At 42.9% G+C, this 71326-nt stretch overlaps 4 protein-coding genes and 2 non-coding genes across 9 annotated transcripts; 3 read left to right on the top strand and 3 right to left on the bottom strand.

The window, feature by feature from the left end:
• Positions 1-24972: 24972 nt before the first annotated feature.
• On the bottom strand, positions 24973-32584 carry LOC112216582 (neurexophilin-4-like). Its single transcript, XM_024376567.1, has 2 exons — positions 32348-32584; positions 24973-26178 (listed from the first exon to the last, which is right to left on the bottom strand). The coding sequence occupies exons 1-2, from the start codon at positions 32399-32401 to the stop codon at positions 25381-25383; spliced, it is 852 nt and encodes a 283-aa protein (XP_024232335.1). The 5' UTR covers positions 32402-32584; the 3' UTR covers positions 24973-25380.
• An 8215-nt stretch (positions 32585-40799) lies between these two features.
• Positions 40800-41560, bottom strand: LOC121839614 (piggyBac transposable element-derived protein 4-like). The gene is made up of 2 exons (XM_042299260.1): positions 41369-41560; positions 40800-41220 (listed from the first exon to the last, which is right to left on the bottom strand). Exons 1-2 carry the CDS (start codon positions 41508-41510, stop codon positions 40901-40903), a joined length of 462 nt encoding a protein of 153 aa, XP_042155194.1. The 5' UTR covers positions 41511-41560; the 3' UTR covers positions 40800-40900.
• A 7296-nt stretch (positions 41561-48856) lies between these two features.
• On the top strand, positions 48857-48972 carry LOC112216657. The gene has a single exon (XR_002948380.1). It is a non-coding gene; the product is annotated as a U5 spliceosomal RNA (small nuclear RNA).
• A 3339-nt stretch (positions 48973-52311) lies between these two features.
• LOC112216658 lies at positions 52312-52427 on the top strand. Its single transcript, XR_002948381.1, has one exon. It is a non-coding gene; the product is annotated as a U5 spliceosomal RNA (small nuclear RNA).
• A 3579-nt stretch (positions 52428-56006) lies between these two features.
• LOC112215813 (SH3 and cysteine-rich domain-containing protein 3) lies at positions 56007-62105 on the bottom strand. The gene is made up of 13 exons (XM_024375227.2): positions 61865-62105; positions 61321-61382; positions 60972-61050; positions 60385-60538; positions 60182-60279; positions 59990-60050; positions 59799-59896; positions 59607-59670; positions 58726-58778; positions 58505-58599; positions 58331-58382; positions 58063-58200; positions 56007-57756 (listed from the first exon to the last, which is right to left on the bottom strand). Exons 2-13 carry the CDS (start codon positions 61335-61337, stop codon positions 57658-57660), a joined length of 1008 nt encoding a protein of 335 aa, XP_024230995.1. The 5' UTR covers positions 61338-61382; positions 61865-62105; the 3' UTR covers positions 56007-57657.
• A 1666-nt stretch (positions 62106-63771) lies between these two features.
• On the top strand, positions 63772-70859 carry LOC112215812 (methyl-CpG-binding domain protein 5). Of its 4 annotated transcripts, none has more exons than XM_024375223.2 (9): positions 63772-63863; positions 64832-65032; positions 65618-65757; positions 65986-66088; positions 66199-66367; positions 66948-69104; positions 69269-70208; positions 70323-70440; positions 70836-70859. In XM_024375223.2, the coding sequence occupies exons 3-7, from the start codon at positions 65642-65644 to the stop codon at positions 70135-70137; spliced, it is 3414 nt and encodes a 1137-aa protein (XP_024230991.2). In that variant the 5' UTR covers positions 63772-63863; positions 64832-65032; positions 65618-65641; the 3' UTR covers positions 70138-70208; positions 70323-70440; positions 70836-70859. The 4 variants fall into 4 exon arrangements, with proteins under 4 accessions (XP_024230991.2, XP_024230990.2, XP_024230993.2 ...); XM_024375222.2 differs by having other exon boundaries at positions 63777-63963; XM_024375225.2 differs by having other exon boundaries at positions 63777-63990.
• Positions 70860-71326: the final 467 nt, after the last annotated feature.

The following is a 71326-nucleotide window of genomic DNA, read 5'->3' as shown; positions in this document are numbered from 1 at the left end:
ATACAACCTCTCTCATCATCACCCAGTGCCTGGGCTTACCTCCGCTGCACCCGCACCCCACCATAACCCTGTCTGCGCATTATGCCCTGAATATATTCTACCATGCCCAGAAATCTGCTCCTTTTATTCTCTGTCCACAACGCTCTAGGCGACCAGTTTTGATAGCCTTTAGCCGCACCCTCATTCTACTCCTCCTCTCCTCTGTTCCGCGGGTGATGTGGAGGTAAACCCAGGCCTTGCATGTCCCCAGGCACCCTCATCTGTTGACTTCTGTGATCGAAAAAGCCTTGGTTTCATGCATGTCAACATCAGAAGCCTCCTCCCTAAGTTTGTTTTACTCACTGCTTTAGCACACTCTGCTAACCCTGATGTCCTTGCCGTGTCTGAATCCTGGCTCAGGAAGGCCACCAAAAATTCTGAGATTTCCATACCCAACTATAACATTTTCCGTCAAGATAGAACTGCCAAAGGGGGAGGAGTTAGCCTGCAAAGTAATGTCATACTTTCCAGGTCCATACCCAAACAGTTCGAACTAATTTTGAAAATGACTCTCTCCAGAAATGTCTCTCACTGTTGCCGCCTTCTACCGACCCCCCCTCAGCTCCCAGCTGTGCCCTGGACACCATTTGTGAATTGATCGCCCCCCATCTAGCTTCAGAGTTTGTTCTGTTAGGTGACCTAAACTGGGATATGCTTAACACCCCGGCAGTCCTACAATCTAAGCTAGATGCCCTCAATCTCACACAAATCATCAAGGAACCCACCAGGTACAACCCTAAATCTGTAAACAAGGGCACCCTCATAGATGTCATCCTGACCAACTGGCCCTCCAAATACACCTCCGCTGTCTTCAACCAGGATCTCAGCGATCACTGCCTCATTGCCTTTATCCGCTACGGAGCCGCAGTCAAACGACCACCCCTCATCACTGTGAAACGCTCCCTAAAACACTTCTGTGAGCAGGCCTTTCTAATCGACCTGGCCCGGGTATCCTGGAAGGACATTGACCTCATCCCGTCAGTTGAGGATGCCTGGTCATTCTTTAAAAGCAACTTCCTCACCATTTTAGATAAGCATGCTCCGTTCAAAAAATGCAGAACTAAGAACAGATATAGCCCTTGGTTCACTCCAGACCTGACTGCCCTCGACCAGCACAAAAATATCCTGTGGCGGACTGCAATAGCATCGAATAGTCCCCGCCATATGCAACTGTTCAGGGAAGTCAGGAACCAATACACGCAGTCAGTCAGGAAAGCTAAGGCCAGCTTCTTCAGGCAGAAGTTTGCATCCTGTAGCTCCAACTCCAAAAAGTTCTGGGACACTGTGAAGTCCATGGAGAACAAGAGCACCTCCTCCCAGCTGCCCACTGCACTGAGGCTAGGTAACAAGGTCACCACCGATAAATCCATGATTATGGAAAACTTCAACAAGCATTTCTCAACAGCTGGCCATGCCTTCCGCCTGGCTACTCCAACCTCGGCCAACAGCTCCGCCCCCCCCGCAGCTACTCGCCCAAGCCTCTCCAGGTTCTCCTTTACCCAAATCCAGATAGCAGATGTTCTGAAAGAGCTGCAAAGCCTGGACCCGTACAAATCAGCTGGGCTTGACAATCTGGACCCTCTATTTGTGAAACTATCCGCCGCCATTGTCGCAACCCCTATTACCAGCCTGTTCATCCTCTCTTTCATATCGTCTGAGATCCCCAAGGATTGGAAAGCTGCTGCAGTCATCCCCCTCTTCAAAGGGGGAGACACCCTGGACCCAAACTGTTACAGACCTATATCCATCCTGCCCTGCCTATCTAAGGTCTTCGAAAGCCAAGTCAACAAACAGGTCACTGACCATCTCGAATCCCACCGTACCTTCTCCGCTGTGCAATCTGGTTTCCGAGCCGGTCACGGGTGCACCTCAGCCACGCTCAAGGTACTAAACGATATCATAACCGCCATCGATAAAAGACAGTACTGTGCAGCCGTCTTCATCGACCTTGCCAAGGCTTTCGACACTGTCAATCACCATATTCTTATCGGCAGACTCAGTAGCCTCAGTTTTTCGGATGACTGCCTTGCCTGGTTCACCAATTACTTTACAGACAGAGTTCAGTGTGTCAAATCGGAGGGCATGCTGTCCGGTCCTCTGGCAGTCTCTATGGGGGTGCCACAGGGTTCAATCCTCAGGCCGACTCTTTTCTCTGTATATATCAATGATGTTGCTCTTGCTGCGGGCGATTCCCTGATCCACCTCTACGCAGACGACACCATTCTATATACTTCCGGCCCGTCCTTGGACACTGTGCTATCTAACCTCCAAACGAGCTTCAATGCCATACAACACTCCTTCCGTGGCCTCCAACTGCTCTTAAACGCTAGTAAAGCCAAATGCATGCTTTTCAACCGTTCGCTGCCTGCACCCGCACGCCTGACCAGCATCACCACCCTGGATGGTTCCGACCTTGAATATGTGGACATCTATAAGTACCTAGGTGTCTGGCTAGACTGTAAACTCTCCTTCCAGACTCATATCAAACATCTCCAATCGAAAATCAAATCAAGAGTCGGCTTTCTATTCCGCAACAAAGCCTCCTTCACTCACGCCGCCAAACTTACCCTAGTAAAACTGACTATCCTACCGATCCTCGACTTCGGCGATGTCATCTACAAAATTGCTTTCAACACTCTACTCAGCAAACTGGATGCAGTTTATCACAGTGCCATCCGTTTTGTCACTAAAGCACCTTATACCACCCACCACTGCGACTTGTATGCTCTAGTCGGCTGGCCCTCGCTACATATTCGTCGCCAGACCCACTGGCTCCAGGTCATCTACAAGTCCATGCTAGGTAAAGCTCCGCCTTATCTCAGTTCACTGGTCACGATGGCAACACCCATCCGTAGCACGCGCTCCAGCAGGTGTATCTCACTGATCATCCCTAAAGCCAACACCTCATTTGGCCGCCTTTCGTTCCAGTTCTCTGCTGCCTGTGACTGGAACGAATTGCAAAAATCGCTGAAGTTGGAGACTTTTATCTCCCTCACCAACTTCAAACATCTGCTATCTGAGCAGCTAACCGATCGCTGCAGCTGTTACATAGTCTATCGGTAAATAGCCCACCCATTTTTACCTACCTCATCCCCATACTGTTTTTATTTATTTACTTTTCTGCTCTTTTGCGCACCGATATCTCTACCTGTACATGACCATCTGATCATTTATCACTCCAGTGTTAATCTGCAAAATTGTAATCATTCGCCTACCTCATGCCTTTTGCACACAATGTATATAGACTCTTTTTTTTTCTACTGTGTTATTGACTTGTTAATTGTTTACTCCATGTGTAACTCTGTGTTGTCTGTTCACACTGCTATGCTTTATCTTGGCCAGGTCGCAGTTGCAAATGAGAACTTGTTCTCAACTAGCCTATTTGGTTAAATAAAGGTGAAATATATATATATTTTTTTTAATTACTTGTAACTTTGCATTTATTTATTTTATTTGTCTGCTGGGAAATACATACCCTGTCTGCGACATACAGACATGGTACAGCCCACTTGGAATCTTCTTTGAGAAGGAGCAAAATGGCCGCAGTGACCTTGAGACCTTCAATTGGAGGGTGTGTAATAAAAAGGCTGGATTAGAATCAATAGAATTAGAATGGCTGCATAGCGTGAAGGGTACATGCGAAATGTAATGACGGATTATTTGGACATGGGTTAGCGGAGCAGACTTAGTCAATTACATTCCTAGCGATTGTCTCATTATGCTGCTGGAAATGTGATGGAATAAACAATTTGAGAAGAAATGATCCAAGCCAGCACATTATGGTCTAGGTCGGCACATTGTGGTGTACAATGGTTATTAATGTGAGTAGGAAAATTGAAGAATTCTTACATATCCCTTCCAAGTGTGGTCTCTCAACAAGGAGTACTTCTGAATGAGCGCTGTGCAGACATCCATGTATATTTGGGTAGTGGAGTACCTAAAGCAAAAATAGAAACGTACAAGACTACCTTTAGACTAACAATTAGGTTTGGAGTACAACTTACGTTGATTGTTGGCGTTGATTATTATCAAGTAAAAGTTGAGTATGTGCTATGCTATTAGCTGCAGTGATTATGACAAGACATTATGGAGAGGGAGAGTATGGAGGACAGAGACCGGCATAACAAAACAATAATTACACTGTAAATACATTCATTCGACATTCGGTTAGTATTGGAAAATATAAAGAAATAACAAAGAACACGCTATAATCACACTTCAAATACATCAGAAGACTTTACAGAGGCTAACCTGCTTGTCGATCCAAAGTGAGCTTTAAATATTATCTTGCACCAACCAACCTGAAAGACATAAATTAGAAAAACACAACTTAAACATGAGTATTCAAAATCAAATGTAGTTACACTGCAAAAAGTCAGCTCTCAAAAACAAGAAAAAAAAGCAATAAAATGAGGGAAATATTCCTTAAAATAAGCAAAAGTATCTGCCAACAGTACAGGAAATTTTTACTTGCCAAGATATTCTAAACAAGTAAAAAATATGTAGTCTCAAAGAACGCACAGATATCTTAAACCTTGAGCGTTCAGACTAAAAACAAGTAATTTATCTGGATACAAAGAAAATATTTAAGAATAATTTTCTCAATGTTGGAAAATGTGCTTAAATGTAGCAAATGCTAGTGCCATCATCTTGAAATAAGGCTGTATATTTAGTAAATATATCTTAAAACCAGTACAGCTACACTAAAAACAAGTGCATTTGTCTGGATACAAAGAAAAGATTTAAGAATCATTTTCTCAGTATGTAGGAAAATGTGCTGAAATTTAGAATCCAATGCTATTGCAATTGTCTTGAAATTAGGCAATATGCCCAGGACTTTACAGAAAAATAGCATATTGTGCTTAAAATAAGTAATCATGACTAAGATAAGTGTACTACTACCAGAAATGAGATTGGGTTGCTTAAAGAAAGAATGAATCTAATTTATTTTCACGTCTTTATTGAGGACTCAGTATATCCAGAGGCTGATACTGGCAGAACGAAGGATGCAAAAACAACAACAAAGGCCATTGGTGGTCAAGGTGAAAATGTAAGACCAATGGGAAGATGACAAACATAACAGTGCTTCAAACCTTCTTACAATAAACAACAAACGCCCTGCCTACTTATTAAAGGTTATCGGTTCGGTTCTCGGATGGGCCAATACACAAGGTTCTGTTATCGGGACCGGAAATTTAAAAATTGTACTGTGCAACCCTAGTCAGTAATGAACTTTTTCCACTCGGCCATAGCCTTTTTCTATGAAGAAGTCATGTCCCGGTTGTGAATGGCGCCCGAGAGGACTTTTGTCTGCAGCACAGAGAGGAGTGTCGCAATGCACTTAAAATTACGGATTTAAAAAATATATATGTGTGTGACGTGAAAGGCGTAATAACACACCATGAGATACGTCATGCTGGCATAGATGTTCTCTTTTGGGAAGGTCACCATAGGCTTGGTTCCAATGGCCAGTACGCAGTTGGTTTCGCAGACAATCACGACAGGGCTGAAGAGTGGTCTCGCCTGAAGAAAGGTGTTGGGGTCTTCTGCAGACTGACACAAAAACAAATATGACCACAAAGACAATTCACACTCTTCGTATGTTATGGTTAAGTAATGAAAATTCTAATACATGCACACATTTCTTACCTCGAGGATGTGAAGCATAGCCTCACTTGCGTGTCCTAACTTCTTCGGTAAAGTCTGGTAAAACCTTCATCATGGCGATTGAGTGCTTCACTGTTAAAAAACGAAAATAGTCTCATTTGATTTACTGCAGCCAGTTATTTAAACAAAAATCCATCCGTTCATGGGGTTCTCCATTGTCAACAGAGCCAGTAATTACCTTTGTCCAGCAGCGGTGGATTCAACACCTTTTTGAGCACTCGATAAATCTGTGCTTTGTTGGAAAAAGGTCCTCCAGCAGGTCTTTAGTTCAGGTATGAAGCGGGAGTTCCCTCGATCGAGGATCCGCCGGAGTTCATCCGTAACCAGACAGACAGACAGACAGTGTAAGACTCTCTGTCTATCTAGCTGGAGGCGTAGGAAGCATTAGCCTTGTTACTACCAGACCAAATTCTCGCGAGCTCACTGTTTTATATTTGCCCGAAGTAGTTTACCCCCGTCCCTGCTATGGCTTCTCACGCTGCTCAGTTCCCACACCATATCTCATTTGAGATTCGGTCTGGTGTTAACCAGGCTAAAGAAGCATAGGACTACTTACAATGAATACATTTGCTTACATTATCCAGTTCTCTGAAGCAGGGATACGCTTGAAGTATCTTGGTAGGCCTGTCCTGCTCCTTAGTAGCATCAGAGTCCCAGGAGCTGGGAAACATCCTTCTGGTTGGGTCTGGCCTTGGTTTTATACATCCCCTGTAGAGTTTTATAATGTCTCGCCTGGTTCTGTAGGCTCTCGGTAGCTTCTGATGCCAGAAAACATAACAAACCCGACCAATTAACATTTAAAAATGTAGACTGGAATGAAGACCAGTGATTCCACTGGTACCCCCCCCCCCCAAACATATAATTCCACTGAAAACACTGAAGACCAAACAGTCACTTTGTTTCTAGTCCCTCATTTAGAGTAGTAGTAGAAGTTGCATTTATACAGAAACACTACCACTATTTCAATTTGTGTACTTACCACCCAACTGTTCAACCTCTGGGTTGCTGCATCTAGATTGTGGGGATCTCTCCAAGATCAGGGTTGAGGAGGTGGATTCGTCAGTCTCATCAGTGGACATCTCCTGGCTGCTCTGACATCTAAGGCTTCGTGGGCTCTTTCTTGAAGGGGTCGATCCCTGCTTCTTTTTGGGGGTTGTCACATTCTGAATCCTTTTCAAAAGCTGCTTCTTCACAGATTCCTAACAACAAATAGTTTGCGTTATAAATCACATTAAACAAAATCGAATCCAGAAATGAAACGATACAAGCAGACGCATGTTGCCCTGATTGATCTGGATGAAGCACATCCCTCCTATTTTGAGTGTCAGATGTTTGCACTTTGGCTGCCATGTTCCAACAGCGCTGCGTTTGGAAACGTGTTGAATACCTGAGTAGTGACTTACCCACTCAGCTCCACTGGTTGTAGATCTGTCCCGCAGCATTGGGTAGTGCTCTGAGACGCTTCGCCATTACAGTGAGTTCACGGCTGCATGGATACTGGAAGTCATCCCCATGTTCTCTTAATGGAAATCATGCCTTTTACTGTATTCCTGATTTAATCGACAGCGAAGATCTTTGGAAAGGATATAGTCTCCTTGTCCTGCATGCTGTATTTCAAAAAAGGTGCTTCTTGATTGCTCTAACTCTGTGTCTGTGTATAAGACATACTGTGGGCTGACAAGCTGTACTGTTCTGGTGGCACCATGTTGGTCTTTTGGGTTTGGAGAGGGATGGAGGGGACATTGAGAGTGGAAGGGGGTGGGAGTGGGGCTGAAATCACAGGTCCCTGAGGAGGTGCCTGGTCTCCACAGCTCTGATTCTTCACTCTGTGTAAGACATACATTTATTCAATGGTCATTATAAAGAAAAAAGAACACCCCACTGTAACAACAACCTAACAGCAAACACCAAAACAACTACATCTTCAGATACATGTATGACCCCAGATGTGCAGGGAAAGTTTTTTTCATGACATTGTTGATGGTGCTCATCTAAAATCCCATCCCTTATTTTAAAGAGAAACCAAAGGCATTACAGATTGTTCTGTACACGGATGAAATAGAAATCTGTAATCCACTAGGATCCTTTGCATCAAAAAACAAGTTGTTAATGGTGTAATACACCCTAGGAAATATAAATCCAAAATACAGGTCTAAACTGGCTGCTATCAGGCTACTTGCCATGGCTAGATCAGCAGACCTCCGTCAATCTGGTGTAGATGTAATATTGAATAGAATCAAGGACGACATGGATGCATTGTACAGCGGGGTTAAAATGCTATCTATTAACGGAGAGAAAACTATATATGGTGCCATGGTCTCTCTCTGTGGAGACACCCTGGCACAACATGAACTAGCAGGGTTCAAAGAGGGTGTGGGCTTTGCCTACAGTAAGCGCAGACACTGTGAGTGTTCTTTTGAGGACATGCAGTCACACTTCAATGGGGATGCATATACTAAAAGGACATTGGAGAAGCATGTCAGACAGTGTGATGAAATAGAAAAGGCAAAGACGGACTTGCTTCACAACAGCCTGAGAACAACATATGGGATCAATAGAAGGAGCAAGTTAGTTGAATTCCCAGTCTCTGATATCATACAACAAACTCGGCAAGACATTATGCATGTGATTCTGGGGGACGTAGCCCCATTGGAAATCAAATATGTTCGATTCATCTTTTTGTGTCAGGACAGATTGATCTGGACTCAGTGAATTCTGCTGTTCTTGGTTTCTCTTATTCCCCTCTTGATGTTTGAGATCGGCCATCCCCAATTTCTGTTAGTACATTAAAGTCAAGTGATGGTAAACTAAAGTCATCTTGGCATATGCTTGTCCTGCTAAGGATATTGCCATTTGTTTTGGAGAGTTTGGATGTCAATGCATATATACAACTGATAATTGAGCTAATAGAGATTGCACAGATAGTATTTGCACCTGTTCTTACCATTGGGACTGTGTCTAGGTTGAAGTTACTCATTGAAAATCATTTGAAGCATTAGAAGGAGCTTTTTCCAGACCGCAATGTTACACCTAAACAGCATTATATGATACATTTGCCATCGCAGATAAAGTCATTGGGGCCAATGGTTAGACATATGTCTATGCGGTTGTTTCTTTAAACAATGGGCTTCCAAGCTCAATTAAAAAAATATTTGCACGTCTTTGATCAATCAGAACCACATATATGAAAGCTGCCAAAATGTTGACCGTTCAATGCACCCACTTTTTTTTCAAATGAAAGGGAGATGGGACCTCTATCAGAAGTTAAAGATCTACAATATTTACGTGGAAAATTGAGGGACTTCCTAGGTTTCAATAAGGTAAACCATGCTGTTTCAGTCAAATGGCTTGTAAGAAATTCTAATAAATACATAACTCAGAAGTCCATGATCTTTGCCAAAGTACTGAATGGTAATATGCCAGAATTTGAACTGGTCAAAAACACATTTCTTGTTGATTCTAGGCTTTATTGTATGGAATATCAACCATTTCAAACTATAACTTTTTGATAGAAACGTCATGGCTTAGCAAGTTGAGGTCCCACACCTTGCACAGGCCACTGAGTTAGTGGATGCTGAAAAGCTGGTTGATTTGACCTCTTATTACACAATTAGCAACAAGAGTCAAACTTATGTACAAGTCAAATACCATTTTGGGGATGTAATAGAATTGTACAACAGTTCAAATGACTCATAGTACACTTTTCATATCTGGGGAACACACTGTCTTTGTTCTGTACTGTATTTCGTCTACATGATTGCTGTGCTGTGTGTAAGATTGACAATAAAACAATGAATTCAATTTGGTCATTATCTGATCTTAATATGTGGTGATGAAAAGGATAAGATGCTTGAAGTAAGAAATTCTGACAGTTTTGTACGTGTCATTGTTGATTAAACAGCTTTATAATTCTGGTAATTCTAGTATCGAGCATAAAGTTACTCAGAACCAGTAATACAATCTCAGTAACAAGTTATATTATCTTATTAAGATAATTAAGGACAAAAAAGCTTGAAACAAGTGAAATTCTCCAACATAAAAACGGGCTGAGAAGAAGAAATATCTTGTCAGACAAAAAACAAGCATATATTGCCTTGATTTAAGATATTTAATCTTACTTAGATTTGATTTTTTTATTTATTATTATTTTTTTTAAACTAATCTGATCTGTTTAATTTATTATTATTTTTGTCAAGTTGAACATAACCTACATTGGGTCATCTCTGTGTGTGTGTGTGTGTGTGTGTGTCTATTTTGTCTGTGTGGAGGTTGACACATTGCTCTATACATTTCCAAGCATTATTGGTTATTGTGTGTAGATGTATTTAATACATTTTAAAATGAACTCTCCACCACTTAACTGGACAGGGGCAGGATGGAAAGAGAAAGTGTATCATGGATTTAAATCTTTTTGTCAAGTTTACAATCCTGGGTTGCAAGTTTAACAACCTAGATTGGGTCATATGGGAAAACAGGTCATTGTTTTTTCCCCATTCAAAAACAGGTTATTTCCAAGTAGAAATCTCTACCCATGTCCATGATTTCTCTGCATCTGTCTGTGTATCTCTGGATGTTTTCGTATTCGAACCTCAGCGGCAACGAGCTCCAGTCCTCTCCACTACCGGTCCTTCTCTTGCTACAGTAGGGTCCACATCTCTGGGTCATCTCTGGCTAGGCTGTCCTGGCCTGTCCATAGCTTCACACCGGCTTGAAGCATTCTTGGACACCTGCAGGAGAGTCTTCCCCTCTCACCCCACAGACCCAGGGCCTCGAGAGGCTGGGGAGTGGTGGTTATCTTACTGTATTTAGCCTGTTTTTTTTTTGTTTTTGTTTTTTACTGGTAAGTAAGAAAGAGATCATTGGAATAACAAAATAAATTACTGTGCAGGGGGGAGAGATACAAAGTTATCAAGGTTTGTTTGTTTACTGAAGGCCAAAACCATTGCTGCATGCTAATACGTAACATCTGTTACTTTGGCCTGATAGTAGGAGTACTTCAATGAGCATTTTGCCAAATAAGAGTTGATTAAAACTGATAGAATAAGCCTGTCTAATTAGCTAGGTCTCAGTAGTCTGAGTGTAATAAGGGTGATTTTCACAATAAAGAGCATTTCTATACAAGTAGAAGTCGAACAACCAAACCTCAGATGAATCACTCAGGGTTATTCAAGGTAACAAATCATTAAAGGCCATAACCATGCATCTCCCAAATAAATGAAATGACAAACTTATAGTTGCACTATGCCTATTCAAAACAGTGAAAGACAGCGACATGATGATTAGAGTGCAATTCGATGATCATAACAGTGATGTTTTAGCCTTATATTCATCTCTATAAACTGCGTTGTCAGTCGGTTAAATGCTTCACCAGATTGTAATAGCAGGTGAGTAAACACATTCACTCACACAATTTTTTCGCAGGGATAGAGAGAGCATGTCAAGATAGTAAAAAGTTTCTTAAGGTGCAGGTGAAAGTGAAATATTGATGGGACTGTAACGCGTTCACATTGAGCATCAATTCCCACTAAGACAATTCTGGATCAATGCTTCAGTCCAGGACAGCTGCTTTATTTCTGTCCATTACAGTTTGTTTTCATTATTAATGTTGTTGTCCCTAACTCATTAGGAAACCTAGTGTGTGATGTATGAGCTTAATAACACTTAAAAAATGAGGCCTAATTTCTTTGAGGGCTAGTTACACCCTAACACAGTGGTCTGAAACCCCTGGTTTACAAGCCACACCAAGCAAGCAAATCCCATTACGCTTGCAAAGTGACATGATCCTATTGGAATACAGCCAGGGTGAGGTTATCCAACAATTTTAACTTTTAATAACCCGCAACCTGCATTGAAAAAAACTGCTTGGATAGTGAAGATGGATTATTGAGACTACCTAAATCATATAAACGGGAACAGCAATCTCAGTAATCTCCCGTGGACAAATAAACATAACTGGCACTATAGAATCTGTATGCATGGTATAAATCCATGACTGTTGCATTTAACATGTGACCTGCATAGACCTACACATAATAAAACAGGCCAATACAGTACATTCAGGAAAGTATTCAGACCCCTTGACTTTTTCCACATTAAAATGGATTAAATATTTTTTTCCCCCTCATCAATCTGTACACAATATCCCATAATGACATAGCAAAAACTGTTTTTAAACATCTTAGCAAATTTATAAAAAATGTAAAACAAATACCTTATTTACATAAGTATTCAGACCCTTTGCTATGAGACTCAAAATTAAGCTCAGGTGCATCCTGTTTCCATTGATCATCCTTGAGATGTTTCTACAACCTGACTGGAGTCCACCTGTGGTAAATTCAATTGATTGGAAATGATTTGGGCAGGTATACACCTGTCTCTATAAGATCCCACAGTGCATGTCAGAGCAAAAACTAAGCCATGAGGTCAAAGGAATTGTCCGTAGAGCTGCGAGACAGGATTGTGTTGAGGCACAGATCTGGGGAAGGGTACCAAAACATTTCTGCTGCATTGAAGGTCCCCAAGAACACAGTGGGCTCCATCATTCTTAAATGGAAGGAGTATGGAAACACCAAGACTCTTCCTAGAGCTGGCCACCCGGCCAAACTGAGCAATTGGGGGAGAAGGGCCTTGGTCAGGGAGGGGACCAAGAACCCTATGGTCACTCTGACAGAGCTCCAGAGTACCTCTGTGGAGATGGGAGAACCTTCCAGAAGGACAACCATCTCTGCAGCACTCCACCGATCAGGCCTTTATGTTAGAGTGGCCAGATGGAAGCCACTCCACAGTGGACTGATAATCATGACTCTGCGTTCACGTTCAAGTGGAGAAGCATGTTTCATGATTTCTGAAAGTGTTGAATAAAAACATTGTTGTGGTGCTGATCATTGTCTCTTAATGTACTTGTTAGGCTAATTACGTTCTCAGGGTTCATGAATTGAACTTCAATGAAAATACTCAGTCTGTACCCAGAGTTTGTAAGATTCTTGGGAGAAATGAAACAGACGGAGAGCAGTCAAAAATAGTCAGTGACGTTTATTCTCGAGAGCTCTTACCCATCATTTCATGTACATTGGTTTATATACCTCTCATTTTGTCATACATGTCCCTCCTCTCAGACAATGACAAAGCTGCTTTTCAATTCCATTCCAACACATACATATTGCTTATCATATGCTACCACATGTTACACAATCTACTGCAAGCCCAAGGGTTTCTCCCCTCCCTGGTTGGGGACCAGACATCTTTCCTGTTGTTAGTTTCACTCTGGTCACAAGTTGTCTGTTAACACTTCCTCTTTGCCTATGTACAAACATTCTTCATCAAACAGCATAGAATTCTGTTAGTTATAATCCTGCGTTAAATGTATACATCATTTAGTCTTTATTCATAAAATCCCATAACAGTACTGAAACTGTCTTTAAGGCCCTTGATTAGGTCAATATAATCAGTGATTGATACATAGGGGGACTGGAGGCCCTTCATGGTGAAATCACTGATATCAAATAACTTGGAATATTGTCCAACATCATTTTCAATACACAGTGTCTTGGAAAATTGTTACAGTGAGCTTTGTTTGGCCATTTTACTTGTTTTTGCCAAGTTGGCTAGTGAGTATTAGCTAGCTAGCGCAACAGTGACTAGCCTACACAGTGCAGCCTAGCCTACACAGCGATAGCTGCTGTTTACTGCACATGGTATCAGTACACATTATTTTGAAATTGATAAGCTGATTGTTTTTTTACAATATGTTTTTATAGTTTTTTCCCTGTAAATAATCAAGCATAATTCAAATTCATTACACATGCCTACATGAAATGAATTTTACGTACAGCACTAGATTTTATGAAAATGTTGAGTGTCCTGAAAGGCATCTGCAAAGTAAAATGTATTATTATTACTATTTATTATTAATATGTCAATATATATCCCATTTGTTTTTCCAACCTCCTCCGTACTGTTTACTATGAATTCTATCTGATGGCCAGTGGTTGACATGGAATGAAATAGGTGCTGGTACTCATTTTGGGTGCAGGTACCATTTATAATTAGATGCAGGATCTCCTCAATAGTTTTGCGCTAATATTCTGTAAGAGGTGGCTGGAAGGCTAGGGGTTAAGAGCGTTCCTCCTGTAAGTCGCTATGGATAAGAGCGTACACTAAATGTAAATGTAAAATGAGATGCAGGAGCTAAAGCGGAAGAAAATTTGAGGTGCCAGTATTTAGTTCCGGTGAGCTCCTGACCAAGTCAAGTACTGTGCTTAGATAAAAAGACAAATAATGTCCCATCTGGAACACTGACAAAGAGAGCATCATTTATATACAGTTGAAGTCGGAAGTTGACATACACTAGGTTGGAGTCATTAAAATTTGTTTTTCAACCACTCCACAAATTTCTTGTTAACAAACTATAGTTTTGGCAAGTCGGTTAGGACATCTACTTTATGCATGACACAAGTCATTTTTCCAACGATTGTTTACAGAAAGACTATTAAACTTATAATGCACTGTATCAGTGAAGATGCTGGAGGAAACAGGTACAAAAGTATCTATATCCACAGTAAAACGAGTCCTATATCGACAGAACCTAAATGGCTCCTCAGCATCATCATTCTTTCTACTATTATTCTGACATTTCCTATTCTTAAAATAAAGTGGTGATCCTAACTGACTTAAGACAGGGAATTGTTACTAGTATTACATTTCAGACATTGTGAAAAACTGAGTTTAAATGTAATTTGCCTAAGGTGTATGTAAACTTCCAGATGTGTGTGTGTGTGTGTGTGTATATATATATATATATATATATATATATATATATATATATAAGCTCAGCAAAAAAATAAATGTCCTCTCACTGTCAACTGCGTTTATTTTCAGCAAACTTAACATATATTTGCCGTATATATTTATCAACATGTAAATATTTGTATGAACATAACAAGATTCAACAACTGAGACATAAACTGAACAAGTTCCACAGACATGTGACTAACAGAACTTGAATAATGTGTCCCTGAACAAAGGGGGGTCAAAATCAAAAGTAACAGTCAGTATCTGGTGTGGCCAGCAGCTGCATTAACTACTGCAGTGCGTCTCCTCCTCATGGACTGCACCAGATTTGCCAGTCCTTGCCTTGAGATGTTACCCCACTCTTCCACCAAGGCACCTGCAAATTCCCAGACATTTCTGGGGAGAATTGCCCTAGCCCTCACCCTCCGATCCAACAGGTCCCAGACGCGCTCAATGGGATTGAGATCCGGGCTCTTCGCTGGCCAGGGCAGAACACTGACATTCCTGTCTTGCAGGAGATCACGCACAGAATGTGCAGTATGACTGGTGGCATTGTCATGCTGGAGGGTAATGTCAGGATGAGGCTGCAGGAAGGGTACCACATGAGGGAGGAGGATGTCTTCCCTGTAACGCACAGCGTTGAGATTGCCTGCAATGACAACAAGCTCAGTGTATGCTCCAGAGTACAGGCCTCGGTTAACGCTCATTCCTTCGACGATAAACGAGAATCCGACCACCCCTGGTTAGACAAAACCGCGACTCGTCAGTGAAGAGCACTTTTTAACAGTCCTGTCCGGTCCAGCGACGGTGGGTTTGTGCCCATAGGCGACGTTGTTGCCGGTGATGTGGGGGTGAGGACCTGCCTTACAACAACCCTACAAGCCCTCAGTCTAGCCTCTCAGCCTATTGCGGACAGTCTGAGCACTGAAGGAGGGATTGTGCGTTCCTGGTGTAACTCGGGCAGTTGTTGTTGCCATCCTGTACCTGTCCCGCCGGTGTGATTTTCGTATGTACCGATCCTGTGCAGGTGTTGTTACACGTGGTCCTGAAAAAGGGACGTTTCTTTTTTTTGCTGAGTTTGTATACAGTACCAGTCAAAAGTTTGGACACAACTACTCATTCAAGGGTTTTTCTTTATTTTTAATATTTTCTACATTGTAGAAGATGACATCACAACTATGGAATAACACATATGGAATCATGAGGTAACAAAAAACATGTTAAACAAATCAACATATATTTTATCTTCTTCAAAGTAGCCACCCTTTGCCTTGAAGACAGATTTACACACTCTTGGCATTCTCTCAACCAACATAATGAGGAATACTTTTCCAACAGTCTTGAATGAGTTTCCTCATATGCTGAGCACTTGTTGGGTGCTTTCCTTCACTCTGCGGTCCAACTCATCCAAAAACCATCTAAATTGGGTTGAGGACAGGTGATGGTGGAGGCCAGGTCATATGATGCAGCACTCCATCACTCTCCTCCTTAGTCAAATAGCCCTTACACAGCCTGGAGGTGTGTTTTAGGTCAATGTCCTGTTGAAAAGAAAATGACAGTCCCACTAAGCGCAAACCAGGTGGGATGGCGTGTCGCTGCAGAATGCTGTGGTAGCCATGCAGAAATCTATTGATCAGTTTCCACATGATCCTAAAAATAAAATTAAGAGCAACCAAGAGCAACACACGCGCACGCACACACACACACACACACACACACTTGTGATTTAGAAAAATGACATTGAAGGAGTTCTTGGCGATTTCGTGATCAGTGATCAAGATTAGGAAACAGATAAACTCATGGCCGTGGCATAATATGTCTCTTTTCTTCAAATTGGAACTGGCAACATTCCACCTCAATTATTTTCAGGCTTAAATAGAAAAAGAATGATGTTCCTCAATTATCTTTGGATGAATCATTATAATGACGCTTACTGAGCTAGAAAGGCTACCACCTATTGACGTGTTCCATAAAAATACATAAATACTAATAAGCACATCAGTCATGAGGATTTTCTATCAATCCAATATTTCTGAGATTAAGTACAACGGTGAGTTGTAATGTCTGCTACAGTGTACTATATGCCAAGCCCACGGGACCAATATTATACAGCATAGCATGATCCCAATCCCATTCATTGATGGCTAATATGATATATCCTTACTATATACCCAGCACATCTCACTGTATATTAGCCTACACATCATCAACGTATAGTATAGCTTTGACTACATTGTGTTTTGGGTCATTGTCCTGTTGAAAAGCAAATGATAGTCCCACAAAGCGCAAACCAGGTGGGGTGGCGTATCGCTGCAGAATGGTGTGGTAGCCATGCTGGTTAAGTGTGCCCTGAATTCTAAATAAATCACACAGTGTCACAAGCAAAGCCCCCCCCCCACCATCACACTTCTTCCTCCATGCTTCACAGTGGAAATCACAAATGCGAAGATCATCTGTTCACCTACTCTGCGTCTAACAAAGACACGGCGGTTCAAACCAAAAATCTCAAATTTGGACTCATCAGACCAAAGGACAGATTTCCACCGGTCTAATGTCCATTGCTTGTGTTTCTTGGCCTAAGCAAGTCTCTTCTTCTTATTGGGGCCTTTAGTAGTGGTTTCTTTGCAGCAATTCAACCATGAAGGCCTGATTCACGCATTCTCCTCTAAACAGTTGATGTTGAGATGTGTCTGTTACTTGAACTCTGTGAAGCATTCATTTGGGCTGCAATCTGAGGTGCAATTAAGAGTACATGAGTGTTAATGAGGAATTGACAAAGACATTATTAAAATGATGGGATGATGCCACAAGCTCATTGAAATGTATGAAAAGATAGTTAATCTCATCGATCCATTATCCACTCCAAAAGACATTGGATACAGTCTCTTTGTTCTTGCCCCAAGCCGTTGTTGCCCAGGAGTGTTTCATTGGTAGGTTGATTGTAACATATAGTTGGAGAGTATAGACTGTGCTGCGCTAAGTGCTCATGTAAATGTGACTGTCAGACACAGCTGAGTGTGAAGTCAGCTTGGCTCCATGTCCTCTGCTGCAGCCATCTGTTTTCTGTTTCATAGTTGTCAGCTACATAAATATTACAGCAGCCAAGAGCAACACACGCACGCACGCACACACACACACATACACACACACACACACTTGTGATTTAGAAAAACGACATTGAAGGAGTAATTTGCGATTTTGTGATCAGTGATCAAGATGAGGAAACAGATAAACTCATGGCCGTGGCATAATATGTTTCTTCTCTTCTTTCAATGTTCTTGAAATGTTTCGGATTTACTGACCTTCATGTCTTAAAGTAATGATGGACTGTCGTTTCTCTTTGCTTATTTCCGCTGTTCTTGCCATAATTTGGACTTGGTCTTTTGCCAAATAGGGCTATCTGATTGGCTCAAACGCATTAAGATGGAAAGACATTCCACAAATGAACTTTTACCAAGGTACACCTGTTAATTGAAATGCATTCCAGGTGACTACCTCATGAAGCTGGTTGAGAGAATGCTGAGAGTGTGCAAAGCTGTCAGCAAGGCAAAGGGTGGTTACTTTGAATAATCTGAAATATAAAGTATATCTTGAAAGGTTTAACACTTTTTGGTTACTTTATGATTCCATTTGTTTTACTTCATTGTTTTGATGTCTTCACTATTATTCTACAATGTAGAAAATAGTAAAAATAAAGAAAAACTCTTGAATGAGTAGGTGTGTCCAAACTGTCGACTGATATTGTCCATATACTGTAAATCAAATGTTATTAGTCACATGCGCCGAATACAACTGGTGTAGACCTTACAGTGAAATGCTTACTTACAAGCACATAACCAGCAATACAGTTTAAAAAATACAGATAAGAATAGGAAATTTGAACCTTTATTTAACTAGGCAAGTCAGTTAAGAACAAATTCTTATTTTCAATCACAGCCTAGGAACAGTGTTGTTCAGGGGCAGAACGACAGATTTTTACCTTGTAAGCTCGGGGATTCGATCTTGCAACCTTTTGGTTCCTAGTCCAACGCTCTAACCACTAGTAACAACGTAACATTTAATTAAAGAGAAGCAGTAAAATAACAATAGCGAGACTATATACAGGAGATTGCATCATCTGTGGATCTGTTGGGGCGGTATGCAAATAGGAGTGGGTCTAGGGTTTCTGGGATAAAGAATTTCATGGCTACAGAAGTGAGTGCTACGGGTCGGTAGTCATTTAGGCAGGTTACCTTATAGTGTTCTTGGGCACAGGCACTATGGTGATCTGCTTAAAACATGTTGGTATTACAGACTCGGACAGGGAGAGGTTGAAAATGTCAGTGAAGACACTTGCCAGTTGGTTAGCACATGCTTGCAGTACACGACCTGGTAATCCGTCTGTTTAAAGGTCTTACTCACATCTGCTGCGGAGAGCGTGATCACACAGTCTTCTGGAACAGCTGGTGCTCTCATGCATGTTTCAGTGTTTTTTGCCTCGAAGCGAGCATAGAGCTAGTTTAGCTCGTCTGGTAGGCCCGTGTCACTGGGCAGCTCTTGGTTGTGCTTCTCTTTGTAGTCTGTAATGGTTTGCAAGTCCTGCCACATGTGATGAGCGTCAGAGCTAGTGTAGTATGATTCGATCTTAGTCCTTTATTGATGCTTTGCCTGTTTGATGGTTCGTCGGAGGGCATAGAGAGATTTCTTATATGCTTCTGGGTTAGAGTCCCGCTCCTTGATAGCCGCAGCTCTAGCCTTTAGCTCAGTGCGAATGTTGCCTGTAATCCATGGCGTACGGTCACTGTGGGGACGACTACATTGATGCACTTATTGATGAAGCCAACGACTGATGTGGTGTACTCCTCAATGCCATTTGAGGAATCCCGGAACATATTCCGGTCTGTGCTTGCAAAACGGTCCTGTAGCTTAGCATCTGCTTCATCTAACCACTTTTTTATTGATCTAGTCACTGGTGCTTCCTGCATTCATTTTTGCTTGTAAGCAGGAATCAGGAGGATAGAATTATGGTCAGATTGCCAAATGAAGGGCGAGGGAGAGCTTTGTATGTGTCTTTGTGTGGAGTTAAGGTGGTCCAGAGTTTTTTTCCTCTGGTTACACATTTAACATGCTGATAGAAATTTGGTAAAAATGGATTTAAGATTTCCTGCATTAAAGTTCCTGGCTACTAGGAACACCGCCTCTGGGTGAGCATTTTCTTGTTTGGTTATGGCGGAATACAGCTCATTCAATGCTATCTTAGTGCCAGCCTCAGTCTGTGGTGGTATGCAATCAGCTATGAAAAATACACATGAAAACTCTCTAGGTAGATAGTGTGGTCTACAGCTTATCATGAGATACTCTACCTCAGGTGAGCAATAGTTTGAGACTTCCTTAGATATCGTGCACCAGTTGTTATTTACAAAAATACATAGGTAGAGAAAGGAACATTTAATTACCCGGCAACAGCTCTGGTGGACTTGCCTGCAGTCAACATGCCACTTGTACACTAACACAAAACTGGAGGCCTTTTATTGTCCCCAGCACGAGGTTCACCTGTGTACTGATCATGCTGTTTAATCAGCTTCTTGATATGCCACACCTGTCAGGTGGATGGAGTATCTTGGCAAAAGAAAAATGATTAATAACAAGGATGAAAACAAATGTGTGCGCAACATTTGAGAGAAATAATGTTTTTGTTCATATGGAACATTCCTGGGATATTTGATTTCAGCTCGTGAAACATGGGACCAACACTTTACATGTTGTGTTCATATTTTTAGGTTGGGCAAAACTAAACATGGCGGTGTTCGCCTTAGCAATCTTACTAGGATAAAGACCACCTCCATTCCTGTCATTATTGAAAGAGATCATGATACCTCACATCTCAAAATAGGGCTACTTAATGTTAGATCCCTTACTTCAAAGGCAATTATAGTCAATGAACTAATCACTGACCATAATCTTGATGTGATTGGCCTGACTGAAACATGGCTTTTAAGCCTGATGAATTTACTGTGTTAAATGAGGCCTCACCTCCTGGCTACACTAGTGAACATATCCCCCGTGCATCCCGCAAAGGCGGAGGTGTTGCTAACATTTACGATAGCAAATTTCAATTTACAAAAATAAAAAGACGTTTTCGTCTTTTGAGCTTCTAGTCATGAAATCTATGCAGCCTACTCAATCACTTTTTATAGCTACTGTTTACAGGCCTCCTGGGCCATATACAGCGTTCCTCACTGAGTTCCCTGAATTCCTATCGGACCTTGTAGTCATAGCAGATAATATTCTAATCTTTGGTGACTTTAATATTCACATGGAAAAGTCCACAGACCCACTCCAAAAGGCTTTCGGCGCCATCATCGACTCAGTGGGTTTTGTCCAAAATGTCTCTGGACCCACTCACTGTCACAGTCATACGCTGGACCTAGTTTTGTCCCATGGAATAAATGTTGTGGATCTTAATGTTTTTCCTCATAATCCTGGACTATCCGACCACTATTTTATTACGTTTGCAATTGCAACAAATAATCTGCTCAGACCCCAACCAAGGAACATCAAAAGTCGTGCTATAAATTCACAGACAACACAAAGATTCCTTGATGTCCTTCCAGATTCCCTCTGTCTACCCAAGGACGCCAGAGGACAAAAATCAGTTAACCTCCTAACTGAGGAACTCAATTTAACCTTGCGCAATACCCTAGATGCAGTTGCACCCCTAAAAACTAAAAACATTTCTCATAAGAAACTAGCTCCCTGGTACACAGAAAATACCCGAGCTCTGAAGCAAGCTTCCAGAAAATTGGAACGGAAATGGCGCCACACCAAACTGGAAGTCTTCCGACTAGCTTGGAAAGACAGTACCGTGCAGTACCGTAGAGCCCTTACTGCTGCTCGATCATCCTATTTTTCTAACTTAATTGAGGAAAATAAGAACAATCCGAAATTCCTTTTTGATACTGTCGCAAAGCTAACTAAAAAGCAGCATTCCCCAAGAGAGGATGACTTTCACTTTAGCAGTGATAAATTCATGAACTTCTTTGAGGAAAAGATTATGATTATTAGAAAGCAAATTACGGACTCCTCTTTAAATCTGCGTATTCCTTCAAAGCTCAGTTGTCCTGAGTCTGCACAACTCTCCCAGGACCTAGGATCAAGAGAGACGCTCAAGTGTTTTAGTACTATATCTCTTGACACAATGATGAAAATAATCATGGCCTCTAAACCTTCAAGCTGCATACTGGACCCTATTCCAACTAAACTACTGAAAGAGCTGCTTCCTGTGCTTGGCCCTCCTATGTTGAACATAATAAACGGCTCTCTATCCACCGGATGTGTACCAAACTCACTAAAAGTGGCAGTAATAAAGCCTCTCTTGAAAAAGCCAAACCTTGACCCAGAAAATATAAAAAACTATCGGCCTATATCGAATCTTCCATTCCTCTCAAAAATTTTAGAAAAGGCTGTTGCGCAGCAACTTACTGCCTTCCTGAAGACAAACATTGTATACGAAATGCTTCAGTCTGGTTTTAGACCCCATCATAGCACTGAGACGACACTTGTGAAGGTGGTAAATGACATTTTAATGGCATCGGACCGAGGCTCTGCATCTGTCCTCGTGCTCCTAGACCTTAGTGCTGCTTTTGATACCATCGATCACCACATTCTTTTGGAGAGATTGGAAACCCAAATTGGTCTACACGGACAAGTTCTGGCCTGGTTTAGATCTTATCTGTCGGAAAGATATCAGTTTGTCTCTGTGAATGGTTTGTCCTCTGACAAATCAACTGTAAATTTCGGTGTTCCTCAAGGTTCCGTTTTGGGACCACTATTGTTTTCACTATATATTTTACCTCTTGGGGATGTTATTCGAAAACATAATGTTAACTTTCACTGCTATGCGGATGACACACAGCTATACATTTCAATGAAACATGGTGAAGCCCCAAAATTGCCCTTGCTAGAAGCATGTGTTTCAGACATAAGGAAGTGGATGGCTGCAAACTTTCTAATTTTAAACTCGGACAAAACAGAGATGCTTGTTCTAGGTCCCAAGAAACAAAGAGATCTCCTTTTGAATCTGACAATTAATCTTAATGGTTGTACAGTCGTTCCAAATAAAACTGTGAAGGACCTCGGCATTACTCTGGACCCTGATCTCTCTTTTGAAGAACATATCAAGACCATTTCAAGGACAGCTTTTTTCCATCTACGTAACATTGCAAAAATCAGAAACTTTCTGTCCAAAAATGATGCAGAAAAATGTATCCATGCTTTTGTCACTTCTAGGTTAGACTACTGCAATGCTCTACTTTCCGGCTACCCGGATAAAGCACTATATAAACTTCAGTTGGTGCTAAATACGGCTGCTAGAATCCTGACTAGAACCAAAAAATTTGATCATATTATTCCAGTGCTAGCCTCTCTACACTGGCTTCCTGTCAAAGCAAGGGCTGATTTCAAGGTTTTACTGCTAACCTACAAAGCATTACATGGGCTTGCTCCTACCTATCTCTCTGATTTGGTCCTGCCGTACATACCTACACGTACGCTACGGTCACAAGACGCAGGCCTCCTAATTGTCCCTAGAATTTCTAAGCAAACAGCTGGAGGCAGGGCTTTCTCCTATAGAGCTCCATTTTTATGGAACGGTCTGCCTACCCATGTCAGAGACGCAAACTCGGTCTCAACCTTTAAGTCCTTACTGAAGACTTATCTCTTCAGTGGGTCATATGATTGAGTGTAGTCTGGCCCAGGAGTGGGAAGGTGAACAGAAAGGCTCTGGAGCAACGAACCACCCTTGCTGTCTCTGCCTGGCCGGTTCCCCTCTTCCCACTGGGATTCTCTGCCTCTAACCCTATTACAGGGGCTGAGTCACTGGCTTACTGGGGCTCTCTCATGCCGTCCCTGGAAGGGGTGCGTCACCTGAGTGGGTTGATTCACTGATGTGGTCATCCTGTCTGGGTTGGCGCCCCCCCTTGGGTTGTGCCATGGCGGAGATCTTTGTGGGCTATACTCAGCCTTGTCTCAGGATGGTAAGTTGGTGGTTGAAGATATCCCTCTAGTGGTGTGGGGGCTGTGCTTTGGCAAAGTGGGTGGGGTTATATCCTTCCTGTTTGGCCCTGTCTGGGGGTGTCCTCGGATGGGGCCACAGTGTCTCCTGACCCCTCCTGTCTCAGCCTCCAGTATTTATGCTGCAGTAGTTAATGTGTTGGGGGGCTAGGATCAGTTTGTTATATCTGGAGTACCTCTCCTGTCCTATTCGGTGTCCTGTGTGAATCTAAGTGTGCGTTCTCTAATTCTCTCTTTCTCTCTCTCTCAGAGGACCTGAGCCCTAGGACCATGACCCAGGACTACCTGACATGATGACTCCTTGCTGTCCCCAGTCCACCTGGCCGTGCCGCTGCTCCAGTTTCAACTGTTCTGCCTTATTATTATTCGACCATGCTGGTCATTTATGAACATTTGAACATCTTGGCCGTGTTCTGTTATAATCTCCACCCGGCACAGCCAGAAGAGGACTGGCCACCCCACATATGCTCTCTCTAATTCTCTCTTTCTTTCTCTCTCTCGGAGGACCTGAGCCCTAGGACCATGCCCCAGGACTACCTGACATGATGACTCCTTGCTGTCCCCAGTCCACCTGACCGTGCTGCTGCTCCAGTTTCAACTGTTCTGCCTTATTATTATACGACCATGCTGGTCATTTATGAACATTTGAACATCTTGGCCATGTTCTGTTATAATCTCCACCCGGCACAGCCAGAAGAGGACTGGCCACCCCACATAGCCTGGTTCCTCTCTAGGTTTCTTCCTAGGTTTTGGCCTTTCTAGGGAGTTTTTCCTAGCCACCGTGCTTCTACACCTGCATTGCTTGCTGTTTGGGGTTTTAGGCTGGGATTCTGTACAGCACTTTGAGATATCAGCTGATGTATGAAGGGCTATATAAATAAATTTGATTTGATTTGATATTTCTGTTCAGTGTGTATATATATTTATACATATCTTTGGTAGTGGCTCAATCTGATTGGGTGGGCCTGGCTCTCCAATGGGTGGCTACGCCCTGGTTCTGGGTTAACTATTACGGGTGTAATAAACCCAACTACTAACAAGTTTAATTAGATTGGGAAAAAGTATGTTATGTATGTTTGTGTAGTATATGATTAATCAACCAGTCAATGTACAAACAACACAGGTATTGAAGCAAACAATTCTGAAAATCAACCTGCAATAGAGCACCCTGGGAAATGTGGTAACGATGAGTGTGATTTTCAGTGGTTTTGAGCAAACATACATTTGTAATTTACTCAACAAGCTTGTTGAAATTCAGCTAAAACAAACCTCAATATTAGCTCAAATTATTTTCCTTTTGAAGTCCACTCAACTCACAGACATTAACCAATTGGTTAGGTTGGCATTTTCTTTGTGTAGATGCGGTGCCTTGGTTGCAATATGTCCCCAAATGAATAGTGAAAAGGTTTAATGTAAGGGCCATCACAGATGGGCAATATGTGACAAAAAAGCAGACAACTTACACAAACATAATTACAGTAGTAAAAAAAATAGGAATTATTGTTGTGCTAATACCAGCTGCTTTGCCATGCACATGGAGCATCACTCCAACCAATTCAATATTTGACCCCAAATATAACAACCACTACCACTACTATAACAACCACTACTCGATATTCTGTAATTCTTCTACCCTTCAGTGGTGTATTATCAAAATATTATCCCGGTACTGACGACTTCCATTCTACCAAGCAAATCTCTGCATCTCTCCATCTGAATGTCTGTGTTGGGCCACCCAAGAGGTTCATCATGACCTGTTCAAAACAAACCCCTTTCTTCAATGATATAGGAGATGAAGGAAAACATGCTTTAATAACCCGCCTAGTTCATCCACTATCCTCGTCTTCCAAAGTGCTGGAGATCAGCCTGGAAGTTGTAGTCTGGACAGACCTTCTGTGCCAGTTTGTAGTCGGCGCTGAGAAAAAAGATGAATACACAGATGACCTTGAAGGGCTTGGCACAGATCCAAGCGGCGTGAGACTGGGTGTGTTCTGAGTAGCAGGTCTGGGAGGGATCGTAGAGGCATGGCTTTGTTTTCTTGGCTCTGTTGGTCCTTTGGTACTCCACCACGCAGTTTAGGGCCTTCATCTCCTGCCGGTGCTCATTGGGGGTGGACTGCGGCTGACTCTGGAAGTGGAGTTTCGGGCGTCCCACATCCTCCCATTCCACGGCTTTGGAGGGAGGAACGATGCTCACTGAGATATTCCCCAGACGGGACGAGTTGTGGCGGAAGTACACACTGAAGGTGCCGTTGATGTGGTCCACTATCTTACCTGTCACCAGCAGGCTGAACTTGATGGTTTTGATGTTGAGGTAGAAGTTGCCCCACCCAAAGGTCTTCTTGACCTTGATAGGTGTTTTTATGGGGGGCTTGGATTTGGAGCGAAACTGTGACTGATCCAAGGGGAGGGAGAGGTTCTGTGACCAGCCATATGGGCCCACAGAGCTATAGCTGGAGGCCTTAGGCTTGGTGGATACATCTTTGGAAAGGTGTTTGACTTTCATTGCAGCTCCAAGGTTTCCTTCTTTCCCCCTCCTTCCTATTTCGTAGGTAAGGGGCTGTGAGGTGTTGTCAACATTTGGATCGAGGTTCAGATAGTCCAAGGTCTTCCCAGCATCCTCCTCCTGCACCTACGGACAGATGAATGAAGGATAAGTTTTGTATTTTTTTCAGTCCGTCTCTCTCTTTGTCTCTAATGAATTGCTGTCAATCTTCACATGCCTGTGGGCTTGATATGGATGTAACCTTGATAAAGTAAAGGTAGAAATCTATTGATCAGTTCCCACATGATCCTAAAACTACAATTAAGAGTACATGAGTGTTAATGAGGAATTGACAAAGATATTATTAAAATGATGGGATGATGCCACGAGCTCATGAAAATGTATAAAAAGATAGTTAATCTCATCGATCCATTATCCACTCCAAAAGACATTGGATACAGTTTCTTTGTTCTTGCCCCGAGCCGTTGTTGCCCAGGAGTGTTTCATTGGTAGGTTGATTGTAACATATAGTTGGAGAGTATAGACTGTGCTGCGCTAAGTGCTCATGTAAATGTGACTGTCAGACACAGCTGAGTGTGAAGTCAGCTTGGCTCCATGTCCTCTGCTGCAGCCATCTGTTATCTGTTTCATAGTTGTCAGCTACAGAAAAACACACAAGCACACACAAGCACACACACACACACACACATACACACACACACATACATTTGAGTTCTTGGCGATTTCGTGATCAGTGATCAAGATTAGGAAACAGATAAACTCATGGCCGTGGCATAATATGTCTCTTTTCTTCAAATTGGAACTGGCAACATTCCACCTCAATTATTTTCAGGCTTAAATAGAAAGGGAATGATGTTCCTCAATTATCTTTGGATGAATCATTATAATGACGCTTACTGAGCTAGAAAGGCTACCACCTATTGACGTGTTCCATAAAAATACATAAATACTAATAAGCACATCAGTCATGAGGATTTTCTATCAATCCAATATTTCTGAGATTAAGTACAACGGTGGGTTGTAATGTCTGCTACAGTGTACTATATGCCAAGCCCACGGGACCAATATTATACAGCATAGCATGCTCCCAATCCCATTCATTGATTGGTAATATGATATATCCTTACTATATACTCAGCACATCTGTATATAGAATGTTAGCCTACACATCATCAACGTATAGTATAGCTTTAACTACGTTTCTTTTCTCTGCATGCCCTCTCATAACTACCCTCCTGTCTGTAATCCACTGTTAAACCAATGATCCATTACAGAACCCTCATCAGGCTAATGAACTCTGAGCCACTGCATTCATCTCCTCCACTAGCAGGGTGGTAAGCCAGCCATGCTCCAGCTCTAATTGGGCACCACACTCTGACAGTCATGTCCGTGGCTCTGTGTCCGCTTGTCTGTATGTCTGGCCGTGGCTGGGTTAGAATACAATCTGACATGGGAAACCTCAGCTCATGGTAATGGGGATGGCAGTGAAAGATGGTGCACGTGTTACACACGGCTCCATGGGCAATAATCCTTAGTGTACTCACATGATCGTCATGTGTGAGAATGGTGCTGGGGGAAAGAAAATAGAGGCTGCTTTTGGTAAATGGATAGATCATCAAAATGTTGTTACGGCTCACTGTGGTTCATGCTGAGCCCCCCGAGGGAAACACTCAACCTGAGTTGCGCCATAACCGAGTTAGACCAACTCTCTAATGTGAACAATGAATGCACTGTATGTTTCTCCAGATTGTGTTTACTGAGCAAATGATCAGTTTAACCCGGCACAGCTGTCAACCCTCAGGATGATGTGTACTGTAATGACACATGGAGTTAATTTGCGACCGAAGAGGCCAATTAAATGATAACATTTCTAGTTATTATTGGTGCATGAATTTTAAAAAAGTGATTAATATAGCATTAATATGGAGACTGTAGATTGCGTAAATTCCGCCTGTCTAATGATCCCAGTTCAATAAGAGTATGTGTTCTTCAATTTTTTTAAGTATTATTTTAAATTAATACCTTATTCATCCAGTGCATTGATAACAAATCATGAATTTGCTAAATGTGGGTAACAGTGTCTTTATTGCTATCATCAAGAGGATTAATTAATGCCGTTACGTAAGTGAACATCTTCAGACCTTACAACTGCATAGACACAAATAGCATTTGGAATTATTTATCAGTTTGAGGGAACCAGAGTCTTCTGGGGTATGTTGAATATAAGATCATAATTTAGATAAAGAGAAATAATCTTTGAGGAAGTTCTACACTGTAATGGAAAACTGTAAATTACACTGTAATTTTTTTGTTGTATTTTCAACAGTAAAATACTCAAAGGTTTTACTGCGGCATACTGAACATTATGGTGCATTGTGGGAAAATGTCGTCGGTAGGGAAAGATTGCTGTATTTCGAATGGTGCTGTAATTCCACCCCACAGTTTACAGTACCTTACCATATTTTTGGAAGAACAAAAACCTTTTGACCACTAGTAGGTGCATGGTTGTTGTTGTTTTTGGCTCAATAGCATATTTTGAGGCGTGCCTTGTAAAAGGCTATCTTTGTTGCACCCATGAGTGAGAGTGCTGTACCAATTTAACTCGTATCTGGTTATATTTAGTGATGGGCATTCTGGCTCTTTTCAGTAAGCCTGTTTGTTTGGCTCAGCTCACCAAAAAGAGCTGGCTCTTTTGGCTTCCAAACGGCTCTTAAAAAAAGCATGTTTTGTATTTTTTCATCTCAAACAGTTTGCGATAGTTTGACTATGATTGGTGTTAAAATAATTCTAATTAAGTTATTAAATGAAATCATACTCTACCTTAACCACAATGTATTTAAAAATGCATTGGTTTGTTATGAAAAATAATTATATTAAACATTTGCATTTAAAGTTAAGTAACCTTTTATGTATATAAACCAAGTGCATATAAATCTAACCATTCAAAATGAATACAATCTGAACAGCATAATAGAATATTGCACCATATCAAAGAAAAATAAATAGCAATTTGCAAAACTGCAGCATCCCACTTAAAACATTAAACTGCTCCCTCTTTTCTCTCTCTTCCTTATTGCCATGTTATAACCAGCAGCACACAGCAATGCTGACCATATTTTGCTTTTATGAGAGATTTGCATTCAGAAATGCAAGCTGCCTCACTTTCGAGGGACTGCTGCGGTTTCTTCTCTCAGTAATTATTTGTCCCGTTTTCGAGAAAACCCTCTAAGGGAACAGATGTGGCCACTATGCAAAGTCTCCCTGTCATGACTTTAGTAAGAGGCCAGGTTCTTCCACATGCTCAGAGGATCTGCAGATCTTTGGCGGAAGGGCTCCTCCAAATAGGATCGGACCTCCATTATGGCATCTGCTGAGGGATTCCTTCGTGCTGCATCCCCAGTTGCTCTCTCGTAAAACAGCATCCACAGTGACCTGCTCAAAGGGTTCCAGGACTCTGCACACCTCCTCCACCACCTCCCATTCCTCTTGGGCCAGAGCATCAACAGGTGCATTGACAATGGCCAGGGTAGAGATGATGGCATCCTTTGACTCAAGAAACCACTTCAACATATAAAATGTTGAATTGCACCTTGTAGTGCAGTCTTGTTTAGGCCTCAGCTCAGGCATCCCCATCTGGCGTTGTGTAGACTTTCGTTTTTCGTCACCTACTGTGCTCCTGTGGAAGTATTCCACAGCTGCTTTCACTTTGTCCACAGTGGGCTTCATCACCTTCAGAGCATCTCCTACAATCAGGTTGATTGTGTGGGCAAGACATAGATGAGTGGTCCATTTAAACATTTTCATGGCAAGATTTTTGGGGTTGTGTTAGCTACATTGTCGCTAACACAACAGACCATTTTTCCGTCTGCTTGCCATTCTCTGCCACTCTCAACAGTTCCTCTGCCAAGTTCTCTGAGGTGTTTCTGTCGCTGAACTCAAAGCAGTCCAGAAGACAGCCAGACATTGAAAAATCTTCAATGAAGTGACATGTAACCGACATGTAAGAAGTGGTTACCATTGATGTCCAGCAGTCAGTGGTAAGGCAAACTGCAGTAGCTTTGTGAACTTTTCCCACACTGAAGCCTGTGTGCTCTCGTACAGTTGTGGAATACGTGATTTTGAAAACGTTTTCCTGCTTGGAATTGTGTACATTGGATTTAGACTATTGCTATAATTTCTAAAACCTCTGTCATCCACGATCGAAAATGACTGGAAATCGGTGGCAATAATTTTAGCCAATGCAATATCAATTTGGCCTTGTTTTGCTACAGACATAGACTTTGGCATAAACTGTTCCATAGAAGACGGTGTTGCTGTTGGTTGCGGAGTAGGCCTACTTGACTGAGTGGATACATCTCCCGTGTGGAGGTGCTGGCTCCACCACTATCACTAGCAGGCCCGCTAGTTTCTGGAAGCTCCGCTACAGCTAGCTTCACAGTTGGGTGCACAGTTCGCATATGCTGGTGTAAAGTTGTGTGTAGAACCAGCTTTATATGAGATTTTGTTTTGGCAAATTCTACACTGTGCTCTAATATTGTCTACATTATTAAAATGCATCCAAATGCTACTGTGCTTCTGACTCATTTTCCAGCTGTTGTTTTCACAGCTGTCCTTCCTCTCTCTCCTCGGCTGCTAAGAGAGTTGGCTCGGCCCTCCCTCACGCATCTTTGGTTCATTGGTTGACACTACGTGTCTGATTGACAGGAACAACAAGTGAGGCTGTTAGTCTGAGCAGACAGTCAGAATGAATGTGTGCGCACTTGAGCATTTAGACCTATATTATTTTATTTTATTTTTCATTCTTTGAATTAGTTAATTCTATTAATTTAAATCTTTTGATTATTCATATCTTCATTTTTTATATTTTTATAAATAGATTCAGCTCTTCTGATATACAAGCCGGCTCCCAAAGTTCACCTACAAGAGCTGGCTCTTAGGTCATTCGCAAACGAGGCGGCTCTATCACTAGTTATATTCCCCATCAATTTAACATGTATACAGTCGGGGACAGATTTGAGTGGCAGCATGTTTTAAACCTGTTTTTCCCAGTCCCCAGCACCAATCCTCCAGCCTCGGTCCCAGCATGACTTCCAGTCCTGGCCCCAACACCAGTACCAACCCAGGTTTTCCCAGTCCCAGCCACATCCAGCAACAACCCTGTACATCGCACCCACCTAGCACAACTGCCACCTGCTTTCAGCAACTGGCAGCCCAGACCCCCCCACAGACACATTGAGGACTGACTGACAGACAGATTTTTTTTCTGATTCCTTTTTGATTGATTGCTTTAGTTTTTCTGTTTTCGTTTGATTGGATGACCGTTTGGTTTGCCTAATTTTAATTGGTTGCTTATTGTTGGAATTGTTTATTATTTGGCATTTGAAATTAATGATGGATTGAATTTGAACTTGAACATTTTAAACTGTATGAATAAAAAAAATGTTGTTCTGTTATGCCCTGTAGACGCTGCCAGTTTGGAAGCCAGTGTTAAGGCCTTTAGAAATTCAAGTGATATAAAACACTAAATATTCGTTAATATTCTGTAATATTTGTAAACTTAACACTTTACTAAGCAGCCAACCGGCTTGCACCAATCCCTTGTCAAATAAAATTCTGTGAAATACAAACTAAAATTGACAGTCTAACAGTCCATTTTACAGTTGTGTACTGTGTGTCATTACACAGTACATGCTTTGGTACCATATTTATATTACAGGAAGTGTACTGTAATATGAAATACAGAATTTTCTTGCCACTAGCTGCCAGTAAGCTACTTTACAATTCATGGTAACCCCTTTACAGTGTACCCAAAGCCCTTATTCTATGTTATCACCATCAACATATCTCTGCATAGCATACAACTTCATGACTATCAACCTCTACCATAGACACAGAGAATGTCTTATCATTGATTTCCATCTGTAGCCTATGGCTTTGTGGTAGTGTGAGGACTGAAATGCTCCCTCTATGTTCAGCAGAATAATTATTCAGATAATCAATATGATCCTGTTGTTTTCTTGCCCCAGGGATGGATTTGTTATATAATGGGAATTTAATATTTTATTTATAGTTATGCTTTCCCTCTCCCTCTCAAATCCGCACCACAATCACAGATTTTTCTCTGCATATGAACACACTAAAATGAAGAAGGCATGAACAGGCACAAAGACGAAACACTTTTGAGATTTTACAAAAGCCACGTTTACTTAAACTCTCTGTATAGCATTTAGTAGCCGTTTATCTGAAGATGATTGCCAACCCTCATGTGAAAATAATGTCAAATACTGTAGCTTACCATTGGTAGAAGCCACAGACAGAAGATGGCAAAGCTGATGAATAGTATCCTCATCTCGTCCCTGAATGTCTTATGTCGAACAAATCTGGACACCGTGGCAATCAAAGTCTGGGAGCAATTCCCTTGGAAGAAAACTTAGAACACTTCAGACTGATTCAAAAGTCAGAAAATGTTGTTAGTGGCTTCAATGACACTCTGCCGTGAGGTCCGTGGCTCTGTGAAAACAGGACGAACGGGGGGGAAAGATTTTTAAAAAGTGTTTGAGAGATTCACCTTAGTGATGATATTGGACAGCCCCTGTGATTTCATTTGTGCTCTCTAGCTCTCCCTCGCACATCCTCTCTCTCTCTCTCTCTCTCTCTTTCTCTCTGTGTCATACATTCACACGTCTGTTTGCTTCTCATCATTTGTACAATGAGAGCAAATTAGAACAAATGTGTATATGTGCATAATTTCACTAACCACCTACCCTGCACAATTTGCATTGTAGCGGACTTTCTTTTGAATTTGACCATGGTAAAAATAGACCATGGTCAAAGAATACACATTTTGAAGGCTAATGATATTCCACGTAGGCTATATAACTGTAGACAGAATGTGAGACCATTGAAATCATAAAGACCCTCTCATCACACTGGTAATACATTCAAGAGAAAATCTGACAGATAAAGAGTTGCTCTGCTACTGTCTATCTGTCACCAAACCTCCTGGGTCGTTAGAACTCATCCCCAGGGAGGTGACTTCTGCCCCTGGTTCTGCCACAGGGAGGCTGACACAATGATAAGAACGCTCTCCCAGTGGAATATAAAGACAGTAGGCATATAGTGCCAGTATGTGTGGATGTGGTTTCTGTAGCCATTTTGGTTGCTGCTGACTATAGTCGTATGTGTGTGATGGTGTGTGGAAATAGCATGATGAGGCAGAGAGATCATTTAATATCTAAATTGCTTTCGTTTTTTTTTTTTTTACCACATGTGGTTAACGTTCAGGCTTTAAATGTATATGATAGTCTAAAAAGCTAGCCCCTACACTAGGGAGTTTAGAAAACAGTTTTTTACCTGTTAACCGTAACTTTTCATCTGGTGTAGCAGGACAGTAAATAGACCAATTTATTTGCAACATTTGTTTTTGCATGATTTACAATGTGTTTTTATATGTCCTACTTTTACCAGATCAGGGCCCGGTTTCCCAAAAGCAGTTTAAGGCTAAATTAATCGTTAGAACCTCCGTAGGAGCATCATTAAACCTCTGAGCTGTTTCTCCAAATCACCGTTATTAACGTTGCACTTGAAATGAATCTCATGCCTCGTACACATCGTGATGTATTTCATGACGCCGTATGTTATCTTCACACAATCTCGTTCCGCTACTGGACGGTTGCCCGTACACATTGTGACGTATTTCATGACGCCGTATGTTATCTTCACACAATCTCGTTCCGCTACTGGACGGTTGGCGGTACACATCGTGATGTATTTCATGACGCCGTATGTTATCTTCACACAATCTCGTTCCGCTAACTGGACGGAAAGCATAGGCAAAGATGTGTATCACAAATCCAAGATAGAGCACAGTCTGTCATTTCCAATGGGAAAAAGAATAAAGTAATCTTCTAACTTTAGTTCCATCTAACACTTTAAATGTTAGGGGTGGACCTCATCGGACCCTTCACGAAATCCAGCAATGACAACAGCTGGTGTCTGCTGGCGACCGATCACTTTACCAAGTGGGTGGAAGCAATACCCATTAACTTCTTTGGGACTGGGGGGGCAGAATTGAGTAGCTTGGATAATAAGGTGCCCAAAGTAAACTGCCTGCTACTCAGGCCCAAAAGCTAGATTATGCATATAATTAGATTTTGATAGAAAACACTCTGAAGTTTCTAAAACTGTTTGAATTATGTCTGTGAGTATAACAGAACTCATATGGCAGGCAAAAACCTGAGAAGAAATCCAAACAGGAAGTGGGAATTCTGAGGTTGGTCGATTTTCAACCCAGCCCCTATTGAATACACAGTGGGATATGGATAAAGTTGCACTTCCTAGGGCTTCAACTAGATGTCAACCGTCTTTAGAATCTTGAATGAGGCTTCTATTGTGTTCTGGAGCCGGATGGGAGCTCTTTGAGTCAGTGGTCTGGCAGAGAGCCAAGTCCCGGTCACGTGCATTTCACATGATAGCGACCTGCATTTCATGGCTTCTCTACAGACATAGGAATTCTCCGGTTGGAACTTTATTGACGATTTATGATAACAACATCCTAAATATTGATTCTATACTTAGTTTGACAGTTCCCAGCACCTGTAATATAACTTTTTGGAGTTTTCGGATGGACCTGCACGAGCGTTTGGATATATCTGGAGACAGATATGAATCAAACCAAATCATTATCCATTTCTATTGGTCCAATGAAGATTGATGCAGGAATCTACAGTTCAGAACCATCCTATTTGGACTACGAAGAAAAATGAGTGTGGAACTTTGGATATGGAACCAGTGTGCTTGACAGGTGTTGCCCCACCTTGCACAAAACAATATTCCATTAGCAAGGAAGCTATGGCTACTACTAAAGTAGTGATTAAAGATCTATGGGACATGGGTATAGTTGAAAATACACATTCTGCCTCCGATAGCCCAGTATGGACAGTGGAAAAATCAAGTGGTGACTGGCGAGTGACTGTGGACTACAGGAATGCAAATGAAGCCATCTCCAAGCTCACTCCACTGGTGGCTGACACCTCAACCATTTTTTCCTCATTGTCACCTGCTCACTCTGTGTTCTCAGTCATTGATATGGCTAATGGGTTCTGGTCTGTACCCTTACATCCAGAGGTCTGTCCATGGCTTGCTTTTTCTGAGGATGGTCAATGGTATCAGTGGACTAGGACTCCTATGGGCCTTCCTAATAGTCCTTCGATTTACCATCGGGCATTGCGGAGACATCTCCAAGCTCTCCCTCAGATGTCATCTGTTGTCACATAATATGTTGATGATATAGTGTTGGCTTCAGAAGATGAGGAATCACACGCTAAGGATCTAAAATCACTGATAGACTGCCTGCATGCCAAAGGCCATAAAGCTAGCCCTAAGAAGGCCCAACTCATGCAATCACAGGTTATCTACCTTGGTCAACTGGTCTCACAGGGAAAAAGAGAGATGACACAAAATCGTATGGCTGCCATACAAGCTGCCCAAAGAGCCCACTACTATTAAAGAACTTCGCTCCTTCATGGGCTTGTGCAATTACAATAGATGCTGAGTGGACTCCTTCGTCGAAATTGCACAATCCATTAACGACCTCCTCAAGGGACACCCTGATTCAAAAGACTGTTGCCTTCAAAGGAAGAACAGAGGTTTTTGGCAAGCTCAAACTAGCTTTGTCATCAGTACCGGCTTTGGACATTCCAGACTCAGGCCAACCATTCACCCTCTTTGTGGCTGAAAAAAATGGCTACATGACTTCAGTGCTGACACAAGACCATGGTGATTGTCAGAATCCTGTAGGCTACTATTCGGAGAAATTGGATGATGTGGCGTTGGGATGGGGTCCCTGTCTCATCGCTTGTTCTTAACCAACATCAAGTGTCCACATGCTGCTCTTTTTAAATTATATATATATATATATATATATATATATATATATATATATATATATATATTTTTTTTTACCCCTTTTTCTCCCCAATTTTGTGGTATCCAATTGTTTAGTAGCTACTATCTTGTCTCATCGCTACAACTCCTGTACGGGCTCGGGAGAGACGAAGGTTGAAAGTCATGCGTCCTCCGATACACAACCCAACCAAGCCGCACTGCTTCTTAACACAGCGCGCATCCAACCCTGAAGCCAGCCACACCAATGTGTCAGAGGAAACACCGTGCACCTGGCAACCTTGGTTAGCGTGCACTGCGCCCGGCCCGCCACAGGAGTCGCTGGTGCGCGATGAGATAAGGATATCCCTACCAGCCAAGCCCTCCCTGACCCGGACGACGCTAGGCCAATTGTGAGTCGCCCCACGGACCTCCAGGCCGCGGCCGGTTACGACAGAGCCTGAGCGCGAACCCAGAGTCTCTGGTGGCACAGCTGGCGCTGCAGTACAGCGCCCTTAACCACTGCGCCACCCGGGAGGCCTGTTCATACTCTTTTGACAATGAATCGAGCTGCACAGGTCACAGCCGCTCGTTGGAACAAATGGTCAACTGTATTGGAGGCTCCTAACATCATCATACAACGTGGTACACCAAGTAATCCAGCAATTCTGAAGCATCCTTCAGATACCACATTACTTGAACACGACTGTTGTCAGTTGGTTTTTGGATCAGCTCTCTAATGAGTTTATAAAAAGTCATCCATTGGAAAACCCTGAGCTTATCTTATACACAGACGGTTCAAGCAATGTGTAGGGGGGGGGGGGGCAGGCTGGCTGGGCATTTACTACAATGGACAATGTGATAGTGACAGGCACGTTACCTGCAGGAACATCAGCACAGGTGATGGAATTGGTGGCTTTGACAGAAGCATGTAAACAGGCTGAAGGAAAAACAGCCAACATTTACACAGACTCAAGATATGCTTTTGGTGTTACCCATGATTTTGGAAAAATATGGAAAAACAGAGGATTCATGACATCACTGGGAGCTCCTGTGAAGAATGGACCAGAGGTGATGGCTCTACTGAATGCTCTCCAGTTACCTGGACAAGTTGCAATTTTGAAAATGAAAGCACATGGAAATAATCTTTACAGATAACAGTAAAGGTAATGATTTGGCTGACAGAGCTGCTAAGGCGGCTGCCAAGAGAACACCTCTGTCACCTAAACTGACGAGGAGATACACCTTAGATACGTTGCAACACATTAGAGATATGCAAAGCAGTGCACCAAAAGATGAAGTGTGGGAATGGATGGCTGCAGGATGCAAACTCAGTCAAGAAGGTGTGTGGAAATACAACCTGAGATGTGTAGTGCCAAATGCATTCTTACTCTACTTGGTGACACAGATCCACTCTTTGGGATACATTGGTGTGGACAAGATAGTTTATTGTTTTGTGGGCAAATGGTGGAATCCTGATGTGCGGAAAGAGGCTGAGGCTGTTGTAGCGAATTACAACATTTGTATGGAAAATAACACCAAAGGACGAGTGGAAGTACTAACACGACGAGCGCCTGCCCCACCAGGACCCTTCAGACATCTACAGCTGGATTATATCACACTGCCCAAATGTAAAAGACATGAAGATATGCTGGTCATTGTTGAGAGTTTCTCACGATGGCTTGAAACCTACTCTACGCTAAGAAATGCACTGCACAACACACAGCTAAAATTCTGATTCGAGAAATAATTCCCAACCGGGAACAATTAGATTCCGTCCAAGGCACTCATTTCACAGGAAAGGTTTGTCAGGAGGTAGCTCGTCTTCTGAACATAGACTGGCATCTACACTGCCTTATCATCCTCAATCGAGTGGACAGGTAGAACACACAAATTGTGTTTTGAAAGAGAGACTTTCAAAGATGCATCAAGACGGAATGGCATGACCACATGCATTGCCTACGGTATTATGTAGTATACGGGCAACACATAACAAAGCCACAGGGCTGAGTCCGTTTGACGTTGTCACAGTTCGACTCATGTCACTACCAGGCACGTTAGGCTTGAGAAAGCAGGCATTCACTTTATGAGTGACACAATGCTTAACTATTGCATACAACTCTCTAATGCAGTAGGGGAAGCAGATAGACAAGTAAAAGAGGCGTGGGGAATAACTCCCGAAGGGGGACATGACGTAGTACCAGGACAGTGGGTGATGGTAAAGGAATATGTGACAGACACATTAGGGCCAAAATGGGAAGGTCCTTCTCAAGTTTTGCTTCTAACGAGGTCAGCAGTAAAAGTCCAGGGAAAATCACGATGGATACATGTCACTCATTGCAAGGTTGTCCATTGTGATGACAAAGCTGAGCCTGGAGAATAAAGAACTGATTGATTAGCAATCGGGGGCCAATCTCGGGTGAAGAAGCATAATAAGATGATCAGAACCTGATAAGCTTCTATGTTGTATACCACAGTTGTCATATTAGGGATGTCTAGGTGAAATGTCCAACGTTATCCTGAAAATTGGGACATGCTTACTTAGGGAAATATATGTGAAATATCCATTTCTCTTGAAACCAGGACATGTTACTTTCACATTTTTGTTTCCTTTGTTACAGGTTATGAGAATCTATCGTCTGAGGCTGCAGCAATATCCTTCGATTCAAGGACTGTACCAGAAGCAATACAAGATCAACAGTGAAGTGCAACCAGTGGAACAGAAGAACAATTCCTCACTACCGGCAGACTGTCAGAACATCATTTCTAATAGTTATCTATGTGGGACTGATACCAGTGTGGAAGAACTGGTCACTTTTAAAGGACTTGGTGAATGATTACCTTGCCAATAGGACGATTGCATAGTCTTGTAGACAATTACTATTATTTTTTTTTGTGAGATTCCTCCTAATACAGGATGTGATATGAATCAGGACATCATCATAACACCTGTTAATACTTATTTTTCTCTAACTTTGTTTGGAATCTATTTCTTCTTATTATTTTTAAACTTTATTTAACCTTTATTTAACCAGGTAGGCTAGTTGAGAACAAGTTCTCATTTACAACTTTGACCTGGCCAAGATAAAGCACAGCAGTTCGACACATACAACAACACAGAGTTACACATGGAATAAACAAGCATACAGTCAATAATACAGTAGAAAAAAGAAAGTCTATATACAGTCAGTGCAAATTAGGTAAGATACGGGAGGTAAGGCAATAAAAAGGCCATGGTGTCAAAGTAATTACAATTATAGCAATTAAACACTGGAATGGTAGATGTGCAGAAGAGGAATGTGCAAGTAGAGATACTGGGGTGCAAAGGAGCAAGATAAATAAATGCAGTATTGGGATGAGGTAGTTGGATGGGCTGTTTACAGATGGGCTATGGAATTAATCCCTGATGTTGAACTAGCCTTTTCTTACTTCCACAACGCATTCCAGGATGTTTGCAATAGGCATGCCCTTTTAAAAAAAATCAGGATTAAGGGCAGAGAGAACCCTTGGTTTACTAAGGAACTTACAAAAATCATAAGGGAACGAAATGCTATGTCGGCTAAAGCAAAAGGGACTGGTTTGGCAGATGGCTATGATGGCTATGTGGCTATGATCCGTAAATTGAAAGCAGACCACTACCTGAAATCTACTTCACAAAATGTAAATAATCCATCCAAATTTTGGCAACTAGTGAAGGGTTTGGAGTGCAAAAAAGATACATAGCTTCCCAAACAATTGTTGGTCGATACACAGATTGTAACTGAGAGAACCTCCATTCTGAAAGCATTGAATACACATTTTTTAGATGCAGGCAGTTTATTTGAAAAGGTCAGAGGTATAATTGAGCCCCCTATGAATTTACCTGACACCCCTGTGCACTCCTTCACCAGGTTCTCCTTTTCATCCTTCTCTGTTTCAGAAGTGTGTAAAGCCCTGAAAGAAATTGATTTTAAAAAATCCCCTGGTCCTGATGAACTACACCCCCACCTCCTGCACCTAGCTGCAGACATCATTGCTCTCCCTTAACATGTATTTGTTAATATATTTTTTTTAATATTTTATTTTTGCATTTTCCAATTAAGAACATTCAAAACAAAAGTGAAAAGATATTAGACAACGATAGGACAAAGTGACAGTATCAGATGAGCGTAATTTATTTATTTTTTAAATTATAATTATATATACAAACATACAAAAACAATAATAATAATAATGAGACATTGGATCATATGGTCACCTGCCATAGGCTACATATTATACATTACGTGTGAAACATTATGTGAGGATTATATAGAGATTCAATCAATGTGATGTGGGGGGAGATTCTCCATATAGTCAATGAAAGGTTGCCCAATTCTGTAAAATGTCTTTAACTTATTCCTCAAGCAGTAAGTGATTTTCTCCAGTGAGTTACAACTATTAACTTTTAACATGTATTTTTAACCTCACGCTTGATGTTAAGGAAATCCCCAAGTTATGGAAATCTGCTTTTGTATTGCCTCTCCTAAAAGGTGGAGATCATTTGCTACTTGACAACTATCGACCCATATCAAAATTGTCTGTACTGTCAAAGGTACTGGAGTCCTTAGGGAGTAGGCAGCTAAAGGTCTACTTCCAGGAAAACAACATCTTTAAATGGAATGCAATCAGGTTTTAGGTCTGGCCACAGCACAGTTTCAGTAACATTGAAGGTTTTAAATGACATCCACTGTGCTCTTGATAAGAAGTTACATTGTGTGTCTGTTTTTATTGATTTGTCGAAGGCTTTGGAGGACAAAGAATGCTGAGTTGCATCCAAAGAACACCATACCTACTGTGAAGCATGGGGGTGGAAACATATTCATTATCCATGCAGTGACTGAACAACAACTGCATTTCCACCCCCATCTCTAAGGCATAGTATCATGGCTGGTCACCTATCAAGTCACATGTCAGGTCAGTCAGTCACCTATTGCTGCAGATGTGCTCAATAATGCTTGAGCATGTGATACTCCTCAAAGCATGGTGAAATACATAGAGGTGTATCACAAGCTAGACACATGTATTTTGTCATCTTCCTCTGCTTACTTCTCCTGGCGCCAGACAGGCAGACTTTGCAATGCCTCCGTGTGCGACTACCTTGAGAAGCAGTTTGAGGGACTTTGCAGGGAAAATGTCGTGCAGTGAGGCGTAGGGGATTGTCTGCAGCAGGACGGCCCCCAGTGGATGGGCGCCGAGGGGTGTGGTGCTCCTCCAGCAGCTCTCTCATGAGGTTCTCTCTGTATTTTTGGTAGGTAATTACTTTACCTATGAGGGAGTGGGTAAGATGAGGAAAGTTAGAGGATAATGAGGCAGTGGGTAGGTGGGTGAGATATTGTCACTATAATTGCATAATGGATTTGTATGTGAACTGTACATCCAATTACAAAAATACCTTGTTCAGTAATCATCTCACCTGTTAGTTGGCGGTGAACTATGCTGCCGTTGAGGACAGCAGTGTCGATCAGATGGAAAAATATCTTCTTATACCACTTGTTCGTTTTCCGTGTGCATTCCACAAAGCTGTTTATCATGTCTGCCTTATCCACGGCCCCCATTTTGAGGTTATAATCAAGCACACAATCTGGTTTGATCTTTCTCTCTCCGGTCAGGTGGTCCACCTTCCCTGTGGCCGACATGGTTGCTGTATGGACAGTGGAGAGGACATGGACGTCTCGCTTGTCATGCCACTTTACTGCCAGCTGTTGACCGTTCTCCTGGAATTCCACCTCCCCTCTCTGCATCTTCCCGCATCCGAATGCCGGCATCCCCTTCCGGTTCGACCTGACTGTGCCACAGGCCCCTGTGCTGTTGGAGAGCAGATGCTGGAAGAGTGTGGGACTGCTGTACCAATTGTCCACGTACAAAGTGTGTCCCTTGCCGAGATGAGGAGCCAGCATGGTCATCACCACGGACCCTGACACCCCAAGCCCCTCATAATGTTTGATGTCAGTGGTGGACCCTGTGTAAACTATAATATCCTGGACAAATCCTGTCTTCACGTCGCACATGACAAAGAACTTGACTCCAAACCTGTGCCTTTTGGAGGGAATATATTGACGGAACGCCAGCCTACCTTTCCATAACATCAGGGACTCATCAATGCATAGGTCCTTGTATGGTACAAAGACCCGACCAAATGCTGATGTCAGGCTGATAAGAACATTTCTTATTTTGTGTAACGGGTCACTTAGGATGGCAGTAGCATTGTTGACAAAATGCAGGCATCGCAGCAGAACTAGGAAGCGATCTTGGGAAAAGAGGGAGGCAAAGAAGGGAGTTGCAAACATAGGATCTGTGCTCCAGTATTCTCTTAGGGAGTTCTTCTTTACTATTCCCATGAGAAGGACTGTCACCAGGAAGGTATACATTTCACTAATTGTGGTTGTCACCCATTTAGCGAGTTTTCCCCTCACTCCTGGCTCTCTCTTCTCCTGTAGCTCTAAGGCATAGCGATTGGTCTCCTCAACTATCTCTCCCACCAGCTCCTCTGTCAGAAACAACTTGAAGCACTCTGCCTCAGTTGGAAATGGCAAGGGGCGTTGCACTCCAGACTGGGACTCGTCAAAGCAGACAGCAGGGCCAGGTGGGGTGAAATGACTGGTGGCCTTCCAGCTACCACAGAACTCCTGTACTTCATCCACTGTCCGTCTGCCTCCATCACCACCAGCATCTTCAAAGGGACCTGGTACTTCCTCAGTTGACAAGGGAAATTCAGATTCAGGGTTCTCAATGGCTACAAGGTTGAGGGGCAGCTCCTCACTGTCACTGTCAGAATCTGATTCCTGACTTTCATACTCAGACTCATTGTCAGAATTTTAAAAAATCTCCAGAATTTCCACATTTGTGAGTTGTCTCCTTTTGAAAGACATTGTTAATGCTACAGCTTAGCTCACTAGCTACATACATAAACAACAACACTGAATGGCGCAGAGTGGGAGGTTACGTGGTTGACTGCCGGCACGCGCCACTTGTATCAATAAATCACTATCAGAAAATGTTTTGTGTGGTAATTATTTGTGTATTTACGATTTTATTCACATGTTTTCAATTCTAGGTGACAACTCATGCATTCCGATTCAAGCACAGATTGTAATGTGCACATATTATGTGTGTAAAATACTTTTTTGAAGGTTGTACTGATTATGATGAGCTAAGCTAATTCCAGCTGTGTAGCCATGTTTGTTGACATACAATGCATTCTGGGATTCACGTCTGTTTGACCAAAGATGTTATAACAAAATGAGGCGAGTAAGAGTTCACAAATTTTTTGAGGACTTCCGGGAAATTAATGGTGGGATGTGAACGACGGTAGATGACACACCCCTTCAACATGCAATACTACAAACAGACCAAACTCATCTCGTCTTCTCTTATTATCTTCGGTTTCTGTGAGGAAAAAATGCATGGCTGCGAGCTGAAACTAATCGTCGGATTACTTTCGATTTCTATAAAGTGTTTTACCTAGTTATTTCGATCAATGGTGAGCTCACCCGTGATGTGATTAATTATATATAGTAATTGCTATTAGCTAATTCATATTGTAGTTTGTAGTCAGCTGAGAGTTAGAAAATATGACTGCTTGTGTTGGGTCAATCTTTCCTCAGCGCTAGGACAAATGTAGCCTACATTTTTCCGGTTAGGATGATTGTGTTATGCTATATTTACTTCTGTGAATATCTGAACAATGCATCCAAAAATAAACTGCTGACATTCTGGACATAACTTTGTAAGGACTGTGTTTGTGTAAATAGTTTCTGAAAAAAGTGGCCAGCTCAAACGCTGATTGTTGCGTCATTCGAAACTGCCGTTCTAAACGAGCATTCTAAATGAGTGTTCTAAACACACGGGTGTGATCGTACGCTTCAGGGACCACTGTAGAACGATCACACCCGTGTGATGGTACGTGTGAAAGGGATAACAAAGTATTGAGATAAACTTTTGTTATTGTCCAAAATACTTATATTCCACCATAATTTGCAAATAAATTCATTAAAAATCCTACAATGTGATTTTCTGGATTTTTTTTCCCTCACTTTGTCTGTCATAGTTGAAGTGTACCTATGATGAAAATTACAGACCTCTCTCATCTTTTTAAGTGGGAGAACTTGCACAATTGGTGGCTGACTAAATACTTTTTTGCCCCACTGTATATGCAGGCCTCAGCCACTATCCTGAGAGCACTTGATTCAGTGTATCATGCAGCCCTCAGGTTCATTTCAAATCAGAAACGTCTAACACATAATTGTGATCTCTACAGAGCTGTTGGCTGGTCGTCATTGACCTTGCGTAGGCTTAAACACTGGTATACACGGATTTATAAGGCCATATTGGGTAAAATGCCATTTTATCTGTTATTTTTTAGTCAGGTCAGTAAATAAATATCAATTACGGTCCCATTCTGATTTTCTTCTAACAGTACCAAAAATTAGAACAGGACATGGTAGAAATAGTTTTAGTTACTTAGCTCCATGGTCCTGGAATTCTGTCATGAACATTTTAAAATGTGATGATCTAGTTTTGTTGATTTAGTTAAATACTTGATCGATGTATATATCATAGAAGAGTGTAATTGTTTTTAGGCCAGCTGTTTTTAGTCAAGACGTTTGTGTTTTTAATGTACAATGTTTTTGTTGTACTATATGTGTGTTTATAGTTTTGTTAAATGTTGTGTTAGTGTATGTAAATTGTTTTGTCTGAAACGTTGTTCCCTCTGCTGCTATTGGACCAGGTTTCTCTTGGAAAAGAGATATTACCTCAATGAGAAAAAACCTGTATAAATAAAGGTAAAATAAAATAAAAATGTACAGGTGCAGTGATCTGTGAGCTGCTCTTACAGCTGGTGCTTAAAGCTAGTGAGGGAGATAAGAGCAGCTCTCCAGCTTCAGTGACTTTTGCAGTTCGTTCCGGTCATTGGCAGCAGAGAACTGGAAGGAAAGGTGGCCAAAGGAGGAGTTGACTTTGGGGGTGACCAGTGAGATACACCTGCTGGATCGCGTGCTATGTGTGGGTGCTGTTATGGTGACCAGTGAGCTGAGATAAGGCGGGGCTTTACCTAGCAGAGACTTGTAGCCAGTGAAGCCAGTGGGTTTGTAGACGAGTATGAAGCGAGGGCCAGCCAACGAGAGCATACAGGTCGCAGTGGTGGGTAATATATGGGGCTTTGATGACAAAACGGATGGCACTGTGATAGACTGCAATTTGTTGAGTAGAGTGTTGGAGGCTATTTTATAAATGACATCGCCGAAGTCGAGGATCGGTTGGATGGGGAGTTTTACGAGGGTATGTTTGGCAGCGTGAGTGAAGGATGCTTTGTTGCGAAATAGGAAGCCGATTCTAGATTTAATTTGGGATTGGAGATGCTTAGTGTGAGTCTGGTAGGAGAGTTTACAGTCTAGCCAGACACCTAGGTATTTGTAGTTGTCCACATATTCTAAGTCAGAACCGTCCAGATTAGTGATGCTGGACGGGCAGGCAGGTGCGGACAGTGATCGGTTGAAGAGCATGCATTTAGTTTTACTTGCATTTAAGAGCCGTTGGAGGCCACAGAAGGAGAGTTGTATGGCATTGAAGCTCGTCTGGAGGTTAGTTAACACAGTGTCCAAAGAAGGGCCAGAAGTATACAGAATGGTGTCTTCTGCGTAGAGGTGGATCAGAGAATCACCAGCAGCAAGAGTGACATCATTGATGTACACAGAGAAGAGAGTCGGCCAGAGAATTGAACCCTGCGGCACCCCCATAGAGACTGCCAGAGGTCCGGACAACAGGCCCTCCGATTTAACACACTGAACATTATCAGGGAAGTGGATGGTGAACCAAGCGAGGCAATCATTTGAGAAACCAAGGCTGTTTAGTCTACCAATAAGAATGTGGTGGTTGACAAAGTCGAAAGTCTTGGCCAGGTCGATGAAGACAGCTGCACAGTATTGTCTCTAATCGATGGTGGTTATGATATCATTTAGGACCTTGAGCGTGGCTGAGGTGCACCCATAATCAGCTCTGAAACCAGATTGCATAGCGGAGAAGGTACGGTGGGATTCGAAATGGTCGGTAACCTGTTTGTTAACTTGGCTTTCGAAGACCTTAGAAAGGCAGGGTAGGATAGATATAGGTCTTTAGCAATTTGGGTCTAGAGTGTCTCCCCCTTTGAAGAGGGGGATGACCACGGCAGCTTTCCAATCTTTGGGAATCTCAGATGATACGAAAGAGATTGAATTGGCTAGTAATAGGGGTTGCAACAATTTTGGCGGATCATTTTAAGAGAGGGTCCAGATTGTCTAGCTCAGCTGATTTGTAGGGGTCCAGATTTTGCAGCTCTTTCAGAACATCAGCTATCTGGATTTGGGTGAAGGAGAAATGGGGAAGGCTTGGGCGAGTTGCTGTGGGGAGTGCAGGGCTGTCGACCGGGGTAGGGGTAGCCAGATGGAAAGCATGGCCAGCCGTAGAACGATGCTTATTGAAATTCTCAATTATCGTGGATTTTTCAGTGGTGACAGTGTTTCCTAGCCTCAGTGCAGTGGGCAGCTGGGAGGAGGTGCTCTTATTCTCCATGGGCATTACAGTGTCCCATAACTTTTCTGAGTTTGTGCTACAGGATGCAAATTTCTGCTAGAAAAAGCTAGCCTTAGCTTTCCTAACTGCCTGTGTATATTTGTTCCTAACTTCCCTGAAATTTCCATATCACGGGGGCTATTCGATGCTAATGCAGTACGCCACAGGATGTTTTTGTGCTGGTCAAGGGCACTCAGGTCTGGAGAGAACCAAGGGCTATATCTGTTCCTGGTTCTACATTTTTTGAAAGGGGAATGCTTATTTAAGATGGTGAGGAAGAAACGTAGAAAGAATCACCAGGCATCCTCTACTGACAGGATGAGGTCAATATCCTTCCAGGATACCCGGGCCAGGTTGATTAGAAAGGCCTGCTCGCAGAAGTGTTTAAGGGAGCGTTTGACCCAGACCTGAGATACACAGATTATCTAAAAACACTAGCACTGCAAACACTCAGAACAAAGACAGCAGCAGTGCCTGGACTTTGCAGTCTCCCTCTTCAAGTCCCCATTCTGAGACTGGCTGAACGTTGAGAACAAGTAACAGGAAGAATTCCACGAACCAGAATTCAGTATTTCAGTCTTTGATTGCCATGTGACTGCACAAAAAAATCGGTGAAAAGAAATGAATGACAGAACTGTACCAAAAACTATCAAAGTTTATGTATTAATCTTAAATATTGCCAGGTTGGTTTTGACAGCTGTTTCACAAGATGTTCATTATTGTAAGTTGTAAGGTATCCTTTGATGGCATTTATTTGTTACACGTTATTCATTGTTGTATCCTAGGACCTACAATAGTTTGAAAAATATTATAATAGAGGACAACTGAAATGATATTATTTCAGTGTCGATAAGGGAAGGACAGGTTAAATAAAAACATGACAGCCAGACAAGCCAGTGTATGAATCAAACGGATTTGCATATGAATGGAGTGGACATTAGCTGACTTTGTGATCTGTAGGGTTAGTAACTTTAATGTGTCAAATTAGTTTACACATTCTTTGCCATTTCTGAAATGTAGAAATGTTTATGACATTGACTTCATGTTGTAATGTTAACAAGGTACCCAAAAGTAGTTTGAATTCATGTTTTCGTTTTATTAGCTTAACAAAACTTGTTTAAACAGCGAAACTGTTGCAGAAATCAGCCTGGATTGCACAGCGATGATGAAAAGAACGTAATTTAGGCTGTAATGATCTCCAAAAGATCCATCCTTTACATCATTCGTGGGGGACAACATGTTTACTGTTGCCTTGTTTAATTGTTGTTGTTTTGCTAATTAGACGTAGTAGCAGCTCTAGCTGTAGGCCTACAAGCCTAACATATTGTTTTTCCGCTTTAGGCCTTCATGTTTAAAAACTATAGAAAGTGATAGGACTCAAATGACTGCATAGGTGTATTCGTGTTTCACGTGTAGCTAGGCCCCTAATAATTAACCCTGAGGGCCCTGAGAGAGAGCCCCATTAGGCCCATGGGTTTTTGTCTTAACTAGTCCATTATCATTCACACTGTCACAGTCCACGGGCCCATTTTAAGGACACCCAAGATTCACATCATTTGATGGTTCAATGTACTTATGATAGCATCAGTGTCAACAAAAAGTGGCAAGCCCATCTACTATATAAATGGTTTAGGCCAGTCCACGACCACCACCTTACACGCTGTGGGTTTCATGGGCTATCATGGTGTGTAAGTACTTAGTATGACCACAGCATGTCGCTAGGATTTGTTTTTATTATATAAAAAAAGTGGAGCTAATCGATTTTGCATGTTGCAGTTGAGTAAATTACTATACACAGAATGATGCATTATACACAAATGCTTAAAGTCCAGACCTAATGAAGATGTCTCCACAGAGTTTAGAAAACGTAGGCTTTGTTTGAGGACTGCACTATGGGGATGTGGCGGAGATGTTAGCTGTACTACGCATGCGTGTGAGTGTGTTACACCGTGGGATCAGTGAAATACAGACGTAAGACGTTTCAATTAATTTGTTTTCCTTTTTGACTATGCCTTATACTAATAGCTATAACATTATTACCCATGTATAATTCGATTAAATAAAAGTAGTGGTGTATGGCATATGGCACTCTCTCTATACATAGATTGAGAAATTAGGAAGTGGTTGTAATAATCCCCAGCATGCATTTCGTGCGGAGTTATAGGCTACTAAATGTTAAATACAATAATAACACTGCAATATATTTCCACTACGAATGTGGGATTATTTTCATTTCAAGGTAATAAAACTGTGATTTTCGAAATTTACAGTTTGGATGATATTGCTTTATAAAACGTTACCGGGACTTGGAATGAATTGAAGGTGTTGCGAGCCGGTTCATTCAATCTGTAGTACACTCTGGTTTCTCTTCAGATCGCATAAATCTTTCGCCTTTTACTAAAGATTTCCGTGGGGAGGAACATTATGAGTATCAACCAATTTTTTGATGCCCGGCCTCACGGCTGGGCTTCCTACTCTTGTTAAATAAATATTGAGGAAGTTTGTTCAGAAGGTGGTGTATGTAAAGGCTTTGCTATAGTGATCTACAGGCAGTCTGCTTAATCAAGGTTTTAACTAGTGACGGGAAGTTGGACTGGTTTGCACTTACTCTGATCTTTTCTGTTCGTTTGTCCTAAATAACAAATATTTCAATTTATTTTCTTCATTTTAGTCAGCAATACCCGGAGCATTCAGGACCCCTAGTAAAATGCACGTTCAAATAAATGTTTACCTGGCCAAATGATTTGATGGCCTGCAAAAGAATGAAGAAAACAAATCTGCCTGGACCAGATTGAGGCGCTCTCTCTTGTTTCTGCAGTGAAGATAATTACTTTATGTCTTCTCTGCAGAAAAACGTTATTTTGAGCTCAGAAAGCAGTAGTGGCAGCATGTTCTCCAAAAATATCCGTTCAACGAGCCATCACCATAGGACTCATTGCAGTCTGCAGTAACTAGCAGGTCAAACCAACGGTGTTGTTTTTAACACACTGATATCAATGGAATCTCATTTAGGATTTTGAAGTGATTCATGCATTATGTTTCTTCCAGTGTGAGTTAAAATGACATCATTGTTATCCATTATTGACACAGCAACATATCAACGTTTTGCCAGTCCATGGTTATACGTCTAAGAAGAAGAGTAAACAAACAAGAATCAATTGGGAAAACACTATCGACAACACTACAGCAGATATTGAGTCTATTTACTTATTCAACATTTTAATTTAGGACAAGGAGTACAAATTTACAGTGCATTCGGAAAGTATTCAGACCCTTGACTTTTTCAAAGTTTTGTTACAATTGCAGTGTTATTCTAAAATGTATCAAATAATTTTTGTCCTCATCAATCTACACACAATACTCCATAATGACAAAGCAAAAACAGTTTTTTGACATTTTTGCAAATTTATAAAAAAATAAAAAAACTGAAATATCACATTTAGATAAGTATTCAGACCCTTTACTCAGTACTTTGTTGAAGAACTTTTGGTAGCGATTATAGCCTCAAGTCTTCTTGGGTATGACACTACAAGTTTGGCAAACCTGTATTCGGGGAGTTTCTCCCATTCTTCTCTGCAGATCCTCTCAAGCTCTGTCAGGTTTGATGGGGAGTGTCGCTGCAGAGCTATTTTCAGGTTTCTCCAGTGTTCAATTGGGGTTCAAGTCCGGGTTCTGGCTGGACCACTCAAGAACATTCAGAGACTTGTCCTGAAGCCACTCCTGCATTGTCTTGGCTGTGTGCTTGTCCTGTTGTCCAGCCTGAGGTCCTGAATGCTGTTATATAAATAATCTAATATAAAGCGTTACTAGCAGACCAAAGCTCTGGTTAAACCGGATGCCCTCAGACAACTCTGGGCCCAGTGTCCTCAGTCAAGTCTAGAGCCTGTGTGCAATAACATGAGTATCCGAAGGACACACAGCTGCCATCACGCAAATATACTCCCTGTAAAACTACAAAGAGCAGCCTGCAACAATAACGAGCTTAGAAGTGCCAAGCTATCTCACTGACATTGACCTCTTCATGCACTCCTGCATAAACAGGAAACACCTGCGCCTAAAGCAGACACTGCTAGTTTCCCCTATCTTTCGTTCCTAGACACACAAACATCTCATAAAGCACTGTACACACACTCTACCCCCCCCTACTGGTCGGGTGCCAAGAGCAAAGGACTTTGCTGTGCATCAATGGGGCCCGCTCTGGCTAGAGCAAGGCCCGCCTCCAACTCTTCAGAACCAGTCAGAAGATCAACACGAGAGACTCCACCTACATTATTCTGTGTATACATTCTGCTGTAAACTCTGGCTGAGGGGCCTAATTATTCGGACTCCTCACAGAGTCCCATTCCTTAGGTCCGTGCACGATAAACGGCAGGACAAAATATCTTTGACTCAATAAATTGCATTTTGATACACCTGATTCCACTCTGTCCAGCGTCGTTGTTTTGCATTCCCTCTCCAGTATGTATACACCAACAATGCTCTGGAGCAGGTTTTCAACAAGGATCTCTACTTTTCTCTGTTCATCTTTCCATTGATCCTGACTTGTCTCCCAGTCCCTGCCACTGAAAAACATCCCCACAGCATGATGCTGCCACCACCATGCTTCATCGTAGGGATGGTACCAGGTTTCCTCCAGACTTGACGCTTGGCATTGAGGCCAAAGATTTCCATCTTGATTTCAACAGACCAGAGGACCTTGTTCCTCATGGTCTGAGAGTCCTTCAGGTGCCTTTTGGCAAACTCCATTTTTGTATGGACCTCGCTATGTGCACGGGGGCATTGTCATGCTGAAACAGGAAAGGGTCTTCCCCAAACTGTTGCCACAAAGTTGGAAGCACAGAATTGTCTAGAAGGTGGAACATCACTGGAACTAAGTGGCCTAGGACGGACCATCAAAAACAGCCCCAGACCCTTATTCCTCCTCCACCAAACTTTATTTGGCACTATGCATTGAGGCAGGTAGAGTTCTCCTGGCATCCACCTAACCCAGATTTGTCAGTTGGACAACCAGATGGTGATGCGTGATTCATCACTCCAGATAATGCGTTTCCAGTGCACCAGAGTCCAATGGCGACGAGCTTTACACCACTCCAGCCGCCGCTTGGCATTGTGCATGGTGATCTTAGGCTTCTGTGCGGCTGCTCGGTCATGGAAACCCATTTCATTAAGCTCATGATGAACAGCTCTTGCACTGACGTTGCTTCCAGAGGCAGTTTGGAACTTGGAAGTGAGTGTTGCAACCGAGGACAGAAATTTTTTACGAGCTACGCGCTTCAGCACTCGGCGGTCCCGTTCTGTGAGCTTGTGTGGACTACCGCTTCGTGGCTGACCTGTTGTTACCACTAGATGTTTCCACTTGACAATAACAGCACTGACAGTTGACTGGGGCAGCTCTAGCAGGGCAGAAATTTGATGAATTGACTTGTTGGAAAGGTGGCATCCTATGACTCTGCCAAGTTGATAGGCACTTAGCTCTTCAGTAAGGCCATTCTACTGCCAACTTTTACTATGGAGATTGCATGGCTGTGTGTTCAATTTTATACACTTGTCAGCAATGGGTGTGGCTGAAATAGGAAGTAGTTGTAATAATCCCCAGCATGCATTTCGTATGGAATTATAGGCTACTAAATGTTTAAATATAATAATAATACTGCAACATGTTTCCACTACGAATGTGGGATTATTTTCATTTCAATGTAATAAAACTGTGATTTGCCAACTTTACAGTTTAGGTGATATTGATATATAACGTCACCGGGACTTGTAATGAATTGAATGTGTTGCTAGCCGGTTCGTTCAGTCTGCAGTACACTCTGGTTTCTCTTCAGATCGCATAAATCTTTCGCCTTTTACTAAAGATTTCCGTGGGGAGGAACATTATGAGTATCAACTAATTTTTTGATGCCCGGCCTCACGGCTGGGCTTCCTACTCTTGTGAAAAAAATGTTGAGGAAGTTTTGTGAGAAGGTGGTGTATGTAAGGCTTGCCATAGAGAGCTATACAGGTAGTCTGCTTAATCAAGTTGTAATTAGTGACGGGAAGTTGGACTATTTGTACTTACTCTGATCTTTTCGTTTGTTCAAAATTCTAATATTTCCACTCATTTCGTTCACTTTAGTCAGCAATACCCAGAGCATTCAGGACCCCTACCGGCGAACGATAAACTGAAAACTCGTGAGAGTCATGATTTTACGAGCCTCCCGTTCACATGTCGTTTACCATATAGGGCTCATTGGAGCTGTCATTTGTGACTCATACTTGTAAACGTGTGCTTTAAACTATGTAGATGTGTTGATTGATAGGCATACAAATAAGATTATGTTCTGATACATTTGAAACGAGGTTTAGCTGTGGCTGCTAAGGGTATGGTATAAATAGCCACATCCACTAATTTGAAGGGGTGTCCACATACCTTTGTATATGTATAGTGTATGTGTACCATATGCATCAAAGGTTTTATTGTATAGTCTATTGGAGTTCCTGTGACTTTCCTGGCAGATTGTCACATGCCATTTGAACGTTCAGGTTCAAGTGAAACTAATCCAATTGGGTTTCAGTTGGAACAATAGAAGAGAAGCACGGAGAGGCAAGAGATAGCCAGACTTGTAAATTGGCCTAAGGAACTGAAGTTTATTTTTTTTAAATTTATTTTATTTCACCTTTATTTAACCAGGTAGGCCAGTTGAGAACAAGTTCTCATTTGCAACTGCGACCTGGCCAAGATAAAGCATAGCAGTGTGAGCAGACAACACAGAGTTACACATGGAATAAACAATTAACAAGTCAATAACACAGTAGAAAACAAAGGGGGGAGTCTATATACAATGTGTGCAAAAGGCATGAGGAGGTAGGCGAATAATTACAATTTTGCAGATTAACACTGGAGTGATAAATGATCAGATGGTCATGTACAGGTAGAGATATTGGTGTGCAAAAGAGCAGAAAGTAAATAAATAAAAACAGTATGGGGATGAGGTAGGTGAAAATGGGTGGGCTATTTACCAATAGACTATGTACAGCAGCAGCGATCGGTTAGCTGCTCAGATAGCTGATGTTTGAAGTTGGTGAGGGAGATAAAAGTCTCCAACTTCAGCGATTTTTGCAATTCGTTCCAGTCACAGGCAGCAGAGTACTGGAACGAAAGGCGGCCAAATGAGGTGTTGGCTTTAGGGATGATCAGTGAGATACACCTGCTGGAGCGCGTGCTACGGATGGGTGTTGCCATCGTGACCAGTGAACTGAGATAAGGCGGAGCTTTACCTAGCATGGACTTGTAGATGACCTGGAGCCAGTGGGTCTGGCGACGAATATGTAATGAGGGCCAGCCGACTAGAGCATACAGGTCGCAGTGGTGGGTGGTATAAGGTGCTTTAGTGACAAAACGGATGGCACTGTGATAGACTGCATCCAGTTTGCTGAGTAGAGTGTTGGAAGCCATTTTGTAGATGACATCGCCGAAGTCGAGGATCGGAAGGATAGTCAGTTTTACTAGGGTAAGCTTGGCGGCGTGAGTGAAGGAGGCTTTGTTGCGGAATAGAAAACCGACTCTTGATTTGATTTTTGATTGGAGATGTTTGATATGAGTCTGGAAGGAGAGTTTGCAGTCTAGCCAGACACCTAGGTACTTATAGATGTCCACATATTCAAGGTTGGAACCATCCAGGGTGGTGATGCTAGTCGGGCATGCGGGTGCAGGCAGCGATCGGTTGAAAAGCATGCATTTGGTTTTACTAGCGTTTAAGAGCAGTTGGAGGCCACGGAAGGAGTGTTGTATGGCATTGAAGCTTGTTTGGAGGTTAGATAGCACAGTGTCCAATGACGGGCCGAAAGTATATAGAATGGTGTCGTCTGCGTAGAGGTGGATCAGGGAATCGCCCGCAGCAAGAGCAACATCATTGATATATACAGAGAAAAGAGTCGGCCCGAGAATTGAACCCTGTGGCACCCCCATAGAGACTGCCAGAGGACCGGACAGCATGCCCTCCGATTTGACACACTGAACTCTGTCTGCAAAGTAATTGGTGAACCAGGCAAGGCAGTCATCCGAAAAACCGAGGCTACTGAGTCTGCCGATAAGAATATGGTGATTGACAGAGTCGAAAGCCTTGGCAAGGTCAATGAAGACGGCTGCACAGTACTGTCTTTTATCGATGGCGGTTATGATATCGTTTAGTACCTTGAGTGTTGCTGAGGTGCACCCGTGACCGGCTCGGAAACCAGATTGCACAGCGGAGAAGGTACGGTGGGATTCGAGATGGTCAGTGACCTGTTTGTTGACTTGGCTTTCGAAGACCTTAGATAGGCAGGGCAGGATGGATATAGGTCTGTAACAGTTTGGGTCCAGGGTGTCTCCCCCTTTGAAGAGGGGGATGACTGCGGCAGCTTTCCAATCCTTGGGGATCTCAGACGATATGAAAGAGAGGTTGAACAGGCTGGTAATAGGGGTTGCGACAATGGCGGCGGAAAGTTTCAGAAATAGGGGGTCCAGATTGTCAAGCCCAGCTGATTTGTACGGGTCCAGGTTTTGCAGCTCTTTCAGAACATCTGCTATCTGGATTTGGGTAAAGGAGAACCTGGAGAGGCTTGGGCGAGGAGCTGCCGGGGGGTAGAGCTGTTGGCCGAGGTTGGAGTAGCCAGGCGGAAGGCATGGCCAGCCGTTGAGAAATGCTTATTGAAGTTTTCAATAATCATGGATTTATCGGTGTTGACCGTGTTACCTAGCCTCAGTGCAGTGGGCAGCTGGGAGGAGGTGCTCTTGTTCTCCATGGACTTCACAGTGTCCCAGAACACTGTGATATGTTGGAGAAATGCCATCAGTGCATGCTCTGCAAGCAATACAGCTGTTGAAGGCATGGCAAGAGCGTGGTGAACAGATAGATATGGTTATGGACAGCGAGGAAGAAGGAGAAGAGCTGAGTGTAGAGAGAAGAAGTGTGTTGAAGAAGAATGGCATCAAGTACAACCCGTATTCTGCTAGCTTTGATGGCTCGGAAATTTAACCTGAGGAGAGTGAGGATGAATGCTGTGGCAGGTTTGGTGAAGACCTCTGTCCAAGCTTTGCCCTGATGGTCATGCAAAGGATGTTTCGGGCACAGTGGGTTCGACATTTTTGAAGAAAGTGGATCCCTGCCTTTTGGCTGATCTATATGTAGTCTCAGGCTGGGTAGGAAATCATTTGGATACTGTTAAATTGGTGAAGGTAACTCAAAGTGGACTTGTGAGGATTTTCTGTGTTTCTTCAGTTCAGAGGGAGCGGGCACTTCATGTCACATGACTAGTGAAACGAGACCTGTGACTTGCTTTGCTCTCCAGAGCAGGGTCTGTCCTTTTAAGCAGATTCTTTACCTGATAAAGTCATGTTATGATATGTCAGTTATCCAGTGAGAGCTTTTGTGCCGAACCCACTGAGGTGTTTCAGATGCCAAGCTTATGGTCATATTGCAGCAGTGTGTAGGAAGGAGATTTGGAGATGTAAGAAGTGTGAAGGAGGGCATGGGACAAAGGAGCGTGTATATCTGACATTTTATTAGATATAAGAAGTAGACATGCTCCATATACGCATTTCCTTAATTTCATATATGGAGCTAGGATATTCTCCATAGTTGGACAGTTTTTACATGCATTTTTTTATGATAAAAAAATAGTGTTATTACAATTAAGTGTAGGGTTAGTTGTTGGTGCAAATTTAGGTAGGTAGCGGCATGCAAAAACAAAATGTGTGAACGACATGATACCGAAGAAGTAGAAGAAGAGGAAGAAGAAGGGGATGAGGAAGAAGAAGAGGAAAGTCAAATGAAGGACTAAAATTAACGAGTCACTCAAAAAAAAAAAAAAAAAAGTTTCTCGAGTCAGAAAAAAAGAGTAGTTCAGAAATAACGACATAAATAAATATCGTTCGCGAACTGCACATCACTAGTTGTCAACATCAGAGCCATGTATTTAGAACAAATATATGGCTCTGGTCCCCATCACTGGATCAAGATGAGTACCTGTTATGACTATTTTGTAGACAAAAGCTGAACTGATTAGGCCTACCTGTTTAGGTTAGGCATATGAGTCCTGAGTTATAGTAGACACACACATATCAGCGAATGCAAAATACTGCTACAAAAATAAAGTACATTATTTCTAATTGTGAATTGATTTCATGTTTACACAATGGTCAGTCATTCAAGTTTACTATGACGGTATCACAGAGTTATATAGGTTTTGAAAGGATGCATATCAAGAAAGACAATAAATGGGATAAGCCTGCACTTGGCTGTTGGTATTTCAATAGAACATGAATAACAAATGGCTGTACTGTAATGTTACAATCTTGCATCAATGATAGGCCTGTAATGTTACAATCTTGCATCAATGATAGGCCTGTAATGTTACAATCTTGCATCAATGGTAGGCCTGTAATGTTACAATCTTGCATCAATGATAGGCCTACGTTAGTCTGGCAAAAGCATGTGGGTCTGTGTGTCACCATAGGCTATTGCTCTATATAAATTCCTCAAATACACAGCACATTGTTTTGGCAATGATTATTAAAGATGGGCCCATGCAAAAAAAATAACGACATGCACTTTAGCAAGCTCCCTTTAACATGGACATCAAGGGGAAAATAAAGCTACTACAGTGACAGTAAGCAATAGCCTCCAAAATATAAATTTGTTAGAATGAATAACAAAAAAATATGTCGAAATCCTAGCTACTTACAGTAGTTACAGCCATTGCCTTTTGAACCTAGCTGAAGATCTAGTTTAAGGTTGTCCAGTTTTCATCACATTAAAATGACACAAACATGTTAACGTTTCAAATTCCCACCACACACATGTACGGTCTGACCTAACACATTTCTCCATCCAGCTCGGATTGCATGGCCAGCTGACCCAGTTCAACAGGCTGGGGAGGCTGCAGTATTGGGTTACACTCAATAACCTTGCCCCCTCTGAGCCTTTACAGCCCTCAAACAGCTTACAGACTCAACAGATCAGACCTAGGCCCCTACAGGTGGAAAATGATAGTGGTGCTAGATTGGTAGTATAAAAATGCTGTTCCTGGTCACGTGTGTTCACTGGAACAGGGTTTGATGTTATTGTGTGATTATGGTCCTGGTGACGGTGTGACCCAAGTCCTATGGTTGTGGTTGTGATCCGGTAAGGTTCAGATCTCCTGGAGCAGGTCGGCGGGGAAGAAGCCCAGCTTGCGGCCGGTGCTGACCTTCAGGTAGCCATTCACCTCCTCTCCCTTCTTCACCACGATCTGCAACACAACACAAAGAGGATGGAGGAAGGTGCTGTGGCTCCACAGAGGTACTGTAATCATTGCAGATGACCAGGCACACACACACACAAACACACACAGTAGCGTCATTACAGTCACTGTCCACATGCACACCTCCATCCATACTGTTCATGATCATAAAGCTGAAATCAGTTTCCTGTACAAAGAAAAACTCAACACATTATTTTCCTAGAAACATTAAAGCACACCTAAATTATAGTACTTTCAAGGATGTGATAAGTATTTGACTCAGGTCTGACAAACAGCGACCCATCTGTTTCTTACCTGGTCTTTTTTCAGAGTGATCTGTCCCATCTCTCTGTTTCCCACGACGGACCGTGTCACCTTGAACACCCTCTCCCCAGTTTTTATTCTAATGATGTAATTGGTGGGGAGGTAACCTGTCTTCTCACCAATCTTCCCCTGAGAATAGAAAATAGGCCTTATTTACGATGTCGACAAGAAATAAGAAAGCACAGCCAATGAGCTGGTAGAGCCATTGCTAGTTTTGATCATTGTCAGCTTGCTCGATCATCTTGTCAGGAACCATTACCCTCCACCATTCTTCATTGGCATCATCGATTATAGTGATTCGATCACCAGGACTGAAAGACACACAAAGGTTTGTAATATTTGTATGAAATTGGATTTAAAAACGTTCACCAGACTGAAATATTGGACATAAATGTCATTCATACAATATAAGGAAATGTTTTAGGAAACTCACTGGAAGTCAAGGTCGTCTTTCTCAATGGCCTTGAAGCGGTACAGAGCCAGGTAGTAATGGGACTGATTTCCCATGTTTCCCATCTCCTTCTTTTTCTGTAGCATACATAGACAGATGTTTGTCTACTGGTATTGACGTACCAGACAGGGTGTTATTGTTGATGTGGACGTGGTTCGTGTATACATGACGTCAGGGCTTGTCAGGCGGTTAAAGTCCCTTACCTTGTCATCTGCTTTGTCAGCCTTGTCTCCCTTCTTATCCCCCTCGGGCTTTCCTACAAACACATCACACACATGGTCTTTGTAGAGTTTCAATACAACAATGGTGAACTCCTCAACGTTTAGACCCAGTATTACAAGTATTTTATGTAGCTCCTTGTAGCTCCTTCAGTGTAAGAACTTTGGGGATTTATTCTGTACTGTATGCCATTCTGTTTTGTCTGAGAAAAGGTTGACATACATACACAAAACATAAAGAACACCTGCTCTTTCCATGACATAGACAGGTGAATTCAGGTGAAAGTTATGATCCCTTATTGATATCACTTGTTAAACCTACTTCAATCAGTGTAAATGAAGGGGAGGAGACAGGTTAAAGAAGGAGTTTCAAGCCTTGAGACAATTGAGACATGGATTGTGTATGTGTGCCATTCAGAGGGTGAATGGGCAAGACAAAATATTTAAGTGCTTTTGAAAAGGGTATGGTAGAAGGTGCCTGGCGCATCGGTTTGTGTCAAGACTTCAACACTGCTAGATTTTTTTAACGCTCAACAGTTTCCTGTGTGTATCAAGAATGGTCCACCACCCAAAGGACATCCATCCCACTTTACACAACTGTGCAACTGTGCAACTCAATATTCTTAATTTTTAATTTTTAATTTTTATTGAACCTTTATTTAATGCTGCTTAACAACCGCTCAGTTAGTTTACCGTTCCCTTTGATGGGCTCCAATATCAAATCACATGGCACAATTTGTTTACATAAAACTATGTGGTTATAAATAAATACACCATATTTTTGTACAGTTGATGCAGTGGAACCATAGCACCAACTTGAATTATCACATGCGTCAATATGGACATCCTTCATCCTCTTTCAATACCTTCTGCCTGCTCGTCTTCTTTGGGTTGTTGTGATTCCTCTTCCTCCATCATCATCATCATCATCTTGGAGGGTGAAAAATATGGTTAACATACAATTTATATTCCCTATGCAAATGTCTGTCAGTTAATGATACTGTTACTGTGACTTATCGTCATTCATTTCCCTTTTGGCTAATGTGTACCACACTCACGTTCTTCTTGTCTTCAGACCCCTTCTTGCGCTCCTTGTTTGCCATGACAACCCCAACCCGCAGGGTGTCAAACACAGGGTCGTTACGGTTGGAGTGGGCTGGACAGGAGAACGCAGCAGAGGGAACACACAGTTCAAAATATGTTGAACACAAATTGAATCCTTAGCTTGTCGAGATGTCTAGTGTCTTACCTGCATCTGTCTGGTCACTACTGTATAGAGGGGAACTGTATGCTCGTCTGAAACCTGGGGGCTACAGGAGAGACCGCAATATGAATACGTAGAGGAATTGATGTGTTTCCGGCAACCACATGCAACATGAACATGATCGTGATCTGACTTTATACTGATCGTGACCTAAATTATGAATAGAAAACGTCTTACAATTTTGCCAAAGCACTTCTGATACTCAACATAGGACTGGCACGAGTGGTGGATGTTGGTCTTGCAGTTTTTGCACGTTAGAGCAAACTTGTTGTTGACTGAAAGGTTGAAAATATGTACAGTAAGAAGCTAGTCAGTATGATTAAGCTTTACAGATAATATGAATAAATACAAGAGCGACTCCTGGTCCATTTTAAACTTACGGACGATCATACGAGCACAGACGTCACAGAACTTGGGCGTCTTGCAGTAGTGGTCCTTGAACTTGTGTGGTTTGTCATTCACCAATATAACAACGGGCTCAGGCTCGGGCTCCTTCTCCTCTACTTCCACCTCCTCCTCATAAACGAAGTATACCTGCAGAGAGAGTGGCTACATCTCAATACTATTAGTGGTAGACAGCTTTCCTTCCTTCTCCCTAGTGACCACTGTTTGGAGAGGTAAGAATCAGTCTAGTCAAAATAATGATTTCCTGTCATTGACAAGTCCACACGGTCGTTCTCTTTAACGTGCAAATGTTGTTGTTTTTTTGCATCAGTTAAGTAAATCAATCAAGTAAAAGTAGCTTTTCGTTTAACAAGCATTTTAAATATTATTTGACTTCGGGCGAGTATGTGGTCAATGACAAAAAAGCTCTAGGTTTAGCCCATAGTGTCACCTAACTACAGAATAGAAATAGGGAACGGGGAAGCCTCACATATATTACACTAATGAGCATCCTAGCTGGCTGTAATTTTCATCTGTTTGGGGGATGGTGTTGCCAACGGTGGCAGATTGATGTGCCACTCACAGTATTGTCTTCCTCTTTTACAATATTGTCAGGGGTTGTGGGGTTGTCGTGGATATCCACCGAATGTTTATCTTCCAGTCTAACACATACAAACAAACAGAGGACATTAAGCAACATCCAGCGACAAGGACACCTGAAATGTATTTGAGAGTGAACATTGCAGAAGAATTGTTATGGTGGCTGAGCATTTGAATTTGACCAAGTTTAACATGATTATTGCAATGAAAAATATAATTCCTAAAAGATTTCCCATATTGTGTTCATTAGAACCAGGGGTAACTGTTTAAAATGACTATCCACATTCTGTACATAGAGTGTATTGAGTTCAGCAACATGAGAGTAGACTCACTGGTCATACTGGGCCATGGTGTGATGTGTGAGCTCTCACGCTCGTCCTGCAGTGCTACGCACCTGAGACATGAGACAGTTTAGGGAACAGAAACACTGGCTTTCAATATCACCTTCAATCTGAGAACAATTTGAATGGAACACTTGACTACTTTGGTCTAGTCTGTGGGAGTTTTAAAATTATTTACGGAACAGCTAAGTATGGGCAGGATGATTTACCCACACACACAAGCATACATGGACATACACCCCCCCCCCTAAGATACGCTCATCCACTCTACTATTTTGGGGAAGGGTAACTCAATCTCATCATAGCTAAATTTGGGCATGAGCTGAGAAGTTCTGGGGAAAAGTACAACGATATAAGACCAGAAGTCTTCGCGAATATTTGACATTTCAGTCCCTTCTCAATGAAAACTTAAACAATTTGCTATCTATCTAATAGCTGACTGAACAATTAAATATATGATGTCGAGTTAGAAAAGAACTGAACAGACCACACGCTAAAAACAGAGGAATGCAATATAGTTGAAATTGAGACATACTTGGTCCCACTGGTTGCTAGTCCAGTCAAAGAAGAAATTGAATCTGGTATGTGGATGAATGGCAAAGGCTTTCTTCACCAGTTTGGATTCAGAGATGTTCCTTTCGTGTGTGATGAGCAACCTGTCACACCGGAGACCTCCGAAACACTTCTAACTCTTGATTGGTACTTCCCTTTTGAGCTATTCTTTATGCATGTCATTTCCCAGCAGTGATCCAATGGTTAGTGGTTAGAGCAGAGGGGTGAGTGAGTAAGGGACTGTGAGGGCAGGTGTCATTGTGAGTGAGTGAGACAGCTGGGTAACTTTCAGGGCACCGATGACGAGGGGAAATCAGACCCCGCTCACAACCTGAGAGGGCAGGCCAAGACACACACAGCCTACTGTTGGCTTACTGTACAAACTGCAGGCATCATCAGAATTTCTGTAGTTTCTCGCATTTTCAATACACTGTGAACACCACATTATACTATTCCATATAAAACCTTTAACAGTTAAAATCCTTATTGAATAGGACAGAAATTCTAAAACAGAAAGAAAAATGTGTAGTTTTTATGTCAGAGGATCAAAATAATAGAATTTGAAAATGTATTCATATTGTGGAAGACTGATATGGGAGTAGTCAGAGGTAGCTAATCCATAGATGAAAACATGAGATTTTACAAAGGCCTATTTTTGGCCCCAGGACTGTTGAACAACAAACTGGCTCCTTTATTGTATTTTTTTTGCGTCGGCTACCACCGAGATTGTGCGAGGCCAAGAGGTTTTACTCCGCTCAAAATCTGTCCATGAAAATAAGGGGACTTATTATATGGTGGTCAACGAGTGTCGAATTTGGTCCACAAAAAAATGAATTTCTAATTTGCTACGTGTGGCTAATTTGATCAAATAAACGTTTCGTAATGTTTAGGTTGTTACAATGCACCAATATAAGTGGACGCACGTGGCATTTCGACATACTTTGAAAAAACTACCTAATATTGAGTTGTGTTTATTGTCATATAGATAGAGGACTCATCATGCATCTAACCTGTTTGAGCATGGACATTGCCACTGAGGGCTCCCACCATTTTAAAGTAGTCAACTGGGTGGGGATTCCTATGAGTTTGGAGCAATCAGTCAATGAGGAAGAAGAAAATGTACTACTTTAAATGGAGATGGCATTGGCACTGCCCGTGCAGTCACATACGCTATAATAGCACAGATACAAAGATGAGTCCTCTATTTCAGTGGTTCCCAAACTGTGGGTTGGGACTCACTTGTGGGTTGCGGCAGGGGTCCAGGTGGGTCGTGGGATTACATTTTTGGTAATAAAAAAACTAACATTTTAGGGATGGAAAAACGCTTTCAGTGTAAACTTCAACAACTAAAACCGAATAGAAAATAGCCTAGAATCTTTAAATACTTACAATCAGGCCCCTATTGACTTTGTTATAATAAGAACATAGCATTAGCCATATGGAAAAATGTAACAAGCAACATTTTATTTCAGCTCCATTACAAAATGTGTAGATTTGCAGGAAATTAGCTTTAAAACGGTAACATTTTCTCTCTGCTGCCATGGTTTTATTTTTTACTTATTGTGTGGTCTGTGTATGTTTTTTCACCGCCCAACCCATATGGCTGGTCAGGACTCAAAAGACACCTCAATTGGTGAGTCATGAAGCAATAAAGTTTGGCAAACCCCGGCTCTATCTATCTCCATGGCTTGTTGTTGACACGTGTATCTGCCCTCTCATTGGCTGGAATGGTTCCACCCGATGTCGCTTCCTCACGCCTGCCTTCCATCTTTGAGGATATGTATTTCCATTGTTAGAGCGGTCACTTGACTATCTTGTCAACATAGTACACAATCTTTGACTACCACTACAAAGGTCCCATTGCATTGTGGGTACAACAGTTTCTCGCATCCCAAGTGCGCATGCTCCTTAGAAAACTCCATTCTTTTTTTTGCACGGAATCTGCAAGAAAAAAACTGAAACCGTGAAATAGGGATTAAAAGGTGCATCAGCTACGCTAACTTTTTGCTTAACCTACACCGACCTGCTCGAGCAGTGTCTGGAGATAATAACTGAATAATTTGGCGACACGATCGGACATCGGTGGGTCTTGGGACACTACAGAATCAAGTAAATGTCTGTCAATGCTAGCGAGCTAGCTTCGCCCCAAGATCATAGGCGCAGTAAAATGAAGCATTATTGCCCTTTGTTTTTAACCCGATGGGCAGATGTAGCGATCTAATAGACCGGCGGAGATTTGATTGGTGGCGAAAAGACTGCACTGAAAGATTGATCATCGTATTGGCTGTCTAGATAAGGTTAACATCCAAAATAGTTTAACATTACCAAGCCAGCTAACTATGTGTTCTCCCGCGAGCTTACAGGAGAAGACTCCAAAAACTTCGAGAGCTTGTTTTAGAACAGAACGGTTGAATGCAATTCGCTCAATTCTTCGTTATCTAGCTAGCATGCATGACTAGTTATAAACAACAATTTTTTTCCCCAAGTTCTCATGATTAAAATGCTGTTATTTCGCACTGTGTCTATCAACCTGTCACGAAACATCAGACTGCAACATTGGCTCGTTTACGTTAGTTGGCTAGCTAGTTGGGATAAAGCTTATTTCACCTTGACGTTGGATATAGGACCTTCCTCGTTGTGCATATGATTTCTCTACTTTGCGTGTCGCTTTCTCTTGTATTATATTAGATAAGTATAGTGTGCATTTAGTTATTTTATTATCAGGTTACAAATGCTGGGTTTCCCTTCTCATTTCAACATCCAACTAGCTAGCTATTTGATACTACGCTACTGACTCAATTGAAATACAACTAGGCATGTCCAAATATGCATTCCCTTCTATGTCTGTGGGTTATTGTAGCGATCAGAATTGAGAGATACCTTTTGTTCAACAGTTCATGTGTTTATTTAAAGGCTAACTAACTAGGTACATCTTTATCTTCAATTGCAGATATACAGTGGCCCGAGTGTGAGCTGCAGCGTTTTTGGAGGGGCTGACTTCTGAAGTAGGGCTAGAAGACTTCGTTCTTGGAGAGTTCTGCAAGGCGTTTGGAAGGAGGTTGGCAGAGTCTGTTCTTCTCCGCTGACACCATGGCCTTCAAACGGTGGATACCATAGCCAATACTATCTTGGGCTTTTCAAAGATGACAAGGTATACTGGAGAAAACGACATGATATCCTTCCTCACTCATCAGCCATGCTCTGTTTGACTTTATATTGGTTTCTATGAGTTGGAACTCTGGTTGTGTTTTTGGTGGGGAAACATTGAAATCCGAATCTCAGTACTGTTGTCGTAATAGTTGTTCATTAAAGCTCTCATGCATTCATACTAGGGCTGGAACAATACCAGTATTGTGATACTCGTTAGTATCGTGACCAGGAAACAAAACACGAAGAGGGTTTAACATCTTAAGGAAAAAAACTGTCATTTTTTATTTATTTCACCTTTATTTAGTCTATTTTTTAGTCTATTTCCAGTGTGTGCAAATGGAGTGAGGCGGTAAGGCAAGAAATAGGTAATGTTGGAAACAAATATTATGTTGTCCAAAATCCAGCCACTTTTATTTATTTTCCAATCTATAGCACACAATATGTTACGTACTACAGGTTTATAAACGACTAAAGAGTTTGATCTGCTTCATGTTTCCATTTTTCCCATGGGAGAAATATTGCCATTCTGGGATCGTCCACAGCCCTAATTCATACTACATTTGTTCCCGCCACTTCTATCCCAAAGGTGCTGCAAGGCGGTTTTTACAAAATGATGGGAGGCAGTGAGAGTGGCAGTGGAGACACGGATGGAGTTCACACTGTGGCAATACAAGTCCCCATTGGCTGGCAGAGGAGAGTGGAGGACGGGCTTGTGGTGTATGTCAGGTAAGCAAGTCCAGTAACGGACATAGTGCTTGTGTTATGAACATGTAATTAATCTATTCTTATATGTCTTATACGATGTTATTCCATATTATATATTCAGACTAGTCTGCGTGTGCGTTGTCTTCATTTCCCAAAAGCTGGGCTAGAGCAGGGAATTGTAAAATATATTTGATTTCCCTTCTCTTTTATTTAAAAACGAATCTCCTGCATCTGTGTCCATTCCAACAGTCCAAGTGGCACATTCCTGTCTTCACTGGAGGAGGTTAAGTCTTATCTGTTGACCGATGGCACATGCAAGTGTGGCCTGGAATGTCCACTGGTCATCCACAAGGTAAAGGAGACCTCACTTGTCCCTCTGCATCTCCCATCTCATTTCCGCTGTGTCACACATGATTTTGACTGCGGTTTGCTGAAGGTATGTTCCTTTATTGTCTCGGGCAGGTGTTTAACTTTAGCCTAGGGGTCAAAGTTCAGCAGCGCAGCCAGCTGGTGGGGAAGGCAGAGCAGGACATGACAAAGCTCTGTAACCATCGAAGGAAAGTGGTTGCCATGGCAGCGCTCTGTCGCAGTATGCAGGCTTCACAGCTGCCCTATGTTTCCTGTCACACAGGTAAATATGAAAGAAAAAAAGATCTAATATAACAGAAGTACTTGTAGGATATTGTACTGCTATTATCGGATTTCATGGTGCTATTGAAAAATTGCTCTCAGAAATGTAACTAATCGTGTTGGTTAGTTCTGTAACAATTACGGGGTTTTGGGTAGTGATTAATTGTCATGCAAATGACCACAGTTATTGTCACAGTAGTTTTAGTTTCTAGTTTGTAACATATCATTTTGCATCTTTGAAAATGTGCTATGACATACCTAATGATTACAACACAGCTTTTGTGAAACCCGTCTTAAAAAACGAATGGTTTTGACCGCTTGGGACTTATTCAAAATAATCTTCTCCACCCGACCATGCCATTCTGCCCGTAAAATGATTAGGCCTGCCAACTTTACCCTCTGCACTTAAAAATGAATGGGAAAAAAAGAAAGCTTTTTGGTAAACTATATTTACTTGAAAATAAAGTTGAATTGAGACCATTATGACAGTGTTTTTGTTTTGTTTCGTGGTTATCGTCCGTCGTTGACAGCCATTCGATTATTGTGCCAGCCCTTAATGTAGGTTTTTTGTTTGTTTGCAGAGGTCACCAGTGCCATTATGGAGAACCGAGATCCAAAGAGGATGAGAGTGGACAGGGAAGAAGAAGAACGTGGCACTTATCTCTCTAAATACCATCTAGTCCACTCCAGGCCCAACAATAATCTCAACCACAACCCTTGTGGCAGTCCTAAATATTCCACCCAACTTGTGTATTCCTACAATGGTTCCTCACCCCTCTCACATGCTAGCACTAACTCTCATCACTCTCCTGAGATTCTGAAGAGACTGCCCCCTCCTCTCCATTTCCCTCCCACCACCTCTCAATTCTCTAGCTATGGGGCACCTCAGAGGTCCCCATGCACCCCCACGTCTCACAACTTCAGTCAGGGTCAGAGGACACCCCAGACTCCGGAAGCCCCCAGATCTCCTCATTTGGGGCCCCTCTCTCCCCTTCCTCCCTCCTCCCCTGGGACACTGGGAAGGGGAGGGCAGAGCCACCCACATGGTATCATCATTGGGTCTCTCCTGTCCCCCTCATGTTCCCCCTCTCCCCGCCAGCGCTCACGCCACCCCTCCGCCTCTTCCTCGCTTTCTGAACAGGAGGTGGGAGGGGTGGTGCTGGGCGGCTACCCCCCCAGAAGGATATCCTCTTCTTCCCCACACTCTCCTCTACCCGGGGGGTCCCCTAACCTCCATTTCCCCAAATACAAGCTTGAGGACATCTTAGAGCAGTTTAGGAACTCAGGCAACGGTAGCACTAATAATCACATCCTTAACACAAACTCACTGAGCAACCAAAGCAATCCTCAGATCCTCTCTCTAGCTCTTGAAAAGGGTGAGAAGCCCACAAAGGCACCTGCTTCTGCCACTGGCTCAGGCATGGGGATCAGTGCTGGTCCTTCTGGGTTGCCTCTTGGACAGTTCTTGAACCACCAGAAGCAACCACACACAGCCTCGTTTCCTGCCAGTAGCCTCCTCTCGGCAGCAGCTAAGGCTCAGCTGGCCAGCCAGATGGCCCACGACCACAGTTCCAATTCAGCCAGCGTCCTCAGCTCGGCCACCTCTCTGGAGGTCTCGAAAGAGTCCCGGCAGTCAAAGGTAACAAACAGCACTTTACACAACAACAGCCATCCCTCCATCACTAGGCCCCTCCCTGCAGCCTCCCACCTGCTCCTCCACCCCTGCGCCACCCTCTCTCAGCCCCTAGCCTCGAGTCCCCTACACCTCTCCCCTACAGACCGGACGTCCCACAGGAAGCGGCAGCGGCGTTCGCCCACGGTGCTCAGCATGCTGAAGGACTCCCAGGTGAGCGGTCTCAGAACCCCCGGTGACGTGCTCAACCTCTCCGCCTTGCACTCTCAACCCTCCTCTACCTCAGGCTCGTCCCACTCTGCCACGTCGGAGAACCACCTCCAGGGTCTGAGGCTCTCAGTCCGACACTCCTGCCCGCTCACAGGTCCTCAGAAGCAGCCTGACGGCGCCCTGGACTTCACTACAATCATGGCAGGTCAACCGGATCCCCCCACCCAGCCTCTCTCCGCTCTGCTTCACCTGCTCAGTATGCAGAACGCCGGAGCCCAGCCCGGCTCTGGACACGGTACAGGAGGCACGAGGCAGAGCCCCAGGCAGTCTCCCTCTCCCTCCCATTTAAACATTAGACCATTCCCCATGCAGTCCCCCTCTCATCCCTGTACCATGCAAGGCCTGCCACAGCCCCTGTCCCCCACTCAGTCATTGTCCAGGCTTGGTAGTGCTAGTGCACAGTCTCCACATACGAAGGCCAGTCCCAAACAGAGACGGTCTCCCTCCACGGCCCTGTCCAACGCTCAGTCAGCACACCATCGCAGTAGCCCCTCGCCCACCCGACACACCCCTGATAGGCTACGGCAGGCCCAAAACCAACCTATGGATGCTGCCACCACCACCTTACAGTCTCCCATGTGCCATACCTTGCCTGATGTCAGTGCATCAGTGGCGATTGAGAGCATATCAACACTAGGCCCTGGTCTCAGCCTGGGTCATCCTCCCAACAGCACCCCCACCTCCAACCATAGCACCACCGTCACCAGCTGCAGCAGCACCACCTCCCCCAGACCCCTGGATCTTAGTAACCACGTGCTGGCCCTGCTGGCAGCCTCCTCCACCACGCCTCTGGAGGAAGGGGGCCTGGACACAACCACCGGCAACAACACTGCAGGTGAGGTTGAAATTCTGTCTGTAACTAGGCGAAGTCCACGGAATAGGAAAATTGATTCATTGTTCATTCGACTGTATTCGTGTTAGTTGTTGTTGAGCACTGTGCATTTTGAACAATCATCTCCCTCGCTCCTTTTCATCCGGGTTCTATTTTATCCTCTCTAGGGATGCAAGAGCCTGAGAGTGTTGATCATCGTAGCTCGACAGTGAGCAAAACCCCAGGAGGTTGCAGCCCCGGCCCCTGCAACACCCCTTCCCTAGGGGACTCCCCCGGCTCCTTACCCTTGGCCGAAGCCTTCCCCTTCATGAGCCAGGAGCAGCTCCTCCAGCTTCTGTCTGCCACAGCCGGCCTGCCCTCCCTCTTGGATCCCACCATCCTGGGCTCCCTGCCCCTGGGCCTGTGGCTGGGCGGTCAGCAGTGTCACCTCCCCACCTCTAACACCTCACAGCAACACCATCAACTGCCTGATCATCATCATCAACAACAATCGGAACACCAACAACTACTGTTACAGCATGAACAACACCAAGAGCAACACCAGAAACAACAACAGACTGCCCATCTGAACCACAACTTTCCGTTTAGCCTACTCCCCTCTCTAATGGGAGGTCAGGGAGAGCTGCCTCTCAATCTCCTGGGTCTGTTGAACCCACTTCTACCCCCCTCTGCCACCCTTACCCCAGGCCAGGAGAGTGATCTGGGTATAGGGGAGAAACTGGGCCTCCAGGCTCTCCTTATGGCCTCCCTGCTCCTTGGCCAACAGCAGGCTGCCATGTTACCCCTGTCTGGGCTGGGCCAGCTGAGCCTGGACCTCCCCCTGCAGCAGCAGCACATCCCAGCCTTGTTGGAGGGTTTGTCTCTGGATAAAGGCTCTGGACTCCTGGACCTATCCTCCCTCCCCGGCCCTGGGCTCCTTGAGGCCCTCCAGGGCCTGCTGCCCCAACCGAGGGGCCCCTCCAGGCCCTGCAGTCGCTCCTGCTCCCCGCTCCTCTCCCTCCCCCGGGCTTCCTCTCCCTCAGCCCCACTCTGCTAAACGCTGCCCTGGGCTCTACTGACCTCCCGACCACCCCTCAGCTCCCCCCACCCCAACAACCCCCACCTCAGGTAGGCTCCCTCCCTTATCTTAGTGCTCATACTCAGTAGTTTGCCCTTGTGAAAGAGTTGGCTCTATCTGTATTAGAGAGGTCAGTTTGACGTTTTGGTCCCGTCTCCATCCAGGTCTCCGCTTCAGGCCCTGATGGGGGGGTGGATACCCTCATCCCCCTGTCTGTCCAGGGGAAGGACAACCCTGTTCTCCACCAGTTACTGCCCACTCTCCTCAACCCAGGCCTCCTAGGTTAGTCACAGCACCGTTAATTTCCACTGCTAGTAATATCAAGCGCTCTTGTTGCCTATTGATTCTGAAATAATTGGCTTTTAAAGTTCTGAACCCTCACCGGTTTGAATGGTGTCAGCAATATTTTTTATCTTGTATTCTTTTGAACTTAACAACTATATAGTTAGAGAACATTGAACAGAATAACTACATTTTGACAAAATGCTAAAAGAACCTTATAGTCCCAAGCCCTCGCTATGCTGAATCATAGTTAGTGTTGTCTATTACATTTAACTCTCCGAATAGTGTGTTATGCACAACTGTGGGGAACAGCTACAACAAAGCTATATCTTGTACATTACCCACATATTGATCATTCGGAAACCGTTTTGGTGATGAACCATATGTCTTTGTAGGAGACCTGTCTGCTCTGACTAGCCTCCACAGTCTGCTGGGGCTAGGTGCAGGCCCTCTCCTCCTCCCCCCCGTACAGACCTCTGCCCTGGGCATGCCTCTACTCCAGGGCCCTGATGGGGCCATCAACCTCCTCAACAACATCCAGGTACTTGTTGTGTTCCGACTCCTGACACGAGCCTTGTCCTGTGATTTTTAAATATCAGTATTGGATGTTGATCACATCAGCCGTTCCTCTTCCTCCTTCAGCTCAACATGGCGCCGCCCTCTGAGGGAGAAAAGCCAATCTCCTTACAGGAAAAAGACAGCCCCGCCCCTCTGGAGGATATTCCAGCCAATCGGCTTACCCCGGAGGCTGCGCCCAGCCCCTGTCCCGTCCGTACCCCCGTGTCCCAACGTGGTGAGGGCTCCGTGGGGAGCGTCCTGGACCCCTATGCCTCCTTCATGGACACCATCTACACCTCTTTCCTCCAGGTCAGTGCTAAAGAGCAAG

Source organism: Oncorhynchus tshawytscha, linkage group LG16 (genome assembly GCF_018296145.1).
Source record: "Oncorhynchus tshawytscha isolate Ot180627B linkage group LG16, Otsh_v2.0, whole genome shotgun sequence".
NCBI lineage: Eukaryota > Metazoa > Chordata > Actinopteri > Salmoniformes > Salmonidae > Oncorhynchus > Oncorhynchus tshawytscha.
Note: the sequence above shows the minus strand (reverse complement) of the source record. Positions and strands in the feature narration are given on the sequence as shown.

Excerpts from the sequence above, each read along its gene's own strand:
- LOC112216582 (XM_024376567.1), bottom strand. The coding sequence starts at position 32,401 with ATGAGGATACTATTCATCAGCTTTGCCATCTTCTGTCTGTGGCTTCTA. Across the intron at positions 26,179-32,347 it reads GTCTGTGGCTTCTACCAATG|GTGCAGGAGGAGGATGCTGG; the intron begins GTAAGCTACAGT and ends ATCTGTCCGTAG.
- LOC121839614 (XM_042299260.1), bottom strand. The coding sequence starts at position 41,510 with ATGGGGGCCGTGGATAAGGCAGACATGATAAACAGCTTTGTGGAATGC. Across the intron at positions 41,221-41,368 it reads AGTTCACCGCCAACTAACAG|GTAAAGTAATTACCTACCAA; the intron begins GTGAGATGATTA and ends ACTCCCTCATAG.
- LOC112215812 (XM_024375223.2), top strand. The coding sequence starts at position 65,642 with ATGATGGGAGGCAGTGAGAGTGGCAGTGGAGACACGGATGGAGTTCAC. Across the intron at positions 65,758-65,985 it reads GGGCTTGTGGTGTATGTCAG|TCCAAGTGGCACATTCCTGT; the intron begins GTAAGCAAGTCC and ends CCATTCCAACAG. Across the intron at positions 69,105-69,268 it reads CACCGGCAACAACACTGCAG|GGATGCAAGAGCCTGAGAGT; the intron begins GTGAGGTTGAAA and ends TATCCTCTCTAG.
- LOC112215813 (XM_024375227.2), bottom strand. Across the intron at positions 60,280-60,384 it reads CTGTGCTCGTATGATCGTCC|TCAACAACAAGTTTGCTCTA; the intron begins GTAAGTTTAAAA and ends TCAACCTTTCAG. Across the intron at positions 58,779-59,606 it reads AGAAGACGAGCAGGCAGAAG|GAAAGCCCGAGGGGGATAAG; the intron begins GTATTGAAAGAG and ends ATGTGTTTGTAG.